Here is a 72,089-nt window from a genome sequence, read left to right as displayed (position 1 = left end):
ATTTAATGCTGACAGTGCAGCCCGGCGGTAACAACTTCTGACATTTCACAGCGGTTCCTGTCAGCGATAGAGTACTGTTCTGCAAGGTGAACCGTTCTGACATTTAGCCTGAATGGAAGTGGTGGCGCGTGTTGTATTGGTTTGAGACCTCGTTTAGCGACAGCGAAATCATATTTCCGTAAAAAATAGTACGTACGACGGTAATTTTACTTGTTCGCGGTAATGAAGGCAAGTCACTGAACATGCTAGCTCGATCAGACACCCCGCAGTTATCTTACGAAATTGTCATATAAATTTACCTGTGTGATTAGCTATTCACCGACTCCACAAACGAACGTAAATATTGCGGAACCTCTAATGCACCGCTATTTGTGTAACGGCAAAAAGTCGGTGCCCCTTCTATCACGTATGAAAATAATTAGAGGGAAGTTAACGTATGCATGGCCGTTTGACAACCCACAGATGTATTTTTACGGTATTCTACTAAGAACATATGTTATCATTACCGTTCTTAGATGGGAATGGTCATTTGAACACCTCTTGTCGCACATACATCACTATCGAGTCTTTAATTCCTCTTGGATGGTCTCTGAGTCGTTTCGCATTCTGTCGACTCCACTGTACACAGTGTCTCGTGGTATAAAAGATACCATGTTTTGTTACACAATTTCTTCAGTCTTGGTAGTAATTACATCCCCAAATGGTTATCCTGTAAATATTTTATAATAAAAGTAGGAAAGTTACACTCAGCCTTCTCATGTAATTTTTCCAGCTTTTTCATTTGGCTACAGGCCATTTATTTCCAGAGTCATAAAATTCTGTACATTCTAGTATACATCTTCGTTAGATAAACTCATGGCATGTAATCCAGAATGTCAGAGAGAAAATAAAAGCACGTAGTGTGAACATCGCTGGGCGAAGTAGGGGGGTTGGTAAGAGCTATGAACCGAACTTCATTATTAGAGAGACTTTGTGAAACACTGACGGTCATTATAATGAGAGCGACGTATAGTGAATGTGCACTCGAAAGCAATACCGAAACCTCCTTCAGGTAATTTATAACGACATTTCTAGCACTCGCACAAATGAGGTTGAATCTCATTCACAATTATAATATACCTCGAGTCCTCAGGACAGATGCTTGTAGGAAAACGGCTGCACCTAATTTATTTTCGTGAGTTTGCTGTGAAAGCTGTCTTTGCAGCTGCATTCAGTTCACGTTCAGCTCCCTTCGCCACGAAACGAAACGAAACACCTCCCATACAGGCCATGAAGCCCCACGCAAAGCTACCGACCGGCCGCCGTGTCATCCTCAGGCCTCAGGCGTCGCTGGACGCGCATATGGAGGGACACGTGGTCAGCACACTGCTCTCCCGGCTGTATGTCAGTTTCCGAGGCCGGAGTCGTTTCTTCTCAATCAAGTAGTTCCTTAGTTTGCCTCACAAGCGCTGAGTGCACCCCGCTTGTCAACAGCGCTCGGTAGACCGGACGGTCACCCATCCAAGTGCTATCCCAGCCAGACAGCGCTTAACTTCGGTGATCAGACGAGAACCGGTGTCACTACTGAGGCAACGCCGTTGTCTCCCTCTGCTACTCATTCAAGAAATACTATGAAGAGGAACATAACGTAAGGATATCGCTCTTAGCTCTTACGTTGCTAAGGCGACAAAGTCAGTATATTTGAAATGAAAGTTACTGTCAAATAACGCAAAATATAGACGACAAATGAGAGAGCATTATTACAGGGAAACTAATGTGAGACGAAATTCTTCACTGACAACTGCAGTTTCTAACATTTGACTAACTATATGTAAATTCACTTTGACAAGGAACACCTCTCACTGTGCGTGTGTTAACAGTTACAAGTAAATGTATTGGATGATCCTCAAAAAGAGAGTAGTTAGACAGGTTTTTGATACCATTTGACCCAGAGCTTGAGGTGAACTAGTATGACAACAGTTGACCTACGAAGCTCATTACTGCAGCTAAAATCGGAGTGAAGCAATTAGAATGGCATAAACACTTACAGCTTATCTGATCTGGCATCTAAAGAAAAAGGCCGCATCTATTCCAGGTACTGCATTGTCATTAGAGTCATTTTGGAAGTAATCTCTGTCTGTTATGATTCATCATATAGAGAACAAATATTCAGTCTTTCGCAACTGAGTATATTTGTGTGTGCCATACACGTCCCGCTTATTTATGCTACGCATCTTCAGCGGTCTATAATAGCAAGGAAATTAATTAATTCTACATATTTTGATACGAGATTCGTAGTGATTTTTTGGCACCTCATTTTGAATGTGGCTGTCTCTATTTATAAAGACATTAATACAAAAAGGGATGAATGAATAAGGAATTATCCGAATGGGACGAAACTCGATAGATGTGATGTACATGTACAGACAAAAAAGATTACAAGCTCAGAAAAAATTGAGTGATTTATTCAAGTGAAACATCTTTACAAACTGAGTAAGTCAATAATGCGTTGGTCTACATTTGGCTCTTATGTAACCAGTTATTCGACTTGGCGTTGATTGATAGAACTGTTGAAAGTCCTCCTGAGGGATATCGCGCCTAATTTTGTCCAACTGGCACGTTACATCATCACATTCGCGAGCTTGTTGGAGGCCTCGCCCATAATGCTCCCAATGTTCTCATTGTTGGGGGGGGGGGGGGGAAGTTGGGGGGGGGGGGGGTAGTATCCCATCACCGTGTAGTGCCTCTCCAGATACGTCTTCGGCCTGCAATCTCATTGACTGGAGTGGAATTGTATTCAGTGATGAGTCCCGATTCGAACTGAGCGCCGATGACCAGTGAAGATGTGTCAGGAGATCAGCCGAACAACTGGGAGATGCCAACGTACCTGTGGGCCATCGTAAGGCCTGACAGCATGGACCGATGGACTGGGGTATCATTTCATTTCATTGTAGCACCCCTTCGATGGTCATCCACAGATGCTTACAGCACAGCGGTGCACGGACGATGTTTCGTGCCCTGTTTTGTCGCGCTTCATGGCATGCCATCCTGTGCTTACGTTTCAGCAAGATAATGCCTGCCCGCACACAGCGAGAGTTTCTGCTGCTTCTCTTCATGCTTGCCAAGCCTTACCTTGGCCACCACTGCTGCCGGATCTTTCCCCAGTTGAAAACGTTGAGAGTATTATTGGCAAGGTCCTCCAACCAGCTGGGGATGGTGGCTGTATAACTTGCCAATTGGTCAGAATTTGGCACGGTATCCTTCGGGAGGACGGCGAAGAAAACTGCCAATCAGTGCCAAGCCTAATAATTTCTTGCGTAAGGGCCGCAGATGGACCAATGCGTTATTGACTTGCTCATATAGTGAAGCCCTTTCTCATGAATTAATCATCAAGTTTTCTTGAAACTGTAATCATTTGTTTGTACATGCACATCACATCTACCGATTTACTTCCCCTTCCCAAGAATTCTTTTGTGGTGTGTCGTTATTTTTTCTAGGTGCTATTTACCTACATTCATTTTATGTCCTAGTCATGCCTCATTTGTTGGTCAGTTGTGCTAAATGCACATAATACAGGCAGCTTACCATAAATATTTCTTTGCATATAACCTATATGGTAGCACACAGCACACTGCTCATGTACCTCTGAGGCAATGGAAGAATTATGGGAGGTGTAGAAGAGAAGAGTGGAGTGGAGTGTTGAGGTGCGGACAGAAGAAAAGGGTGGTGCGGCACTGTATCCGTGCAAATGCGTGCGCGAAGTTTTATCTGTATTTTTTTTTTTGCGACAAGCTTTGAATTACTTTGAGTGTTGTTCTTCTGTTGATCATTGAGAATATTTTCCTTTTTATTCATGGTCTTCTGTATGAAGTAATCTTCCTGTAGACTGAGCATTCCCTTTTTTTCATTGTTATGGCATAATACTGTTACCTATATTTATCCTTGTGTGAAAGTAATTTTGTTTTATTAGGTGTCCTGCATTCGTGGAATAGGTGCATACACCCTTGAGTCCCTTTATATGTTCTTTGTACCCCGAAGTTAAGAGCTCTTGTAATCATCCCAATATATTTACTGCTACTACTGTTACATGTTAATTCATACGACAGTTGGAACATTAATAGTGGCAACTATTTATTTACAGCTCGTACAAAATAAATACATGTTTCAAAGTTTTACTGACCTTCAGAGTAGTCACCAGCATTGTGTATAACCCGTTGGCAGCGATGTGGAAGTCGTAGGATAGTCTTAACAGTGCCAGTTGTGTTGACAGTTCGCTCGGCACGGTCTATTGCCCGACGAATTTGTAGCAGTTCTGAAGCGAATGCCGTGAAGCGTTTCCTTCAGTTTAGAAATAAAGTTGAACATATGATGGCTTAAGTGAGCCCTAAGAGTCAAACAAATTAGTAATAGCTTGCACTGTACACGCTTGAGCATTGTCCTGCAAAATAATGGTCAGGTCCTGCAGAAGGTGTTATCAATTCTGTCTCTATGCTGTTCATTTTTGGAACACAACCTATTACCAGTTTGGAGACAGGAGTGATGGCACTTTCTGCAGAACCTGACCATCATTTTGCAGGGTAATGCTCAAGCACGTACAGTGCAAGCTGTTACTAATTTGTTTGACTGATTGGGCTGCTAAGTGCTATAGCACCTACTGCACTCCCCTGACTTAAGCCATCGTTAAGTTCAACTCGATTTCTAAACTGAAGGAAACACTTCACGGCATTCGTTTCAGAACTTGTAAAAATTCGTCGGGCATTAGACCGTGCCGCTCGAGCTGTCAACACAACTGGCACTACTAAGAGTATTCTACGACTTCCACATCACTGGCAACGGGTTATACACAATGCTGTTGACTACTTTGAAGGTCCGTAAAACATTGAAACATGTATCTATTTTATACGAGCTGTAAATAAATAGTTGGCACTATTAATGTTCCAATCCTCGTATATTCTTGAATGTTGTTTTTATCTTTCTCTTCTTCACGGTTTGTAGTTTATTTTGTGTTGTGCTCTTTATATGGAAAGATACATTAATTTTATATGTTTTGGAAGATTTTATCAATCTTTTGCGTGAGCTGTTATGGTGTTTCATTTTGTGTTGTTGAATGTGTTTTCTGACGTGAGTGTGCATTGTGTGTCATAGTCATGAGCTGGTATATGTGGACTATTTTTGTTTTTTTTTGTCTCCTATCTGTATTTTCCTTTTAATGGGGCCACATAAATTGTTACTATTTTTCCACTGTATCCACTTTTTTGTTCTGTTTAGATCGTCATCTTTAGTTCTTCTTGGTAGCTCTTTTTGCTCTGTGGTGTTCTGCACAGTCTGTACACAATACGTCTGATAGCTGCCGTATTTCTTAAGACTGCAGGTAGTTTGTGTCCAGTCTCATACATTTTCTAGCAAATATGCGGGTACTAATGCATAACATTGAAAACAGTCTTTTTGAAGAAATAACAAAAACTGGTACAGGTACTTAGAGGACATCGTATGCCACATAGATGTACCACAAGAACACGTAAACAGTCTGCTGAGAGAGATAAATAACATGTACCACAACATTCAGTCCACCATGAAAACAAAAGAGCGGCTAGTCCCGGCGGAAGTTCGAGTCCTCCCTCGGGCATGGGTGTGTGTGTTTGTCCTCAGGATAATTTAGGTTAAGTAGTGTGTAAGCTTAGGGTCTGATGACCTTAGCAGTTAAGTCCCATAGGATAAAAAAAATAAACAAAAGAAAAAGATGCAATACACTACCTCTACCTCAAAATCATACAAGGAAACAACATACATAGTTTTAACATTTTCAGCAAGGAAACAGCAACAGTCATGATGACTCCTCATTGGCAGGCCTTGTTTTTGTAAATGGAATAAATTATGAAATTAAATGTAGTTTCGCTTGGTGAATATTTTTTGATGTCTATAAGATCTTCTGTAATGGTGTTTGGAATTTCTGGTTTTCCCGTTAGTTCTCCTACAATGTTAATTTTGTCGGCAAGTATTACCAATGACATAATGAGAACTCAAGTGTATTGTAAGTATCGATTTATCCATCAGTAACACATTGCCTGCTCACACTCGTCCTGTTGTTAGCTCAAGTGATATTAATGGTGGATGTAGCAAGTGTCGTGGAGAGTTTTCTTTATCCAAGTGTTATAACGCTCATTGTGATGTGAATTATCAGTTTTGATTTTAAAATTTCGAAATCATCCTGTTGTGTCCAAGTGAATGATGAAATGAAGGAACACTGTTTTTAAAAAATCAAGCAGCAGATTTTTAAGCTTCAAAACCATTCTTCCGCAGCATGAGAGCGATGGACTGGTGTGGTTTCTGTTTAGTGTCTGTTACCTGTGCTGCTCGTGGTCGCTACAGTTTGCTGTGCCAGTGAGAGGCGAGGGCAGACACGTTGGAGCTTCCATTTCATACTGTCTAAACAACACCCACAGGACTATACCGCCAGCAGTAACTTGAATAGTGCCGTGTCAAGTCGGGTGTTTCGCTTCATGAGCTTTCCACCTATTGGTACTCATGCCAGAAAATGAAACACCTACAGCCGTCTTTATATCATTAATTGTATGGCTACCAGTTTCAGTGCTTAAGTGAGCCGTCTTCAGACTTTAGCCAATGCTGAAAAGATTAACACCATCCGTACACACGACGCATCGGTGGCCAACGTCTACAACTGGTTTACACAGACTACCTGTGACCGCGCTGTTGTCTCTCTAACCATGATCTATAATAAATAATCTTTTGTGTTTTTACCTATTTGATCCTCTGCTACGTTCACTATTTTATCTCTCAGAGCTATCAGTTCGTCTTCTACTGTCTTCCTTCCTCCGGTTTCCGTCAGTTGTTGGATAATGCTTCCTTGGAATCTCTCAGCAGCCTCTGGTTCTTTCAACTTACCTAGGTCCCGTCTTCTTAATTTAATACCTTTTTGCAAATTCTTCAGTTTCTATCTACGCTTGTTGTTGTTGTTGTGGTCTTCAGTCCTGAGACTGCTTTGATGCAGCTCTCCATGCTACTCTATCCTGTGCAAGCTTCTTCATCTCCCAGTGCCTACTGCAACCTAAATTCTTCTGAATCTGCTTAGTGTATTCATCTCTTGGTGTCACTCTACGATTTTTATCCTCCACGCTGCCCTCCAATCTAAATAGGTGATCCCTTGATGACTTAGAACATGTCCTACCAACCGGTCCCATCTTCTAGTCAAGTTGTGCCACAAATTCCTCTTATCCCCAATTATATTCAATACCTTCTCATTAGTTATGTGATCTACCCATCTAATCTTCAGCATTCTTCTGTAACATCACATTTCGAAAGCTTCTATACTCTTATTGTCCAAGCTATTTATCGTCCAGGTTTCACTGCCATACATGGATACACTACTGTGGTATATTATGAAAAGTTATTAAAAAATCCAGAAGTAGGCTGTTAATGGAAGAGGCCATACCTATGCAATTTGATACAATTGAAATCTTACCCGCTTCTCCCTCCGAAATAAGGAAAATAATAAATTTGGTTAAAAGCAAAAACTCACATTGAATTGATAGCATTTCCAGCAAAATGCTAAAAGCTTGTTCTCAACAGATAAGGAAGATTGTCAGCCACCTGTGTAATAGCTCTCTGGAACAGGGCATTTTCAATGATACACTGAAATATGCTATTGTTATACGTTTGCATAAAAAAGGGGATAGATCTGATGTCAACAATTACCGTCCAATCTCCCTTCTAATAGCTTTATGCAAAATTTTTGAGAATGTAATGTATTCAAGAGTAGCTTCACATATCTGTAAAAATGAAGTACTAATAAAATGTCAGTTTGGTTTCCAGAAAGGTTTTTCAACAGAAAATGCCATATATGATTTCAACAATCAAATTTTGAATGATCTGAATAACCGAACTCCACCCATTGGGATTTTTTGAGATCTCTCAAAGGCTTTTGATTGTGTAAAACATGAAATTCTGGTAGACAAGCTCAAGTATTGTGGAATGAGTGGGACAGTGCACAAATGGTTTAATTCGTACCTAACTGGAAGAGTTCAGAAAGTTGAAATAAGCAATTCTCATAATATGCAAAGATCAGCACATTCCTCAAACTGGGGAACTACCAAGAATGGGGTTCCACAAGGGTCGGTCTTGGTCTTTTGTTGTTCTTAATATATATTAATGACTTGCCATTCTTTATTCATGAAGAGGGAAAATTAGTTCTCTTTGCTGATGATACAAGTATAGTAATCCCACCTGACAAACAAGAATTAACTGATGAAATTGTTAATAATGTCGTTCAGAAAATTACTAAGTGGTTCCTTGTAAACGGAGTCTCACTGAATTTTGATAAGACACAGTACATACAGTTCCGTACAGTAAATGGTATGACGCCATTAATAAATATAGACCTTAATCAGAAGCATATAGCTAAGGTAGAATATTCAAAATTTTTAGGTGTGTCCAGTGATGAGGGATTAAATTGGAAGAAACACATTGATGATCTGCTGAAACGTTTGAGTTCTGCTACTTATGCAATAATGGTCATTGTAAATTTTGGTGATAAACGTCTTAGCAAATTAGCTTACTACGCCTGTTTTCACCCATAGCTTGCATATGGCATCATATTTTGGGGTAATTCATCACTGAGGAATGAAGTATTTATTCCAAAAAAGCGTGTAATCAGAATAATAGCTGGAGTCCACCCAAGATCATCCTGCAGACATTTATTTAAGGATCTAGGGATATTCGCAGTAGCTTCTCAGTATATATACTCTCTTATGAAATTTGTTATTAACAACCAAACGGCCAACCGGAGTGGCCGAGCGGTTCTAGGCGCTACAGTCTGGGACCGCGCGACCGCTACGGTCGCAGGTTCGAATCCTGCCTCGGGCATGGACGTGTGTGATGTCCTTAGGTTAGCTAGGTTTAAGTAGTTCTAAGTTCTAGGGGACTGATGAGCACTGCAGTTAAGTCTTTGGTCACTTACCAAATAGTATCAAAAGGCTGACAGGTAAACAACAAGTATTTAAGAAGAAATTAAAAGAATTTCTGATTGACAACTCCCACTACTCCATAGAGGAATTTTTAGATATAAATTAAGAAAAAAAATCAAACAAAAAAGTTGTTATGTTAACTTAGTAATGTTGGTAAATTAATTAATTATGTCATGTATTGGAAAATTTGACTCGTTCCACATCATTACGAAATCGTATTCATGATCCATGGAACTAGTATTAATGTAATCTAATCTACCTGATCTAGTCCATACAAATACTTTCAGAAATGACTTCCTCACGCTTAAATCTATACTGGATGTTAACAAATTTGTCTTCTTCAGAAACGCTTTCCTGGCCATTACCAGTCTACATTTTATATCCCCTCTACTTCGACCATCATCAGTTATTTTGCTCCCCAAATAGCAAAACTCCTTTACTACTTTAAGTGTCTCATTTCCTAATCTAATTCCCTCATCATCACCCAACTTAACTCGACTACATTCCATTATCCTCGTTTTGCTTTTGTTGATGTTCATCTTATATCCTCCTTTCAAGACACTATCCATTCCGTTCAAGTGCTCTTCCAAGTCCTTTGCTGTCTCTGACAGAATTACAATGTCATCCGCAAACCTCACGGGGAGAGACTACAGCCCTGTCTCACTCCCTTCCCAACCACTGCTTCCCTTTCAAATCCCTCGACTCATACAATTGCTGTCTGATTTCTGTACAAATTGTACATAGTCTTTCGCTCCCTGTATTTTACCACTGCCACTTTAAGAATTTTTAAATGAAAAGACGTTTATATCATCGTAAGTCTTTATTCTTCACATCTGCATGTGTGTTTCTCAACATAGTAAATATGATGACGAACACGTTTCTCCCTACGAGACCCCAATTTGTTGATACCTGCAGAATGTTGGACTCCATTGATGGAGCCACAACGTCTCCTCTGCTTGCACCGCTTCGTCTCTGTCAAATGGAAGCCCTCGAACACGTTGTTGAGTCGGGACTGTATGGAGGATGATCGTTGACAGTGAACTTCAGCCAACATATTGCTGCAGATGTCGCAGCGCTCGTACGTAGTCTGGTATTGTAAGGGTGAAGGAGAGGGTGCTTCATATGTGGAAGAACTCTTCGAATTCGAAACTGGAGCCCTCTAGCGGCACAAGACTGCAAATACGTAGACGTGAAGAATACAGATGTGGAATTTAATTAAGGTTTCTTTTACTGAAACAGTTTTAATAGTTTTCACAAAAAATTCGGTGGCATTGCTTCTCACCACGCGGTCGAATGTGGGAACATCTGAACCTGGAAATACAGTTGAAACTCTGGTTCCCAAATCTCTTATCATTGTACAGAGTGAGTCATAAGCCGAAACGCCCCTTTTATTTCGGGAACGGTTACACATAACGGAACGCGGTTTTCTGCAAATGATAGAGAGTCGAGGGGCACATATATTTTTGTCTCATTAATGTTTTTAGCGCTGGTGTCGACTGTGGTATTGAATTAAGTACTTTTTTTTAATAGAAACATATACTTCTTGTAAGTGCATTCTGTAGCTCTTGAGAAGACAATTACAGTGATACAGGTGATCCATTGATCGTGACCGGGCCAAATATCTCACTAAATAAACATCAAAAGAAAAAACTACAAAGAACGAAACCTGTCTAGCTTGAAGCGGGAAACCAGATGGCGCTATGGTTGGCCCGCTAGATGGCGCTGCCATAGGTCAAACGGATATCAACTGCGATTTTTTAGATGGGAACTCCCATTTTTTATTACATATTCGTGTAGTACGTAGAGAAATATGTATGTTTTACTAGGACCACTTTTTTCGCTTTGGGATAGATGGCGCTGATATACTCACAAACATATGGCTCACAATTTTAGGCGAACAGTTAGTAACAGGTAGGTTTTTTAAATTAAAATACAGAACGTAGGTACGTTTGAACATTTTATTTCGGTTGTTCCTATGTGATACATGTACATTTGTGAACTCACCGTTTCTGAGAACGCATGCTGTTACAGCGTGATTACCTGTAAATACCACATTAAGGCAATAAATGCTCAAAATAAGGTCCGACAACCTCAATGCATTTGGCAATACGTGTAACGACATTCCTCTCAACAGCGAGTAGTTCGCCTTCCATAATGTTCGCACATGCATTGACAATGCGCTGACGCATGTTGTCAGCCGTTGTCGGTGGATCACGATAGCAAACATCCTTCAGCTTTTCCCACAGAAGGAAATTCGGGGACGTCAGATCCGGTGAATGTGCGGGCTATGGTATGGTGCTTCGACGTCCAATCCATCTGTCATGATATATTTTATTCAATACCGCTTCAACTGCACGCGAGCTATGTTCCGGACATCCATCATTTTGCAAGTACATCGCCATTCTGTCATGCAGTGAAACATCTTTTAGTAACATCGGTAGAGCATTACGTAGGAAATCAGCATATATTGCACCATTTAGACTGCCATCGATAAAATGGGGGCCAATTATCCTTCCTCCCATAATGCCGCACCATACATTAACCCGCCAACGTCGCTGATGTTTCACTTGTCGCACCCATATTGGATTTTTCGTTGCCAAATAGTGCATATTATGCCGGTTTACGTTACCACTGTTGGTGAATGACGCTTCGTTGCTAAATAGAACGCCTGCAAAAAATCTGTCATCGTCCCGTAATTTCTAATGTGCCCAGTGGCATAACTGTACACAACGTTCAAAGTCGTCGCCATGCAATTGCTGGTGCATAGAAATATGGTAAGGGTGCAGTCGATGTAAATGTAGCATTCTCAACAACAACGTTTTTGGGATTCCCGATTCTCGAGCAATTTGTCTGCTATTGATGTGCGGATTAGCCGCGACAGCAGCTAAAACACCTACTTGGGCATCCTCATTTGTTGCAGGTCGTGGTTGACGTTCCACATGTGGATGAACACTTCCTGTTTCCTTAAATAACGTAAGTATCCGGCGAACGGTCCGGACACTTGGATGGTGTCGTCCAGGATACCGAGCAGCATACATAGCACACGGCCGTTGGGCATTTTGATCACAATAGCCAAACATCAACACGGTTTCGACCTTTTCCGCAATTGGGAAACGGTCCATTTTAACACGGGTAATGTATCACGAAGCAAATACCGTCCGCACTGGAGGAATGTTACGTGATACCACGTACTTTTATGTTTGTGACTATTACAGCGCCATTTATCACAGAACGAAAAAAGTGGTCCAACTAAAACATTCATATTTCTATACATACTATACGAAAATGTATTAAAAATGGGAGTTCCTCTTTAAAAAAACGCAGTTGGTATCCGTTTGACCTATGGCAGCGCCATCTAGCGGTCCAGCTATAGCGCCATCTGGTTTCCCCCTTCAAGCTAGACGAGTTCCGTTCTTTGTAGTTTTCTCGTTTGATGTTTATTTCGTGAGATATTTGGCCCGGTCACTATCAATGGACCCCCCTGTTTGTTAACGTTGACGTTGAAACCAGTCTTAAAAAATTCGAGAATTCCTAGACTTTGAGAGCGCAGTGGCCGGAAACGCCATTTCCGGTGCAAAGACTGCCAAAAGGTCTCGGTCCAGGCAGTATAGTTGTACAACGTAAGTCAGGCCTGCACTACGAAAATAAAGATTTATTTCCCTTTGAAAAAACTTCCGACCTAGAAGCGGGTCACCTACCAATGTTGCAAATGGAAATACGAAATAGGCGTATCACAAAGGGCTTAGGAAAAATATTTCACATTTTTGTATCCACCCAGATTGACGTGAGCTAACACAGAGTAATCAATTGTTCATTCTTTGTTGTTGTTGTGGCCTTCAGTCCTCAGACTGGTTTGATGCAGCTCTCCATGCTACTCTACCCTGTGCTAGCTGATTCATCTCTCAGTATGTAATGCATCCTACATCCTTCTGAATCTGCTTAGTGTATTCATGTCTTGGTCTCCCTCTACGATTTTTACCCTCCACGCTGCCCTCCAATACTAATTGGGTGATCCCTTGATGCCTCATAACATGTCCCACCAACCGATACCTTCCTCTAGTCAAATTGTGCCACAAACTCCCCAATTCTATTCAATACCACTTCAGCATTCTTCTGTAGCAGCATATTTCGAAAGCTTCTATTCTCTTCTTGTCCAAACTATTTATTGTCCATGTTTCACTTCCATACATGGCTACACTCCATACAAATACTATCAGAAACGACTTTCTCACACTTAAATCTATACTCGATGTTAACAAATTTCTTTTCTTCAGAAATGCTTTCCTTTCTATTGCCAGTCTATATTTTATATCCTCTCTACTTCTACCATCATCAGTTATTTTGCTCCCCAAATAGCAAAACTCCATTACTACTTTAAGTGTCTCATTTCCTAATCTCATTCCCCCAACATCACCCGAGTTAACTCGACTACATTCCATTATTCTCTTTTCATTTTTGTTGATGTTCATCTTATATCCTCCTTTCAAGACACTGCCCATTCCGTTCAAGTGCTCTTCCAAGTCCTTTGCTGTCTCTGACAGAATTACAATGTCATCGGCGAACCTTAAAGTTTTTATTTCTTCTCCGTGGATTTTAATAGCTACTCCGAATTTTTCTTTTGTTTCCTTTACTGCTTGCTCAATATACAGATTGAATAACATCGGGGACAGGCCATAACCCTGCTTCACTCCCTTCGCAACCATTGCTTTTCTCTCATGTCCCTCGACTCTTATAACTGCCATCTGGTTTCTGTACAAATTGTTCAAATGGCTCTGAGCACTATGGGACTTAACTTCTGATGTCATCAGTCCCCTAGATCTCAGAACTAGTTAAACCTAACTCACCTAAGGACATCACACACATCCATGCACGAGGCAGGATTCGAACCCGCGACCGTAGCTGCCGCGCGGTTCCAGATTGCAGCGCCTAGAGCCGCTCGGCCACTCCGGCCGGCAGTACAAATTGTAAATAGTCTTTCGCTCCCTGTATTTTACCCCTGCCACCTTCAGGATTTGCAAGAAAGTATTCCAGTCAACATTGTTAAAAGCTTTCTCTATGTGTACAAATGCTAGAAACGTAGGTTTGCCTTTCCGTAATCTTTCTTCTAAGATGAGTCGTTAGGACAGTATTGCCTCAGGTGTTCCAACATTTCTACAGAATCCAAACTGATCTTCCCCGAGGTCGGCTTCTAGCAGTGTTTCCATTCGTCTGTAAAGAATTCGCGTTAGTGTTTTGCAACCGTGACTTATTAAACTGATAGTTCGATAACTTTCACATGTCAAGATATGCTTTCTTTGGGCCTGAAATTATTATATTCTTCTTGAAGTCTTTGGGTATTTCATCTGTCTCATACATTTTGGTCACCATGTAAGAGGTCCATGATTAAAGAGTTTGTTGCTACCGCACTCGAGCTGATGTAATTTCGATGTATTGCTCACGCGCTGTCTGCGGTATGTAAGCTAGAAGAGAATCTGAGACCAAAGAGCAGTTTTGACTGCAGTAGGAACTTGTGTAGTAGTAGCAGTAAGTTGTTGCTAGCGAGCAGTCGTGTCTGGTGTATCGTGTTGGCTGGGCCGGTCGTGTGCAGCGATGGCGGAGCCTGAGCGTTGTAGGATAAGGTAAAAGCAGCAACGTGCATATGTAGTATTGTTACATCAAATGTTTTTTAAAAAAAAATCTGTTAATAATAATCTTTCTCATAAAAAGAAACTTTTGACAATAATCTCAATTTAAAGAATTCACTAGTTTCTCCAATCCTTGGCCATCCCCATTATTGAAAAGAAAAATCAGTTCTTTCCTTTTTTATAAGACTAATCTATCGGCCAGCATTGCACTTAACTGCACCAGGAAAATTTCTTATAGGAACAGATATATACGCGTTAACTGGCGACGTAATTAAGGTAAGATCTTTCAGTTTATTCAGAGTGATGTATCAGAGCCATGACGCAGCATTGCTGACGTCCAAAATCGTCCAGGTTAAATTGACTGTCAATTATTGAAAGGTTATAAGTGACTCAAATTTTATTATTGATACGTTACGCAATTTTCCTGTTTGTAGGTTATACTGAATGTGAACGACATAATTATATTTTTTTTACTGTTGAGAGGTTTAAGATTTTTTCTGTTTTGAGGTTACACTAAATGAGAATATTTTTCATATTATTTTATTTTTGTGAGGAGGTTACACTTGTCGACAACCGGCCAGGATCGTATTTTTGTGAATTTCGGAGAAGTAGTTAGCTATATATCTGCTCTTATTTACTTAATATTAAAAGTAGTTTGCATCTGGCGCAACGCATTTACTAATTTGTCACTTTTTCTTTCACAGATCATCGGCAATTTATTGCTCATTGTTGTAAGAGTATTTGTTCCATTTTTGATTTGTATTTGTTTGATTTTGTGCTTAAAGTTGAGTTGTTAAAATGCCGCGAAAAACTACTAACAGTACATCGCGAGTCGTAATGGGTGAAAAAGCCGACTTTATTAATTTGACTGGTAATACTAGCGACACTCCATTTACAGACAATCAGTGCGTACCGACCACCAGTAACGATTCTAATGTAAATGATGAGCAAACAAATTCAATTGTGTCCAATGTAAATTTAACGACAATTGATGACGCGGCACTTTTCGTTACAATGAACGCTGTCCAGTGTGACACCCCTGATGTGCAAAATTTACGTAGCGAACAGATAATTGTTTGTAACGAAGGTGCACAACATACACAAAACACGTCAGATTTATTTCATTCCGCTCTAGTGGCCAACAGTGCACATCCGATTAGCGAACCTTCTCGTGAATCAGGCAATGACCAAATGGTTATTCAAAACGTGTCACATGCAGATACACAATCACACATCATAGAAAATAAGAGTCGCTGCTTTTGGCATGGATCAAGTTTTGGCAGTATTGCTACAACTTGATGAAAAACTCAGACAGTCGAATGAAAAACAAGACAACAATTACAAACAACTTAATGAAAATCTCAAACAGATTAATGAAAAACTTGACACCCCTATTGAACAGCTTACTGAACGGATTACAGCCGTTGCCGAGCAGTGTAATGAAACTAAAAAACAGCTACGTGAGGAAATTAAGGCTAGTGGTAGGAATAGTAGTGAAGAAATTAGATCTGTTGCACAAGAATTAAGTAATACACATGTAGCCACAACCAAATTACTTAGAGATGAAATTAGTGCGGTCGCTAAACAATGTTCGGAAAACGCAACACAGTTACGCGACGAGTTTAAATTAATGTCATCAGAACTTTCACGCACACTGGATGCGAAAGTAGACACGAAATTCGAACAACAGAACAGCCTAATTGAACGTTTTAATCACCACCTACAAAACAGTGAAACGCGTTACCGTAAATTCATACAGGAACAGAACAAAGTAAAGAAACAAGTGATGGAAACAAATACTGCACAGAGACAGGGAGATAAGCGTAAATTATTTGCGAAAGCAAAAACATACGTAGACAATAACATTGCTACAGTATCAGACGAAATCAATACTATTAAACAGTTGAACACCGAATTGCATGATGAAATCTCCGATCTTAAAACAAAAACAGACACACACACAGTAGACTTTCAGACAGTGACCAACAGACTTGAACAATTAGAATTAATACAGGATCCCGATGCCATTAAAGGAGACGTTAAGAAATTGAACAAAACTACCCGTAAAATACAAAAACAAATTAATGCTTGTGACACTAAAAATGATGATCAGGTTAAAGCATTGACTGAAAAATTTGATGAATTGGCCAGTCGTATTGACGTTATCGAAAATAACAATGACACCAAATCAGACGATATGTCAACAATTTCTTTCAATCAAACACCCGAATTCCAAAATTTACAGCACACAGTCAGTGAGATAGGTTCGTCCAATAATACATTGCGTAGAAAAGTGTCGTCTTTACAGCAAGAAGTGACAGAGATGAAAAATGTCTCAGCCTGTAACACGAGACAGCATACGTCACTTTCCGAACATTTCTAACACTCACACAGCAAGTACAATTTAGATAATTTACAGAGAGTACGTGACTTAGATTCCGAACTGTCACAGGCAAACAGATTATCATACAATCCTGAACCTGTTCAGACATTCAGAGACGAAAATTTTGATTACAAGCACTTTCTGTCCGTTAGGAAATTTAAGATATTTAAAAATGACAGAACACAGATTCATCCTTTGGATTGGATACAACAATTTAGCTTTGCTTTTCCACCAACTTGGCCCGTGACACACAAACTTGAATTTATTTGCAGTTTTTTGGATGGCCAACCGGCAAATCGTATGAGACCGATCGCGAGACAGTGCTATTCGGTAGAATAATTTCAGAATTCCTTTCTCTCAGCGTATTGGTCGAAGACGACACAGCGCGGAATCAAGGATCAATTAATTAGCTTACCAAATTATGAGAACTCAAATTTTCCCACTGTCACGCAATGTTTTGAGCACATGGTCCAACAAAACCAATACTTAAGTGAGCCATACAGTGAATCCGTCCTTATCCAATTATGTATTTCTAAATCACCACGATCGTTAAGAGTATCACTTTTAACAGGTCAGCAGAAAGAAAATATTTCGGCATTCAGAGATCTGTTACAGCTTTTGGAAGTTCAGCAATCAGACTATTCCTTCATTAACAAAAACATTTCACATCATAACTAAGGCAAACAAGCACACGGAAATTACGATCAGCCACGCTATTTCAATAGCAAAGGTGATAGACGGTCCAGGAATGACAACCACCAGAACTTTAATAACAGACAAAATTTTAATTATCAGTATCCTCATAGTTATCAGCAACAGCAAAGACAATTTGGCAACAATAGAGGATTTTCCCCACAACATCAACAAAACCAGTAGGTTAGCATACCTAACCAACAATATAGTCTGCAAGGTCAACCAAACGTTAATGTTTCGCCGCCTACACGTATAGCGTCGGCTCCACCAAATAGTAACGCACAGCAACAAGGAAATCACTACGTACAGAAAAAAACACCATTTCAACTCATATCGCAATGCGCCGTATAGCAACGATTATTATGACAGACGTAAAAGTAATGAGCACAGTTTTCAACGTAACAGTCGGTCTTACCAGCAGCATAATCAACCACAACAACAGATTATCATGAATGAACCAGACAGTAAATATTATCCCGAACGTAATACGTCAGGGAGAAATAACAGAACAGTACAAATAGTGGAAATGCCACAGCATCCTCCGGCAAATAACAGCACGTCAGATAGAATTTGACTAGATACAACACAGATTGTACCTTCCAGCAATGTAAGCATTACTTTTGATACACAGACTCTTGTTCACGAAAATGTTATTACTTTTGACGACATCCGAGACACTCTTTTGCATGATAAACCAGTTATTCTAAAAACCATTTCCCACCCAGTCATTGAAGTAAAGGTTGGATCATCCACATTTTCAGCAGTAATCTACTCTGGATCAACTATGTCAGTTATAAATGAGGAAACTTTCAACGAATGTAACGAAGAGAATACTTATCCTACGTTACCATTAGGTAAAACAAAAGTAAAAGGAGCAGTATCTAGTAAAGGAGTAGACGTAAAATTACAGACACACTTATCATTTTGTATTGCAGGTCATACGTTCCACTCAAATTTTTGGATTGTTCCCTTATTGACAACAGATGTTATTTTAGGTACGAATTTTTTGGTACAACACGACGCAATTATTGACTTTCAAAATTCCTATTTAATGTTAAAGGATGAAAATGTACAACTGGCATTAGAATTTCAGCACTCTTTATCTTCAGAAGAACAAACAATTAATCGGACAGAGGTCATTTCTGCAGCACGTAACATAAACTGTCATTCCACATCGTTCACAGATACGTATGTTCACAACTACAATACACCAGACGAAGCCGACTATGACGTTATACAAATGATTTCGGATAAGGTTAAACAGAGCAGTGCAAATACAGACGACGAACGTACGCAACTACGCAAAATGCTTTTACAGCAAGCTCCAGTTTTTGACAACATCCCTGGTACTATGTCCGGTTTCATGTATGAATTTCAAGTTAAACAGCACGACACATTTAAAGCCAAACATTATCCCATTCCGTATATTCACAGAGAAGAAGTTAAGAAAGGATTGCAAGCTATGCTTGACCAAGGTATTATTGAACCAGCAGTTAGTCCGTACATAAACCCGCTCCATACTGTTAACAAAAACGATGGATCACTTCGACTCGTACTTGATTCGCGTCACATCAACGACATTATTATTAATGAAACAGATCGCCCACAAACGCTAGAAGAACTTCTACAGAAATTTCATGGTATTGCTAATTATTCCACATTAGATTTGGGATCGGAATTTTGGCAAATTCAGCTCCATCCGAACTGCAGAAAGTACACAGCATTTCTCTGTTTTGGTGACTGTTATCAATTTTGTAAATTACCGTTCGGTTTAACAATTTCTTCAGCAGCGTTTATTCGCGGTTTGAATACTATACTTCCGACAGAACTTAAAGACAGAATCACAACGTATGTAGACGACATTCTTATTGCAGAAGCTAACTGGTCTGAACACAATTTGATTCTGGAACAATTGTTGCAAACTTTTCGTGCACGAGGACTCACAGTCAATCTTAGCAAATCACACTTTGGCAAAACTTCTATAAAATTTCTTGGACATGTAATTTCAGCAGAAGACATTGCGCCTGACCCGGAAAAACTTCAAGCTTTACGTGACATTACTGTTCCAACGACAAATAAACAATTACGCAGCTTTCTGGGATTAATTAACTTTTTCCGTAAATTTATTCATTTCTCTGCTTTAGACACCCCTAGATTATGCCAACTGACGGGTAAAAACACTATTTGGTCCTGGGATTGCCAAGCACAGTCTGAATTTGTCAATCTGAAACAAGCTTTGTTGAACGCACCACTTTTGTCACACCCAGATCTCACTAGAAATTTTTCCATTGCCACCGACAGTTCTAACACAGCTTTAGGCGTACACATTTTTCAGGAAATTGAAGAACACGGTAATACAGTAATTAAAAACATCGCCTTTGCAAGTCGCATTCTGTCACCTGCTGAACGCAATTATTCTGTTACAGAACTTGAAACATTATGTGTTGTATGGGAATTTACCCGAATTAGGCATTTTCTTTATGGAAGACATACTACCGTTTACACAGACCACAGAGCTATCCAGTTTTTACTTTCCGATAAATTTACACGTGGCAGATTAAGCAGATGGAAACTTTATTTACAGGAATTTAATTTTACAATTGTTCACATTCCCGGTACACAAAATATTGTAGTAGACGCACTATCCCGTTATCTCTGCAACAATCAGCAAGACATCGCAACCAACTTCTGCCAAGCAAGTTCTAGCGTCATGTATATTCAACAGGTCGCATTTGAAAATTTCATTTCGTCGTCATTACGAGACATAGCACAAGAGCAGAGTAAAGACAACGTATGGAAAGAAATTAAACACCTTAGGCAAGATAAGAATAACGTTACCATCAGAAACCATTACACGGTACGCAATAACATTCTGTTTCGCCGCTCTCACCCTGACAGCAACAACTGGTTATTATATATTCCTAACGAGCTTGTTAACAAATTAATTTGGTATACTCATTTGAGTTACGCACATTATAGAGCCAGAAAATGTTTTCTTATACTGAGACAGAACTGGTATTTTGCCAACATGGAGAAACGTATTCGACGAGTTTTAGCGTCATGTAAAATCTGCCAGAAAGCTAAATCAGACACGACTTCACAAATTCCTCCGTTACATCCCATTGTACCTGTTAAATTGAGACACATGGCCGCTGTAGACATTTTTGGTCCGATTCCCAGAACTAATAGAGGTTTTTGCTACATCTTTGTCGCTGTTGAACTCACTTCGAAATTTGTTACCTTCACTCCGTTGCGCAAAGCTACTGCTAAATCTATTTCGAATGCATTTGTAAAACATTTTTCATTTCATGTAGCGCATGTATTGAAAGTAATTTCTGACAATGGACCACAATTTCGATCTGCAATATGGACACGTATGTTATGAGCTAGAAACATTTCTCCGATCTATATATCCAAGTATCATGCTTCTTCGAACCCTTGTGCACGACTGATGAAAGAAATTGGTAAATTATGTAGAATATATTGATTGGGATACACGCATACTCTCATTCCAGGATGTAATTAACTCCATACCAAATGAATCTACTATGCTATCTCCGACTGTTATATTGAAAAATGTTGAACCACCTAACAAAATTAAAGAATTAGTATCCTTTCCCACATCTCGTCGACTACGCCACCATGAAATAATTGAGATTGCGCTCAACAACATCAAACGTGCCGCAGAGCGCCGGAGACGACAACAGAAACAGGTTTGTACACGCCGTGACTTCCACATTGGACAGAAAATATTAGTACGTACACACTATTTATCCAACAGAGGAAAGAGTAGATGCAGTAAATTTGAACTTCTATACGCAGGTCCATACAAAGTTCGCAGCATTCCTCATCCCAATGTGGTACATGTTGAAACTTTGAAAACCAGAAAAAGCAAAGGCAATCACCATGTCTCCAATATTAAACCCTTTATTGAATGAACATACTTCATGATTTATCACATTTTAATGCCTTTTCCGCTTATTGACATAAACACTTACTGATGATTATTATATTTTTTCCTGGCAAGTGCCGGGCAAGGTAAGGTTAGCAGGTCGCTTTTCTTGTCGTTATATATCAGACAGTGCACATTCTCCATTTTTTGTGTATGTATGATTGTTTTTCTATCGAAAGTAGAATTTTTGTCTGTATGCACTATGAAATGTTTAAGATGTAACATACACCAGTTGACATTGACATTTTGCATTATGATATCTCAACATCTTGACTGTTCTACATTTTTTGTTACTACATTATGATACTGTGTGTATATTTTATGCACTTAAAAACTGTCTATGTTTTTGACCTAATATGTTTTCTGTCATGCTATGCTGTATGCTTAATTATATTACTAGAAACAAGTTTTTATTTAATGGGTATATGAATTAAATGCAAGATATTAATCCATATTCATCATTTTTCAGAAAGCAATACCGTGTAAAAGAAATGAATTAAACAACCACAGTGGTTTACTATGAAATGGAAATTTTACCATCAGAATGAAGGAAAGAAAATGCAATATCTTGTCATGAAGAGTAAATGGATCAGAATTAACAAGCATTAACCAGAATATAATGTACACATCGTATGATAGCAGTCTTGACTAATTATTTTTCTTTCAGGATACAAGGCGATTGATGCAGACTGTCAGACAGAAATACAGATGTAAGTTTTAGTGATGAAATATGCTAGAAGTAAGAAACTCTATACTATATGAAGTAATGAATGATAATGAATAGTTGTATGAAGTAAATGGTAATATGAATATGCATTATGAAGTGTCTATTTTTTGCACATGATAATAAATGATGATGAATAGTTATATGAAAAATATGGTAATATGAATAATGGAGTTTCTCTTTGCAGATGACTATAATAATGAAGTATATATATTTACTGTTAGTTAAGAAATGCTATGTACTTATTTAAGTATTTGTTGCAGTTCCTTTTGACAGTATGTCTCATGTCGCATAGTATAATGACTGAATGATTTGGAAAAGACAGCTAGAGTACATACATATTAAGTACACGTTTCATTACCTGTTAATTCGAAGTTCACTATTTTTCAGCATAATATGCATTTCTTCTTTCAGCTCAAAATCCCTTTTTTATTTTTTCCAGGAGAAGCTTTTCGTGACATAATATGCTATAAGTAGTTAGTTATTAAACCTGTTCCAGTACTTAAATTTTTTTATCCAGTTGTGTCTATCATTTGTGAATGTGATCACATATACTGTTCTTGTTTCATAACTTTGCTACAGCTGACTCATGACGAATGACGTTAATAATCCTTATTTCCAGCAATAAGTGAAAATGAAATATTTTCATGCCCCGCAATTAATTATCGATCCCAGTGCAATGCATTGCTTAAAAAAATTATTACGAGTCCCAACTATTACCAGTATACAACTAAATAATGCTACCAGTTAAAGATATATTTTTAGTCCTAAAGATAATGCAAATTTTCTGTATATTGATTCCATTATGTCTATGTATTATTGGACTACCGACCTTGAGTAATAGTTCCAATGTCTTACATTTTAAATATGTCTTATGTCACTTACATGATATCATATATAAACACCAGTAACTTGATGCTACACTCAATAACTCCTGTTTTAAATAATGACTTGTGAATAACACTGAATAATGTTTTGTAACACTATATGAATACTTTGTAAGTGGCCATTGAGTGCCAATACACTATATGAATACTTTGTAACTAGCCAATGAATGTCAATAATTCAATAGCTCCTGTTTTAAATGATGACTTGTGAATAACACTGAATAATGTTTTGTAACACTATATGAATACCTTGCAACTGGCCAATGAATGCCACTGATTCAGTCAGATGAGTTATGAATAGTGTTTTGTAATACTCAATACTTACTACATCTTTAGTAACTAGCCAATGAGTGCCAATAATTATTCAAATCGGTTGATACACTAGGGTAATTCTATGATGACTAGCATAAGACTTAATATGTCCTTCACCTTCTGACCTAATTACCAGCAATTACTGCAATATCCGTTTGTCCTGTCCATCCTCATGATCATGGAGCACTATATTGGTTTTTGCACTAATTCTATGTTGCTGCAAGAGTATGGATTCTACAAAAATATGGTGTTGACATATGAAGCTGTCCACCACCTTGAACAATGGAGATGTTATTATGGTCCTACTTTTTGGTGTACCTAATGTACTACCAAAATTATAACATTGAATATTAATACAACATTTCAGTGCCTTGGCTATACTGATAAATACTTCAGGGAAGAGAACTTCAGATTGTCTCACTTGGTGTTGTGCTTCTGTAGAAAGATATGGACTTTTAGTGTAGCTACGTGCAACCTACTGTGCTACAACCATGATGCAATCCTTCCCATTCCTTTCCTAGTTCTTACAAAATGCTAATAATTTTAATAGTGCGTGTGCACTTTATTTCTTTTCTTAATGAATTCAGAAATTACAAAATGTTAAAAACTTTTATAGTGCGTGTTCACTTTACTTCATTTGTTAATGTGATCAGTTCATGTAAAAATGCTAAGGACCTCTACAGTGCGTGTGCACTTTATGTCATTTGTTAATATATTTTGTATTCCTTGCGTATATACTTTGTCATTTCTGAATATGTTTTGTACTCAGTGCATGTGCACTCTATTTAATTTCTTAATATGTTCTGCACTTATCAATGATGTATATACTCTGTGACTGTAGACAAAGTAGGTAAGTAGATTATAGAAAAGTTTGTTGCTCATGGCAAGTCCAATTGACTCAACATCGCTGCCAAATTTTTGCCCCCCAGTGGAGGGTTATGTAAGAGGTCCATGATTAAAGAGTTTGTTGCTAGCGCACTCGAGCTGATGTAATTTCGATGTATTGCTCACGCGCTGCCTGCAATATGTAAGCTGTAAGAGAATCTGAGACCAAAGAGCAGTGTTGACTGCAGTAGGAACTGTGTGGCAGTGGGAGTAAGTAGTTGCTAGCGTGCAGTCGTGTGTACGGAGTTGGCTGGGCCGGTGCTGGGGAGCGATGGCAGAGCCTGAGCGTTGTAGGATAAGGTAAAAGCAGCCTCGCCCATATGTAGTATTGTTACATCAAGTCCCATGTAAATGTTTTTAAAAAAAATCGCTTAGTAAGAATCTTTCTCATAAAAAGTAACTTTTGACAATCATTCACTTCAATTTAAAGAATTTACTAATTTCTCCGATCCTTGGTTATCCCGATTATTGAAAAGAAAAATCAGTTCTTTCCTTTTATATAAGACATATCTATCGGCCTTAGCTGCGCCAGGAAAATTTCTAGTAGGAGCAGATATATACGCGTTATCCGGCGACCTAATTACGGTAAGATTTTTCAGTTTATTCAGAATGATGTATCGGGGCCATGACGCAGCATAGCTGACGTCCAAAATTTACCAGGTTAAATTGACTGTCAATTATTGAAAGGTTATAAGTGACCCACATTTTTTTATTGAGAGATTAGTCACATTTTATTATTGATACGTTAAACGCAATTTTCCTGTTGGTAGGTTATACGAATGTGAACGACACAATTATATTGTTTTACTGTTGAGAGGTTTAGGAATTTTTCTGTTTTGAGGTTACACTAAATGAGAATATTATTCATATTATTTTATTTTGTTGGGAAGTTACGCTAAATTATTTTGTGGGGAGGTTACAACCAGATGGTAGAGTTTTGTCAGGACTGGCTCTCCCAAGGCTGGGAATGTTATGTAGTCCCGGGACGATTTATTCGCTGCAGAAAGCAACTACTGTATTAAATATCTAAATTTTCAAAGAAGATTTGGCTTACCTTTTCCTGCACATGACTGTGTGTTTCTTAGAGGTAAAATCCATACTGGTCCCTGCCTATACTTCTCCTAATTATATCATATGGGATATATTTGTTGAACTGAACATTTCAATGAAAATGCTTTGGTTACCACTTCTACACCCCAAAATAAATATTCTGTTCAGCGAAACGTCATTTCATGCTGAACGTAAGCGAGCAATGACAGTATTACAGCCATGTGTAATACACGCTGTGAAATTATTTGACACAGAAATGTAAATTCGTTCGTATATAAATGAAATAAACAATTTACTAACATTGCACAGGAGTCCGCGAGTCAGGTATTGGTCACTTCTCCTGAAAAGAGAAAAATTTTAACTTCAGTCTGGAAAAACAGACATAATGTCTGATGGGATAGCAGCAATCAGTGATTGTATAATGTTACTTATAATCCGTCTTGATTGCAAAAATTTTTATTCATGAACCGAAACCGGTCATACGAATAAAACATTTTGCAATCAAGACGGATTATGAATAACATTATAGCTTCAGTCTGGAACTGCGCGACCGCTACGGTCACAGGTTCGGATCCTGCCTCGGGCATGGATGTCTGTGATGTCCTTAGGCTAGTTAGGTTTAAGTAGTTCTAAGTTCTAGGGGACTGATGACCTCAGCAGTTAAGTCCCATAGTGCTCAGAGCCATTTGGTCGCGCAGCTCCAAACTGTAGCGCCTAGAAGCGCTCGGTCATTCCGGCCGGCAATTAGGGGGAGACATGTAGCTCGTAGCGTCTTGTGATTGGCTCGAAACCCTTGTGCAGCGGTTGCGGGAGTGCTTTAGTGGAGTTTGTTGAGGTTGGCTGCGAAGTGAGGTGAGGAGAAACTTGGTCTTCCTATTCAGACTCCTGTCCGGACTGCGTCTTCTGCCTCAGACTCCAGACTGGAGTGCATCTTTGATTCAAGCTCTGGTCTGGAGAAAATACTGGTCTTGACTTATGGGTGGGGCGCACTTGGCACACTTGCCCTGAATGTGACCAGCTACTGGCACTAGTCTCGACTGGCTAGCCCGTTGTGGGATCTCAGCTGTACTGTCAGTGTACACCTCAGCCACCTCAGGCACTTTTCTCTGTGCTGAGGGCAGTGGTATTCGTGACAGGTTTGCTGCTTCGTCCCTTCATCTCCTCGTGCACACCGCCATTCACATCGAGAAAAGGGGGTATAGTACTGCTGCACTGGCTTTTTAGGGCAAACAAGATCACAGTCTCGCCACTTGCTCTCAGCTGCACAAACGTAGTATAACATCTGGATAGAATAAATCCATCAAGGTCTATTCAGCGTTAGATAATTTCAGTTTGCGTTACCAGTATATAGAGCCAAAGAAAACAGTTCAATCAGAGATATTAGGCTTTCAAACAGCCACCACACATGGTTGTCAACTATTCATTCGATATTTGTACTACCATCAAATGGTGTTTATCTTCGTCATCACACTTAACAGATATTTTTGTCCACATTTGATCAATAAACGTGTGCCATAACTTTTGTGAAAGATGAGCCCCGTTTTGACATAATCACACATCAACAGTTGACAAAAATAATGGCAGGATAACCATTTAACAACACTACTTCTGCGTTCGGGTTCATTTAGATTCTGATAACTACACTCCTGGAAATTGAAATAAGAACACCGTGAATTCATTGTCCCAGGAAGGGGAAACTTTATTGACACATTCCTGGGGTCAGATACATCACATGATCACACTGACAGAACCACAGGCACATAGACACAGGCAACAGAGCATGCACAATGTCGGCACTAGTACAGTGTATATCCACCTTTCGCAGCAATGCAGGCTGCTATTCTCCCATGGAGACGATCGTAGAGATGCTGGATGTAGTCCTGTGGAACGGCTTGCCATGCCATTTCCACCTGGCGCCTCAGTTGGACCAGCGTTCGTGCTGGACGTGCAGACCGCGTGAGACGACGCTTCATCCAGTCCCAAACATGCTCAATGGGGGACAGATCCGAAGATCTTGCTGGGCAGGGTAGTTGACTTACACCTTCTAGAGCACGTTGGGTGGCACGGGATACATGCGGACGTGCATTGTCCTGTTGGAACAGCAAGTTACCCTGCCGGTCTAGGAATGGTAGAACGATGGGTTCGATGACGGTTTGGATGTACTGTGCACTATTCAGTGTCCCCTCGACGATCACCAGAGGTGTACGGCCAGTGTAGGAGATCGCTCCCCACACCATGATGCCGGGTGTTGGCCCTGTGTGCCTCAGTCGTATGCAGTCCTGGTTGTGGCGCTCACCTGCACGGCGCCAAACACGCATATGACCATCATTGGCACAAAGGCAGAAGCGACTCTCATCGCTGAAGACGACACGTCTCCATTCGTCCCTCCATTCACGCCTGTCGCGACACCACTGGAGGCGGGCTGCACGATGTTGGGGCGTGAGCGGAAGACGGTCTAACGGTGTGCGGGACCGTAGCCCAGCTTCATGGAGACGGTTGCGAATGGTCCTCGCCGATACCCCAGGAGCAACAGTGTCCCTAATTTGCTGGGAAGTGGCGGTGTGGTCCCCTACGGCACTGCGTAGGATCCCACGGTCTTGGCGTGCATCCGTGCGTCGCTGCGGTCCGGTCCCAGGTCGACGGGCACGTGCACCTTCCGCCGACCACTGGCGACAACATCGATGTACTGTGAAGACCTCAAGCCCCACGTGTTGAGCAATTCGGTGGTACGTCCACCCGGCCTCCCGCATGCCCACTATACGCCCTCGCTCAAAGTCCGTCAACTGCACATACGGTGCACGTCCACGCTGTCGCGGCATGCTACCAGTGTTAAAGACTGCGATGGAGCTCCGTATGCCACGGCAAACTGGCTGACACTGACGGCGGCGGTGCACAAATGCTGCGCAGCTAGCGGCATTCGACGGCCAGCACCGCGGTTCCTGGTGTGTCCGCTCAACGTTAAATCTAACTTTGGCTCAGAAGGGGGTAAATTATTCTGCCACAAAAGTCTTTGGTCACTTACCTAATAGCATCAAAAGTCTGACAGATAGCCATATAGCATTTAAAAGGAAATTAAAAGAGTTTCTTAATGGCAACTCCTAGTCATTAGATGAATTCTGGGATATAGCAAGTGCGAAATTTCCTCAACACCCACAAAAAAGTAAGCGTCATGTAATATTTTGTGTAATGTAATATCTTGTATAGACACCTTTTATTAACCTGACATGTTCCACACACCGTCGGGTGGCTTGCGGAGTATAAATGTAGATGTAGATGTAGACATTACAAAGTGTCGTATTCACGATCTATGGGACAAGCACTACTCTAATATAATGTAATCAAGCGCCCTCTCGATACTTCCGACGCCAGTAATTACTATGTTGAGAAGTCGACTGCTCTCAGGAGTGAAACAACATCGCTTTCCGGCCACGCTGTTTGTGTCTCAGTAGCGTTGGGCGCCACCGGCCAGAGCCTGTTAGGTTAGGATTGTTGATCCCGCAGCGACGAGGCACACTGATGCCGCTTGTCACGCCTTTCGCACACTCGTCACGTGGTTTACGGAAATGCTGCCTTAGCCACGGGGAGAGGAGCGCTACCTCTCCGACCTAGCAACTATTTCTAATTCAGTTATTCGTGCATTGAAAATTAATTCTTTATTCATCTATACTATGCTCATCAAACTGTCAAACGGCAGTTTGTTTCCCAGACACATTTTAAGTCGTTGGTCCAATGTTCTAAATTGTGTTATTACTCATATTTGTCTACGTTATAGTAATTATAACACAGGCCTTTCCTCATTAATGTATTCGTAAAAATATACGTATTTGTGTTGGTAACGTACTGAGCACAATTCGACGTTAATTGGAGATACGGATATCTTAATATCGCCTGGCTAAAAACGAAATAATTCACTAGAAATAGGAAAAGGCACAGAAGGCTCGTGCAAGTACTGTTGAGGTAAATATGCCGTTGATCTCTATTTCAGTTCAGAAAATAGCAACGACTTGTTATTTATCGTCTTCCTACAAACCACCGATACTTGAAGGGCTGTGAGTAACCGGGAAACAAAAGAAGCGATGCGTTTCAGATGTGGAGCCGTAAAGGGATGTTAAAAACTAGGCGAACCGGGAAAATAAGAAATGAACTGGTTCTCCGCAAAATCGACGAAAAGAGAAACATGTAGGAAACATCGACAAGACGAAGGAACAGGATGATAGATTATGTGTTAAGACACGAAGGAATAACTTCCATGGTACTAGAGAGAGCCGTAAGTGTAAAAACTATACGAAAAGGCAGAGGATGGAATATATCCAACAGATAATTTGGGTTGAATAAGGATCGCTGCTTATGTTAAATCTTTATTCAAAGACACGATTGGTTTCGCAAACTACATTTGCATCATCAGGTGTTTTTCTATGTACGAGTAGAAATGTAAAAAACGATTTATTAGAATTTAGGTAATGTCAGATAATGGAGTGTAAAAGCGATTAGTTTTCTGTCTGTTTAAAAGCCGGAAAGAGCACACCCCAACATTCTCATCGGGGTAACTAAAATTTCTAACCTGCAAATGTGCGGACATCTGTAAATAGAAAACGTAGGCTAAGGCCATCCCGAAACCTAAAAAATAACTCGTACCAGAAGGATATTAAATTAATAATTTTTAAGCATATTCTGCAAAACAATCGCGTTTGTAACGTAGACGGAGAAATAGCTGTTAGAATAGGTTCACATTTTACCTCCGTTATAGACAGGTTGGTAGGAAGCGTTGCTGTCACCGGTGTTAAACTAACGGTAAGCTGCAGCGTAGACTAGGAGGGGACCATGAATGCGCAGTGTCGCAAACGAGGTACGACTAGGTACCCCGACTGAAATGTTGGGGGCTGGATGTACGTTTTTAAAAACAAGCTACAATAATCAGAAACAATACATTCTGCTTTTGAATCGCTTATGCTTAAATTACTGTTATAATTAATTTCGAAACGTTTCGATTATTAATAAAAATTTACAAAGATAAAAAAAATTCAAATGTGCTAACAACGGATGAATATCAATCATTTGAGTAATCAAAATTGTCTCAGGGTTCTCTGTGGTGAAAATCAGTCTGTGCGTTCAAGGGTGTTTTCAGGCGTTCTTATCAAGGAGCGAAAAATCTCAAGTTCTTCTAGGATATTTAGGATATTACCCATTCCTTGCTGGCGAAGTATTTGGAGATTAGTGGCAATATCGAATACTGCGTGCCCTCTCTCTTTCAATTGGAAATACAATTACGAACAACTAAAATTGGAAGGAACACATAGAAAAAGTTGTGGGAAAGGCTAACCAAAGACTGCGTTTTATTGGCAGAACACTTAGAAAATGTAACAGATCCTCTTTTAGAATACCGCTGCTCGGTGTGGGATCCTTACGAGATAGGACTGACGGAGCACATCGAAAAAATTCAAAGAAGTGTAGCACGTTTTCTATTATCGCGAAAGATGGCAGAGTGTGTCACAGAAATGATACGAGATTTGAGGTGGAATTGATTAAAAGAAAGGCGTTTTTTGTTGCCGCGGAATCTTCAAAAAATGGCTCTAAGCACTATGGGACTCAAATATTGCTCATATTGGGAATCTACTTGAAGTTGATCGACTGCACGCTCAGTTCATTCCAAGAATTACAGTGTTGTCGGCTATTGAAACGATGTGCACATGAAACACACCTGCTGGTAATTACCGATTTAAGCGGATAGATGCAAGAGACAAGACAAATGCATTCAGCAGTAGGTGGGTCTACCACAAATTGCGATGTACGGATGCAGCTGCCAGAGGTGGGACCGTGCCACGAGGTCGTGGGTTCATTTCGTGAGCGGCGCAGACCTGAGGTATGGCTGCAATTACCGATGCGCCACCAGCGCAGATAGAATCAACCACTCGTCGCAGTCCTAGACTGGCAGTACACGCGAACAACGGCGGCCTTCCCGAAACAACGCGCCCGAATCTACTGCATGGTCTTCAATTGTAGGGATCAATATGCATCTCCTATAAAATACTGTCAGATGTACGCATAAATAATACTTTACATTAAAATAAAATTAGTCGTAACCTACATACAGTCATCGTAATAGACACAGATCAAACGCCCTCTTCCAGTTTCAGCTCAGTTATTAATGTCTATGGAAATGGAAGAGGATGTAGATGAAGATGAAATGGGAGATACGATACCGCGTGAAGAGTTTGACAAAGTACTGAAAGACCTAACTCGAAACAAGGCCCCGGGAGTAGACAAAATTCCATTAGAACTACTGACAGCCTTCGCAAAGCCAATCCTAACAAAACTCTACCATCTGGTGAGCAAGATGTATGAGACAGGCGAAATACCCTCAGATTTCAAGAAGAATATAATAATTCTAATCCCAAAGAAAGCAGGTTTTGACAGATGTGAAAATTACCAGACTATCAGTTTAATAATTCACGGCTGCAAAATACTAACGCGAATTCTTTAAAGACAAGTGGAAAAACGGGTAGAAGCCGACCTCGGGGAACATCAGTTTTGATTCCGTAGAAATATTGGAACACGTGAGGCTATGTTGAACCTACGACTTATCTTACAAGCTCTATTAAGAAAAGGCTAACCTACCTTTCTAGCTTTTGTAGACTAACAGAAAGCTTTTGACAATGTTGACTGGAATACTCTCTTTCAATCTCTGAAGGTGGCAGGGGTAAAATACTGGGAGCGAAAGGCTATTTACAATTTTTACAGAAACCAGATGGCAAATATAAGAGTCGAGGGACATGAAAGGGAAGCAGTGGTTGGGAAGGGAGTGAGACAGGGTAGTAGCCTCTCCCCGATGTTATTCAATCTGCGTATTGAGCAAGCAATAAAGGAAACAAAAGAAAAATTCGGAGTAGGTATTAAAATCCATGGAGAAGAAATATAAGCTTTAAGGTTCGCCGATGACATTGTAATTGTCTCAGACACACAAAATGACTGTGAAGAGCAGTTGAATGGAATGGACAATGTCTTGAAAGGAGGATATAAGATGATCATCAACAAAATCAAAACGAGGATAATGGAATGTAGTCGAATTACGTCGGGCGATGCTGAGGGAATTAGATTAGGAAATGAGACACTTAAAGTAGTAAAGGAGTTTTGCTATGTGGGGAGCAAAATAACTGATGATGGTCGAAGTAGAGAGGATATAAAATATAGACTGGCAAGGGCAAGGAAAGCGTTTCTCAAGAAGAAAAATTTGTAAACATCGAATATAGATTCAAGTGTCAGGAAGTCGTTTCTGAGAGTATTTGTATGGAGTGTAGCCATGTATGGAAGTGAAACATGGCGATAAATAGTTAGGACAAGAAGAGAAGAGAACCTTTCGAAATGTGGTGCTACAGAAGAATGCTGAAGATTAGATGGGTAGACCACATAACTAATGAGGAGGTATTGAATAGAATTTGGGAGAAGAGGAGTTTGTGGCACAACTTGACTAGAAAAAGGCATCAGTTGGTAGGACATGTTCTGAGGAATCAAGGGCTCACAAATTTAGCATTGGAGGGCACCGTGGAGGGTAAAAATCATAGAAGAAGACCAAGAGATGAATACACTAAGCAGATTCAGAAGGATGTAGGCTGCAGTACGTAATGGGAAATGAAGAAGCTTGCATGGAGAGCTGCAACAAACCAGTCTCAGGACTGAAGACCACAACAATAACAACAACAACATTAATGTCTAGTAGAATGTTAAGACATTGTACACAAATCCTCTACACTGGAGGGATTGGCACATAAACCGTACCAAAAACACATTACGCATGAGAGAATGAAAAAACAAACTGTGAGTGGCAGCTGTGGGCTTCCATGAGTACCACTAGAATATGGTGTATTTGCGGGGTAGCAGTACCACGAGCCGAAGTGACAGGCACCATAAACTGAACAAAATTTGCGGTGTTGTGGTCATTTGGGAGGGGGCATCGGATACTTAACAATAGTGGACATCAGTATACTCCGAGAAGTCGCGTGTCGCTTTCATGTGCTATAATTCGTTGCCGAGCCAGCTTTGTGCTTCTTAACTATCACCATGATTAATATTTGCAGGCTGTGTGCCATCAGGGACTCCATCACCGGAAAACGCAAAATCTGAAGAGACAGATGGACAGACTGAAATTGATAATACAGTCAGTTTCTAAGAGCAACACAATGAAATAAACATTCTTCATATAGTCGAGGGAAACAAACTTCGACACACTTGTACAGAAAGACTTCATTTCACCGGGCTGTATTTTAAAATACTTCATTCCACACAACTAGTCTGGGGCATGGCTGTTTTTTTTTTTAAGCAATGACTACTGTTACTCTTAAGTGTCCTTATGTTTTCAGTATATCTGATGCTGAAATTTCAACTTGTTTGTCCAATATGAATTGAGTGGCGGACCCGACACATGAGCTGGTAGACGTCGATGTGTTGTGTTTGTGTGTGTGTGTGATAGTCTCAGTTGCCCTCACTCCCTCCTGTATAGCGTTGTCTGTTCTGTAGTCAATTTTCAGTCCTTGTTTCTTGAATATATTACCTATTCTGCGAGCTGCTTTGTTGTCGTTGGTGAGTTGTAAGGTGTCAGGCAAATCCAACACCTTCCATGAAAACCCTGACGTGATAAGCAAATCCAGTAGTATGTCACATAGCTCCGAATAAATTTACGACAAGTTAGGTAAGTAATTAAAGATAATTGAGGGTCACTGTAGACCATTTTGATAGTTTTTCTCTTTTGCGAAACTTAAATTAAACCTAGATTAAAGATGTGATATGGCATAGGTCATCCTTCGATCCATTGTAGAACTTGGAAACCCATTCAGGGAATATTCGTTCACATTTTTGTTGAACGCAGTTGGTTTTTACCATCCTGTATTAAAACACTTCCTTTTATCAATAGTGCAATTTATAAACAATGTTTTGTGAGTAGAAAAAAATTTCCAATGGTAAGCTTAACTGTTTTTTCGACGTTATTTTACCAGCTAACTAAAATTAGGAAAGCCTTGAACCCTTTCCACTTAGTTAGTATTAAGATTCTTTTACAGGGAGTGCAGTGGAGCTGACGGTTAGATCATTTAGTATTTGGTTATATCATCGCTAGTCTCACTGAACTCTTCTGAATTCTACATGTCATGTGTGGTCTGGCGTCTTCTTACCAGCAACAGGTCCCAGGTTCAAACTAGTTAATTCCCTAAAAAACACACTCAGAGCGTCGTTGCGCTAAAGTGGTAGGGAGACACGATATAGAACAATCAGACACCACCATGAATGTTTAGAAAATGGCGACCCTGCCAGGATGGTAAAATACCATGACTGAAGGTTGACCACATGCCTAACTAGGTCAGAAAAATATCTCGTTGAAAAATTTTTGTAAAAAAAATTTTTTCCCCCAAAGTTACACATACTTGAAAACAGTAGCGATATATAGTAAAAGTATTCAAGAAAGACGTTGTAGCAGAGACAATAGCATAATTAAGTTATGAATTTTAATATTGTTAGAATTAAGTTTTCTCTCCAATGCAAGCGCACAGGTGGAGGATACATCGTTGACAAGTTGGTTCTGTCCCAACAAGTAAGTGAATGGATTGTCAGTCTTGGTAGTGTCAAGTCGTGTGAACAAAAAGTTTATGAAACGCGTGAGATCGTATGAGCGCATGTTGACGAGAAGTAGGGCGCGGGAATTGCTTTTAAAACAGAAAATAAGGGATTCGGAAAGATTAGCAATTGCAGATCGAGACCTTGACCGAATTGAGGTAGAGACCCAGCATGAAAATCGACAGAGGACAGTACAACAGACGATGCAGTATCGCGAGAGGTAGGACAGATAACGAACCATAACGAGGATAATGTACGCCAAGGCATAGAAAACCTAGGTCAGCATACAACAGAGGAGCAGGAAAGTAGTGAGACAGTCGATGAGGATTCTAACTTGCGTCTTGAATACGTAGAACCAATAGTACAAGTAATCAGAGCTCCCTCACCACAGAGTACAAGGAATGCGAGCAGAAACGTGTCACAGCACAGTTCAATGCAATCGGTTGCGAACCAACACTTGGGCGAAAACACAGAGCGTAGGACGTCCGAAGAAAAGGCAATAGGACCCACCAATCTGGCAGAATTATTACAACAAATTACGGAAACCATGACAAGGCAAAATAAAGAAATTGCGAACCAAATTAAAATCAGAATGCGGAAACCACGAGACAAATGCGTGAGATTAAGGAACAAAACAAAAAATTCAGTTACACCAAGTCATACTGATGACGAGGCAAAAGAATCTCGAGAAGTGATAGGAAACTTAATAACAGGTCACAATCAATTGAGAATAGACATTGACAAGGTACAAGCGGACGTACAAACATTGCGTAATGACACTGAGGACGAGATCAAAACATTACGTAACAACACCCAGGGAGAAGTCAAGAAACTAAAGAAACAGATAAACGTAATTACTAGACAAGCAGCATGTACAACGCGTGAAATTGTTGAAAACAGTGTGTTACACAAACGTATCACAAAAGCAGCGCTGAAAAGATATGATAACCGCATAGTCAAAATAGAAGCGCAAACGAAGCGACAATTTCAGAAATTGCGAACAGAGTTGTTGCAAACCATTGAAGAGTGCAGTGAACAGGATCGAACAAGCACAGAGTCTGCAACCACATCCGTATCTGTAACAGCTCCGGAAAAACAAGCAATTAACGAAGATATTACGCATTTCCGATTCCAATCACAGGCGGAAAGTAACATACGTGACAATTTAAAGCCAGGTCGCGAAGAGTACAGTGCAATGCATTCAGCTACACGTTCACAACCGATGGAAGAAAATTATTGCGTACCACTCCAACGATACTAGGCAAGGACAGGCGAAAGTTACAGTGGACAATATCCAATGGATCTATCACAACCGGAAAGAACGACGGGAGAAATGATCAGAAACAAAAGTGGCGAAGAATAGCGAATTTCATCTGGAACTATGACGAAGTACGACAACGATCATTTCCTCACAGTCAGAAAATTTCAACACTTTCGAGAAGGAAACTCATTACATCCACGAACTTTTATTGATCAATTCCGATTAGGATTACAAGAACACTGGACGCTAGACCCAAATTAGACTTTATATGTGCACACATGTCAGGAACAGTCGCAGAAACCATGCAGGATGTTGCAGCGACATGCCGATCGTACGAAGATTTCAGAGAGAAGTTTCTCTCACGATATTGGTCCAGCGAAGCACAGAACAGAGTGAAGTACGAATTATTACAGAACCCATTTTTTGAAAATTCAGGAGAGAAGAGTCCCTTGAAATTTTTCGAAGTAATGGCAAACAAAAATCAATGCTTAGATGTACCATACAGTGATGAAGAGTTGATTAAATTATGCGCGATGAAGCTACCATTGAAATATCAGCAATCATTAGTAGGTCATGGAGGCAATAACGTCGAAGCGAACTAGAGTTCATATTTTCGGAAGATGACGCAAGAAAAAGACGAAGCGCACGTGAAAACGAAGGCAAAAAGCAGTGGAATCCACAAGACACAGTACGAAGTAACAATAATTACGAACCATGTGATAACTTCGCACCAAGAAACGACAATAGATTTCAACAAAGAACCGGTTATGGATTTAGAAGAGAATATGGTAATAACTATAATTCGCCCAGGAATGGCAACAACTATTACAGAGGGAATAAAGACAACCGGAACGGGTACTGGAGAACCAATAGAACGACAAATTATCAACAAAGAAACCACTATCAACAAGCTGAACAAGAAAAGCGAATACAGATAGAAGACGTGGAGGTAAAACCACCAAACCCCGATAAACGTTCGAATTGACAGCTAAGTGCCCATGCCAAAGAGAATGACGCACCGACCCAAGACAATTGCAGCACCTTGAACAGAGAAGTAAAAATCTTATCACGAGAAGAGAAGAAGGAAGAAACAAATCCGCAGGGACCAGATGAAAATGAAGACAAGAAATCACAATATCGTGTTGGGACGAAATTAATTGGGAGAATACTGACGAGGAAGATGAATTACCAGAGGCATGCACAACGAATGTAGGAAGAAAGGATGAAGTAATGAGTATTGCAGAGCTATTTGAGATGGAAACCAGGGAAAGCGAATTGAATGAGGATAATGCACAGTCGACAGAAGTTCAAAATAAGTTACGAGTGGGCACACAACCCAACGTATATAATGAAGGAAATTATGAAGCGATAATTAGAGCATTTAGATGCGATTATGTGGAAGGAGCGACGAAGAAGGAGAAGATAGACAAGGATGAGGAAAAAGTAGAGGATGTAGAAGAAAGCGTAAATAAAGGAAGAAATAGAGAAGAGGAAATAAAAGAGAGAGAAGTAGCAGTCCGAGCTTATCCTACAGAAAGTTCGAATTCACAAGGGAAATTCCTAAAAAGAGTCATGTATGATTCAGTGGAGGATTCGTTGATGCAAGAGGAAGAAGAACAGAACCAACCCTTTCAAATTCAACCAATTTGAAGGCCATAGTAAAGCATATGCCAGTCAATATTGTAACTGATAGCGGAAGTGAACTGACTGCGGTCTCAGAAAATATATTCATGCAGTGTAATGCCAATGAGGAATTGCCAGTTCTGAAAACAAGTAAGATTAAAGTAAGAGGAGGTTACGAGAAAAAACAAGGTTAACTCTTTCGTGCCAAGGTCAAAAGATCGAAGCCAACTTCGTGATTATATCTAAACTAAATGTAGATTTGATTATAGGTGCAGATTTTTTTAAATGAGAGATCAATAATAATAGATATGGGGAAAGGTAGCGTAACATTCGGGAATGTCACACTTCTCTTTGAGCAAAAGCTAAAATTAGAAGAAATACCAGTTATAAACAAACAATTAAGAATGATGCGAGATAAAGAGGATGTAGAATTAGAATGGTATGCACAAAAGGGGGAATCACCTTAACTCATGTTAGAAGTCCAAAAGAAATCGACGAAAACTTGCAAGAAGTTCAAGGTATTTCGGAACACAGTAAAAGAGAATTAGAGGCTATTTTACGAGATAAAGCAGTGGTATTTTTACCTGAGACTGGCAGTATTAAACACTTTCCGTAAAAGTTTGAAGATTAATTTTATTACTCGTAAATAATCAGCACAGTATTTCAAGATTATGTTGCAGATAAGATCGTCAGGAGAGAGAAGAAAGAAGAGAGAGGAAAGTGGGAAACAGAAAGTAGTTTCAATAATAACACCAATAGTACCATAGCTTAAGGTGAAGGGATAAAGCGTAGATAGTCTACCAGCATGAAATACTAAAATGCTATACACCACGACACTACACAAAAATAAAAAACGAATTTGAAGATTCTTGAGTAGATGTTAAGACTCCAAATATCTTAGAATTGTAACATGGAAAGGGCGCCGAAATTTGTAAAGCTTTTTAAGAAGGCGTATAACAAGTAGGTACTAGACATATGTTAGATGATTATAAGTAAAACTTTTTGTAAAAAGCATTGTAAAAACTCCAGCAAGGAAGAGATGCAATGACCCACAAGTTGCAACGCGAGATGTATCAAGAAAGAAAAGGACGTAATTAGCAAGACACGATTCCTACATAGCAGGAGCGTCGAGAGAAGGGAAAGGACAACGAAACTAACAGAAGGCCCTTGTAGCGAAAGTGGGCAATAAATTTGCCCGCTAGGTGGAACCTTGCTGGGATGGAACACCGAGCCGCACAGTGACAGACCCCCGCTGAGACGCGGCGGGACGGCGTTGGGATGGCGAACGCCGGAAGGGTCTCTGAGCCCCGACACAGCGGAGTGAGCAAAAAACGGCTGGACGAGAACACCGCTTGGGCAAGCCACTGCTGGCAAAAAAATATGCGTAAAAGTCACACTACTGCTATTAAACAGCACGCTGATGCACTAAACTGAAGAAGAACTTCCACAAAGTAAAAATGACACGCCCAAACAGTTTATCAAACTGTTACTAGGAGGAGAACTTCAAAGTGACTAGTTATCAATAAATATTTCCATATCCTGCCCAGAGAAGAACCAAGAAGCAAGTAAGAAGCAGAGAAAAAGCAGGAAGAACAGAAGTTGAAGATTCGCAAGATTGAGACCAAGAAAGAAGATGGGTGAAGAATAGACGACATACCTTCCCCAATCCCTATCCTGTTGTAAACTAGTCGTCTGCGAAGTATTACAACGAAAAACGACCGCTTTCAGCGACATATAACGATGACTTTCACGCATACAAAGCCAGTAAACCACGAGATTCTGCACTCACAGCTCCATTCCATTATGGGACCTCCACAACAGCGACACACAAACCCATTCAGGGAATATTCGTTCACATTTTTGTTGAACGCAGTTGGATTTTACCATCCTGTATTAAAACATTTCCTTTTATCAATAGCGCAATTTATAAACGATGTTTTGTGAGTAGAATAAAATTTCCAATGGTAAACTTAACTGCTTTTTCGACGTTATTTTACCAGCTAACTAAAATTAGGAAAGCCTTGAACCCTTTCCACTAAATTTAGTTAGTATTAAGATTCTTTTACAGGGAGTGCAGTGGAGCTGACGCTGAGATCATTAAGTATTTGGTTATATCATCGCTAGTCTCACTGAACTCTTCTGAATTCTACATGTCATGTGTGGTCTGGCGTCTCCTTACCACTAACAGGTCCCAGGTTCAAACTAGTTAATTCCCTAAAAAACACACTCAGAGCGTCGTTGCGCTAAAGTGGTAGGGAGACACGATATAGAACAATCAGACACCACCATGTATGTTTAGAGAGTGTGTCCAATTTGTTTGTTGTTGTGGGTGCTTCTTTCTCAGATGTGTTGTATTTGTCTGTGTTTTATGTGTTTATGTTCCGTGCCATGCTGGTTGTGTGCTGGTGTCGACCTGTCTGCTATTGTCCATTGGGTGCATTATTCATTTTTGTTCCATTTTTTCTATTTAGTTTGTCCATTACGTTCATTTTGTGTCCATTCGTTTCATTATCTGTAGCTCGTTTTGTAGTTGTCTTCAATGAGGAAAGTTTTATTCAATCTCTTTAGCACGTGTCTAGACCAAGCTTCCTTGTGGGTAATGGGATGGTTTGATTGTTGGTGTATGGTCGTTTGCGTTTCTGTATTGTAAGCCAAAGAAATTTAGATTTTTGTCCTTTTCTAATTTTAAAGATGGTTATTCGCAATTTCAAAGGACTAAAAATTGTGTTAGTGTGCAGAACTCAGACGAACAGTCTTTGTTAAAGGCACTGGTAAATATGTGATGCTGCGTATGATAGATAGTGGCTTTCCCACAACGTGGAAAAATAAGCGGACGTTATCGTGGAAGATACTACAAAGCGATCTGAGTTTCATATAGCAGTGCTCAGTGTGAAATCAGACATGAAGCGTAGACGTTATAGTCTTTTAAAATCCTGCCTCGGGCATGGATGTGTGTTCTGTCCTTAGGCTAGTTAGGTTTAAGTAGTTTTAAGTTCTAGGGGACTGATGACCTCAGATGTTAGGTCCCATAGTGTTCAGAGCCATTTGAATCATTTGTATAGGATGCTATAAGGAATGATCTACAGTGTCGGATCAATTACAGACAAATTTTTAAGAAAGAAAGACCGGTAAAGCAATCTTGAAGGCGCATTTCACTGCTACAGAAAACGTAATCAGCTCCATTCAGAAAAGATATCTGTCATAACGCAGTAACTATAAGCGCTAAAAATAACATGGTTAAGTCAGAAAATTCACACGATTGTCGCTTTAAGTCAGCGGAGGTTGTACCTCAAAATATTTACTCATTCTGTGTATTTTTGAGCTGTTCCTGTTAGCTGTAAAGCTACTACAAGTTGTTCTTTAAAAGAAACTTGAACAAGAACCGTTTGTAAAATTATTGTTTTTAAGTCGCAGTATAACAGTTCATTTGTGAGACATATTTGACAACCAAATACAATGTCGATATCTGCAGAGTTAAATATCATGGCTGTAACGAAGATGTAATTTGTTTTAGTTTTATTACTGTGTCAGTATTGGGGTCTGCATGATAAATGTTGGACGGATTTATTTTATGTTTGTGATTTGTTTGCTACTAGCATGAGAAGAGCAGCATATTAGACCCATTTGAAAAGTGGTGGGAAGATATATTATGTCTGTATTTTCATTAACAGGTATGAAATTATTCTAGTATGCTTTGATGGAAGACTCCGTTAACGTAAGTTGTATAAAGAATGTAGTATTCCTGTAAAACCCTACGTCGTTCATGTGAAAGAGTGAGTCGATCAAATGCATAATTTAAACCAGTGAAAAAGCAACAAGTGCGGATAAATGAGTAGTCAGAGACTACACACGTAAAGAAGTTAGTTCGAATGATTAGGTAAGAATGGTTTATTATGCCCATTAAATTTTACTATCAAATTTTTATGTAAATCGGTGGCGCTGAAATGAGCTGGACATTAAATGTGAATAAAATAAGGTGGCCTGTAGGAAGTTGGATGAAAAGCGAAATGAAAATGCTGCAACCCGGTCAGGCAGTAAGTGACTTCCACTTTCTCTCTTCCAGTACGTAACACATGTTGTAACTCAGCGCGGGTTGCGCGAAGCACCATCGCGAAATGCTGTTGGCATTTGATTGACACCCGCTCCACATATGCGACGATTGGACGAGTGAAGTCATTCTTCTCTCCGTTTTGTTTCTTCTACTGTCGTCTTTTTCTTTCCTTTTAATTCCTGGAACGCACCTGCGGGAAGCGTGTGCGCGTGACAGGGTACACTTAATGAGATAGTTCCATCGCGGCGCGCGGCAAGAAGTGCCCGTCAGCCAGGTCTAAATCAAAAGTGACTCCTGGCGGGCGGGCCGTAAAGCAAGCTCTGGGCCGGCGGGCAGCGGCCACCAGTTTCCTGACTGACGCGGCGCGATTTAAAAGCGACGCCGCACATAAAGCTGCCGGCGAACGAGCCTGCAGAACCTCCGCCGCCGCCTCCTGCGGTCCACACTCGTCCAGCAAGTGCCCCGACGTCGTTAGCTGCGCCGCGCTAGCATTTTTAGTGCTGACCTTTCGGCTGGGCGAAACACCAGTACAACCGTACCACATGCTATCGTTTCAAATGTTAACTATGCAGTACACCCAGACCTAAAGAAAAAAAACAACGAAATAACAGCATTCAGTTGTGAGTTATAAAAATAAATTTCCAGCTTTTTCAATGTTGCTGACGTTATGGGTTGAGTAGTGACAAAGTTTTATCACCACCAGAAAAATAAACTTTCGTGATTACTTTCTTCCTGGTGCATATCAAAATCCTCCGCTACAGTACCTAAATTGTATATCTATCCTCTCTTTTTTAGTTCATTTTTGTTCCTTACAAATTCTCCCACTACTTTACTTTGGTGGCAAAAACATATTCGGTCTAAGGCACTGCAGTCACGGACTGTGCAGCCGGTCACGGTGGAGGTTCGAGTCCTCCCTCGGGCATGGGTGTGTGTGTTTGTCCTTAGGATAATTTAGGTTCAGTAGTGTGTAAGCTTAGGGACTGCTGACCATAGCAGTTAAGTCCCATACGATTTCACACACATTTGAACATTTTTGAACAAAAACACATTCAAATATGCACCAGCAGGAAAATGGTCATATCGGAATACAAAAATCTACATTTACATCTACGTGATTACTCTGATACTCACAATAAAGTGCCTGACAGAGGGTTGAATGAACCACCTTCATGCTGTCTCTCTACCGTTCCACTCTCGAACGGCACGCTGGAAAAACGAGCACTTAAATTTTTCTGTGCGAGCCCTGATTTCTCTTATTTTGTCGTGTTGATCATTCCTCCCTATGTAGGTGGGTGCCAACAGAATTGTTTCGCAATCGGAGGAGAAAACTGGTGATTGAAATTTCATGAGAAGATCCTGTCGCAAAGAAAATTGCCTTTGTTTTAATGATTGGCACTCCAATTCGCGTATCATGTCTGCGACACTATCTCCCTCATTTCGCGATAATACAAAACGAGCTGCCCTTCAGTCTTCTTCAGTCCTCTTCCGCACCCTGCCCATTCTCCTCCTTCCTTGGCGCTGTCTCCTTCATCCTTCATCCTTACCTAGCACTTTTCTGTCACTATCGGCTATGTTCCACTGCCACTGAGTCCATCTCTCTCACTATACTATTGTCTGCTTCGTTCTTTCTATAGCACTATGTCAACTATCTTCCAATATTAATATTTTTTCATCTCTTTGCCACTGCCACTGATATGTTCGCATGCCATGACTTTTCGGGCAATTTGTAAAGGTCCTGAGAAAGGTAGAGTGAGACAGCTGGTACCCCACTTTTCAGTGACATTGTTTTAAATAAAGAGGAACATATTCGCATTTTTTGTGTTCCGATAGAACATCTTTTCGCTGATTCCCAACTTTTGCCTGCAGCAGCAGGGAATGTAATTCATATGAAAAGAAACGTGTTGCTCAGTACAATTTAGATGGTTTACTTATGTGAAAGCCAAATAACGCGAAACTAATTTTGCACAATGGACTGGATATTGTATGTGCTTGATTAGTACAACATGGGATTTTTAGATAATAAATGAGGCACTTTACAATCTATTTGTCCGTGCTACGTCACCTCTTAAACTACGTTTTCGCCTCACGCGGGATTTTACATGCGTCTCATACGTGTACAAGTAGGGTAATTTTAAAGCTCTGTATCCAGGAAATGGATTGAGGTATGAAGAAAGTTTCTGGGTTGTTCGATATCGAGATCTTAGGAATGCAACGCAAAAATTTAAGCCACTTGCTGTCCATAGCCGACTTGGAGCTCTCAGCTAGGTTTCGGTGCGCTGGTGATGGCGAAAATGTGGTAAGAAAACCTTTTTGTATGAGTTTCTGAGAAACCATCCATAAATTAATGGCACCTCCATACGTCCCATCAAGCAGAGCGTAGACTACGTCAAATGAAAATAGAAGCAACGAGTTTGCTCTATTTGCCTAATCAGGAGGCACTGTGTGATACTCAAGCTTTAACCCTGTACAGTTGCACATCCCGTTTACAAACACGAAACATTAAGTAATTATAAAAACTGATCAAGTACTTTCGCCTGCGAGAATGTTTCTAAAATGATTTGCTTCATTAGATGTGAGATGGAAAACTTCAGTCTGTATATTAGTTTAAAATATAAATTCTCGTTAGCCTCTGAATGCGCAAGGGACCCATTTCAGTTTTGATTCGCTTCTACTGTTTGGTTTCTGCGATCAAGATGTCTACAAATAAGTTGCGCCTACCTCGTGAGGTATAAGAGCGGCGAGTACTAATGCAAATGCACTATTGGCCATTAAAACTGCTACACCACGAAGCTGACGTGCTGCAGACGCGGAATTTAACCGACAGGAAGAAGATGCTGTGATGTGCAGATAATTAACTTTTCAGAGCATTCACACAAGGTTGGCACCGGTGGTGACACCTACAACGTGCTGACATGAGGAAACTTTCCAACCGATTTCTCATACACAAACAGTAGTTGACCGGCGTTGCCTGGTTGAACGTTGTTGTGATGCCTCGTGTAAGGAGGAGAAATGCGTACCATCACGTTTCCGACTTTGATAAAGGTCGAATTGTAGCCCATCGCGATTACGGTTTATCGTATCGCGACAATGCTGCTCGCGTTGGGCGAGATCCAATGACTGCAGAATATGGAATCGGTGGGTTCAGGAGGGTAATACGGAACGCCGTGCTGAATCGCAACGGCCTCGTATCACTAGCAGTCGAGATGACAGGTATCTTATCCGCATGGCTGTAACGTCTCGATCCCTGAGTCAACAGATGGGGACGTTTGCAAGACAACAACCATCTGCACGAACAGTTCGACGACGTTTGCAGCAGCATGAACTGTCAGCTCGGAGACCATGGCTGCGGTTACGCTTGACGCTGCATCACACACAGGAGCGTCTGCGATGGTGTACACAAAGACGAACCTTGGTGCATTAATGGCAAATCGTTATTTTTTCGGATGAATCCAGGTTCTGTTTAATTAATCACCATGGTCGCAGCCGTGTTTGGCGACATCGTGGTGAACGCACATTGGAAGCGTGTATTCGTCATCGCCATACTGGCGTATCACCCGGCGTGATGGTATGGGGGCCATTGGTTACACGTCTCGGTCACCTCTTGTTCGCACTGACGGCACTTTGAACAGTGGACGTTACATTTCAGATGTGTTACGACCCGTTGCTGTACCCTTCATTCGATCCCTGAGAAACCCTACATTTCAGCAGGATAATGCGCGACCTACAGATGTCGTTATCTGGACGGGATCGAAATTCGCTCAGTCTAAGACACCCTCGTGGTGCACGCCACACATAATCAGCTAAATGGTTAGCAACCTCTGAAGTAATTAATTATTGGTGTTAAAAGTAGAGCAAAGTGGGCGCAGACTGTCGTACGTTCAGTTATAATAACTAAGAGTAGTGCTACATAGGCTGTTTACAATATGTTAAAATTATTCAGAGTAAGACTGTTACGGTTTGAAAAGTATTGTATATAAATGGTGCTGTGAAAGAAAGAATATATAAATAGTGACACTATAGAGCGTAGTGCGTCTAAGCCGTTGTGTTTCATAATAAATAAATAAGGGTCCTTTTGCTTAAAAACAAATCAGCGTATGATGTTATAAGAATGAAGCTAGTGTCTTTGAGCATTTGATGCTCCTCAAAGATCCTGAGAAATCAGTAGCCAGAACAACAACCTCTCACAGTAACAACGGCCTTGATACTCTTGGGCACTGAGTGAAACAGAACTTGGATGGCGTGTACAGATACAGCTGCCCATGCAGCTTCAACTTGATACCACAGTTCCTCAAAAGTAGCGACTGGCGTATTGTGACGAGCCAGTTGTTCGGCCACCATTGAGCAGACGTTTTCAGTTGGTGAGAGATCTGCAGAATGTGCTGGCCAGGGCAGCAGTCAAAAAATTTCTATATCCAGAAAGACCCGTACAGGACCTGCAACATGCGGTCGTGCATTATCCTGCTGAAATGTAGGGTTTCGCAGGGATCGAATGAAGGGTAGAGCCACGGGTCGTAACACATCTGAAATGTAACGTCCACTGTTCAAAGTGCCGTCAATGCGATGCGTGATGCCACACATCGGACGGACCACGTGGTCCATCCAGCCGCGTGGCTGGCAATGCCATGGTGACGCTGTGTCAGTGAAAGAGGTACTTGGATGCCTAGCGCTCCAAAGATGGCGGACTTTGTGAAACCATCATGCGAGACATTTCACAGTTCGTATAGAAACTAATAGTAGCCAGATGAATCATGATACCTGAAAAAGAAACATGTACATTACCATTAATTGCGCGACGATTCTGATGCTCTAATCAGATTTCCAACATATTTATTAGTTTAAAGTTTATTATCTGACTGTAAATTATACAAGTAACACCAAGCAACGAATTTCCAAAATATAAACGCTTCGTCCGATTTTGTCGATCGCCGTATCTTTAGAAAACTATTGGTGTAAACCCAAATTGGTATCAATTACAGGCATGTAACTTAAATAGTACATGAGTTATTGGAGGTCAAAGTGGCCGATTACTATCGATCACGTCAAGCCATAAGTTCTCCACAGTTGCACGAAAAAACGGTAGCATCATGCTTATAAATATATTTATTCATCTATGTCTTTGTTTATATCCGATAAACACTATTCATGAAGAAATTCGTGAAATCTTTACTGTGCACAGGCAGGGTGACGACTTCAGGGAGCCACCAAATGGTGTAAATTACCCTGAAGATGACCACATCGTGGGTTGAAACCGGTTGGCAACAAAATAAATAATGCGACTGTCACTGTCATTTTGATTAATTGGTCCTCAATTTGAGCTTGCGCTAAGCTTCCTGACATTCTTTCTTTGCGCAGTGAACAGATTATTTTGCTACACTCTTAAGTTCGGAGAGCTTAGAAGAAAAAGGTAGATGTGCAACGTCATCTAATCGCCTGGAGGAAATATACTACTGTGTCTAGTCGCAAATCATAAATCTTGTACTTACCGAGAAAAAAGGTTACAGAGGTAAAGTGGAGAAAGATTATGACATCACAGAGAGATTTTCGACTGTACTATCGACGCGTTACATCTTCTGGAACTAATCACAAGACATCTTTGCACTTTTATTCTGTTTTTCCGCATGGAATGAATCCCTTTACGGGAGTTTCCACTAGTCAAATATGATCGAAGAAGTGGACGTCTGAAAAACTCACTCAGATTAATGCTGGGAGCTGCCTTCTAATGAGGTCACAATCACTGTCCAAAAAAGATACCATACCATCGAACCTGGATAAGGCGGTCAGAGAATGGTAAAAGATTCACACTGTGCTTTCTTACCTTTCTTAGTGAATTATGCCGCATCTGCTGAGGAGTGAATTTAGTACTACGAAATTAAACAAAAGTACACAAAATGTTCGTAAGATAATCATCCCTGTATTTAATATTGGGTTGAGCACAGCATTTATTAAGAACGAGATGTGAAAAATATTTTCGACTTTCAAATCAGTCACAGGTGTTCTGGAAATAATCGCAAGAATTAACCGTAAACAGCTGCTAGAATGCCACAAGGCTGCAGAAACGCACTGTTCTGTATTCATACAGCAAGTTGCGGTGCCGAAACCGCTTTTTTTCTGTACGACCTAGCGGTTCAGGTATCACAGAGAAATTGTTGTAAGAAAAAATGAGAACGGTTTAATATGAAACGAATCTGTTGCAGAAATACCCTAAGTAAGAAACGACGGCGGCGTGGAGGCTATTCCGCGTAGAGCTGTAATCAGAGAACATTACGTCTGGAACCACGCATTCATTGCGGGCTAAATAGGCGCACGACGCGGATGTGGGAGATTGCCCCTGGTTGTTGCAGGAGCGGAGCCTAATCTGTATCTTGCATTTCCTGCTCTGGCTATTCCCGTGGGGATGGACACAACAAAGGAGAGCTAACGGAACCCGAATTTCTGCTACCTGCCAGTCCAATTGTTCCCGGGAGACGCGTTAGGGTCTTTACCGGCACGTGAGTGCCAGAGGCTACTTTGATTCTAGTGGCCGATTAACTGCAACGGCGGTGAAGCGGTATTCCGCACCGTATCATTTTCGTATCACAACAAGTAGTTTGCAACTGAACGTTCAGAAACTGCTCTGCGCAAGGGCAAAATTTAGTTCACGAGAATTTTTCATGTAGATGCAACAGGAACCGGGGCCACAGAGGAAAATTCTGACAACTAAAGAATTTTGTAAAAGGGAAGAGGGTCACCAGAAATCATTACACAAAAAGGACAGTGAGATAGGAAAATGTGGCTTCTCGACAGAGAAACTTCTGCGAAGCTAAGCGATAGTGAAAAAACCGAATGATTTAAAAGTTCCAACAGAGTATATTGTCAAACTTCCTCACAAATTAAAAAAAAACTGTGTGCCGGACCGAGACTCGAACTCAGGACCTTTGCCTTCCGCGGGCAAGTGCTCTACCATCTTTTTTTTTATCTCACTTTGTTCGTTTCATCTGCTCGGTGCGGACGTCGCAAGACACCCGTTTCAGTTCGTCGTTGATTCATTAACTCAGTTTTTTTTTTTTTTTTTATTACAGAGGGCATCTGACCCTCTGACCGAACACGCTGAGTTACCGTGCCGGGAATCAACTGAGCTACCCAAGCACGACTCAGACCCCGTCCTCACAGCTTTACTTTTGCTAGTACCTCGTCTTCTACCTTCCAGACTTTACAGAAGCTCTCCTGCGAACCTTGCAGAACTAGCACTCCTGAAAGAAAGGATATTGCAGAGGCATGGCTTAGCCAAAGCGTAAGGGGTGTTTTCCAGATTGAGATTTTCACTCTGAAGCGGAGTGTTCGCTGATATGAAACTTCCTGAGTGATTAAAACTGTGTGCAGGACCGAGACTCGAATTCGGGACTTTTGCCTACTGCAAGGTTCGCAGGAGAGCTTCTGTAAAGTTTAGAAGGTAGGAGACGAGGTACTGGCAGAAAGAAAGCTGTGAGGACGCGTTGTGAGTCGTGTTGGGTAGCTCAGTTGGTAGAGCACTCGCCCGCGTAGGGCAAAGGTCCCGAGTTCGAGTCTAGGTCCGGCACACAGTCTTAATCTGTCAGGAACTTTCATGTCAGTGCACACTCCCCTGTAGCGTGAAAACCCCATCCTAGAGTACATTTTCGTTTCAAAAAGGCACATTACAATGGGGATGGGATTACCTTTTATGCTTGCACACTGTATAAATGCCTATTGTAAGGCATTTTTAGTGATCTGAAAAGATAAAAGGTCAGTAATAATTATTCCCATCGCCATGAAAGTGACGATGTTTCTGGCCCAAGCATCTAGCCTTTTCTGCTATGGTAAATCTAACACTTAATAGCAGAACAGGGATTTGAACCTCTACATCACATCTTCGCATTCATTGACGAGTGATGTTCTTCATAAATTATCAATTTAACTCTTCACGTAAATCATAGCTTGTCCTCTAAGTGTAAAACAATACGTAGGGTGTATCTCCTAAGGGTCGCAGGACGCATTGTTCTCGTGTTCATCCCAAACAAATACTACTCGTCAGGTCTTTCATGCAACATCCACTGTGGACAGAAGGCGTCGGTTTGTTTCCCGTTACAAACAAAATGACTATCAAAGCAGAATTTTACATGACCATTCGACACAGCGGTCCAGAATTAGTGCAGTGCGATGTGCGGTTTAGCGGTGTGTATTATGCCGGACAGTGAAACGCCAGCAGTGACTGAGCAGCGATGCTGCTGCATGGCGGTAGCAGTCATGGTGGACCAGGGCAGTGACGTCTTTGCTCGCGTACTGCTTTTATTTTTCGTGTTTTATTGCCCCTGTTAATGCGTATCGTAATTCAGATATCGCACTAGACTAATCTGCCACTACTCTGTAGACTACGCACGTAAAATTCTGCTTCAGAAACAATTTTGTTTGTAACGGCGAACAAACCAACACTTTCCGCCGGCACTGGGAGTCGGGTGAGAGACGTGGTGAGCAGTAAATGTATGGGGTGACTCCAGCTACACATGGCGAAAACGAGACTGAAAATGTCTATGGAAACACCAGGGAAAATGAGCCTGGCGACTGTTAGGAGATGGACTCTGTATGCGACTCTCAGTTTCCAGTTACTGTTACATGTGTACTTTTTCTCACATTACTCTCGACACCTAACGTCTTTGACCCGTCAGCACAGCACTCCTTATCATCGTAGAGTTGAAGTGTACGAAGGGGAACTTTATTACTTAGACTTCTCGCTGTTCTTCGACGAGCTATCAAATCAAGTCCTCACCCGTCACTTTGTAGCAATACACGAATATGTCCTACATAGTCGTATCTACTTTGCGTCACGTGAGTGTAGGGGAGTCGAATCCATGACGTCATATCAACTTGAGTTTTTTTTATACACTACTGGTCATTAAAATTGCTACACCACGAAGATGACGTGATACAGACGCGAAATTTAACCGACAGGAAGAAGATGCTGTGATATGCAAATGATTAGCTTTTCAGAGTATTCACACAAGGTTGGCGCCGGTGGCGACACCTACAACGTGCTGACATGAGGAAAGTTTCCAACTGTTTTCTCATACACAAACAGCAGTTGACTGGAGTTGCTTGGTAAAACGTTGTTGTGATGCCTCGTGCAAGGAGAAGAAATGTGTTCCATCACGTTTCCAACTTTGATAAAGGTCGGATTGTAGCGTATCGCGATCGCTGTTTATCTTAACCCGACATTGCTGCTCGCGTTGGTCGCGATCCAATGACTGTTAGCAAAATATGGAATTGGTCGGTTCAGGAGGGTAATACGGAACGCCGTGCTGGATCCCAACGGCCTCGTATCAATAGCAGTCGAGACGACAGGCATCTTATCCGCATGGCTGTAACAGATAGTGCAGCCACGTCTCGATCCCTGACTCGACAGATGGGGACGTTTGCAAGACAACAACCATCTGCACTAACAGTTCGACGACGTTTGCAGCAGCATGGACTATCAGCTGGGAGACCATAGCTGCAGTTACCCTTGACGCTGCATCACAGACAGGAGCGCCTGCCATGGTGTACTCAACGATGGAACCTGGGTGCACGAATAGAAAAACGTCATTTTGTCGGATGAATCCAGGTTCTGTTTACAGCATCACGGTGGTCGGATCCGTGTTTGGCGACTTCACGGTGAACGCACATTGGAAGCGTGTATTCGTCATCGCCACTCTGGCGTATCATCCCGCGTGATGGTATGGGGTGCCATTGGTTACACGTCTAGGTCACCTCTTGTTTGCATTGACGGCACTTTGAACAGTGGACGTGAAACGTCCCCTTGGAAGAATTATACAAGACTGTGCTTAAACTGAAACACAATATTTTTGTCGCAACGCAATCTGACTTTCAAAAATCCCTACGAAAGAATGGCCCTGACTAACAATAACCTATACGTTTCACAAATGACTTACCTTACAAAAATCTTCGTTACTCAAGCTACTGCAATACAGCGAGCGCCACTACTGCCAGCTAAATAAAATCTTCAAACTACTGAAGGCACTAACTACTGATACGCATAGTTAGCAAATGAAAGATTTTAATACAGAACAAACAGTGTATTTACATTAATAGTCATAATATATATAGCAGTTCATGACATCCAGCCTTACAAATTTCAAAACTCCGCCATCTCTCTCTCCACGTCCACCACTGCTGGCAGCTCACCTCCAACTGCGCAACGTTACGCGCTGTTAGCATCCAGCTGCCGCTGCCCAACACTACAATGGCAGACAACAATGCAAACCAGCCACAGATTGCACACGGCACAGCCAGTGATTTTCATACAGAGCGCTACGTGGCGGCGGCGTTACCAATAAAAAAACCTAAACAGCCTACTTACATAGCCCCCATGCTCCCCAAAAAAAATTTACAAATTGTTTTGGGCAGTGGCCAATACAGATTTTAAAAATTTTTATAATTAGAATAACAAAGAAATGAAATGCACACACTTATCGATACAATGTTGGTCAAAAGCTAAAATTTTCTCACAGTCCATAAAGACAGTCCTGATCATTCATCAAAGTAAAATTGCTGTGTTTTTCTCAAAGTCTGAGTAGTAAAAGAAAATGCACACGGAAATAGTGGATTTCCATGCAGTCTTGAAGCAGTAGTGTTGTCCTTCCAACGGAAAGACAGTGCTGACTCTTGACACGCAGACAGGTAATGGGCCACAGCAGAGTCAGTCGACGTTGAAGACTATCGATAGGTAGGTCATCACAGAGCAGACCCACTGTAGTCCTGGTAGAGATTACTGTTGGTGGGCCACCAGAGGTGCAGACCCACTGCAGTCCTTGTAGAAATAATGGTACTGGTGGATCTTCAAAGATGCAGACCCAATGTAGTCCTTGTAGAGATGGCCAGCAGCCATCTGTTGCGACTGTGCAGGTGCACAATCACCAGCGAAGAGTCTTGCGGAGAATATAGCAAGTATATGAACCACCACTGTGCACTCAAAAAAATTCTTTTTTGAAATGCCTTAGAACCAGCAATGCTGTTATCCAGTCCCTTGCTGAATTATTAACACACGTGCAAACACTATCAGTCCCTACTTCTCACATATTGTCCATATACTATGATCAACAGAAATGTGTGCAGTGAAATGTACTTTGCAAGTTACTTAATTTGATGAACTGGTGTCAATTACAATTTTATAACATGAGAATACCAATAAAAAAACCTAAACAGCCTACTTACAGACGTTACATTTCAGATGTGTTACGACCCGTGGCTCCACCCTTCGTTCGATCCCTGTGAAACCCTGCATTTCAGCAGGATAATGCACGACCTCATGTTGCAGGTCCTGTACTGACCTTTCTCGATACTGAAAATGGTCGACTGCTGCTCTGGCCAGCATATTCTCCAGATCTCTCACCAATTCAGAACGTCTGGCCAATGGTGGCCGAGCAACTGGCTCGTCACAATACGCCAGTCACTACTGTTGATGAACTGTGGCATCGTGTTGAAGCTGCATGGGCAGCTGTACCTGTACACGCCATCCAAGCTGTGTTTGACTCAATGCTCAGGTGTATCAAGGCCGTTATTACGGCCAGAGGTTGTTGTTGTGGGTACTGATTTCTCAGGATCTAAGCACCCAAATTGCTTGAAAATGTAATTACGTGGTAGTTCTAGTATAATATATTTGTCCAATGAAGACCCGTTTATCATCTGCATTTCTTCTTGGTGTAGCAATTTTAATGGCCAGTATTGTACATGACATTCATTTCTAAATTTTATTGATTATTTACAGAGTAAAGAATTTAATTATGTACAACATTTAATAGGTAATGAGTTTTAATTAGATAGATATAAACATGTTTTGACATAGCAAATAATCTTGTTGAATTATGCATGATAGGTTTTCTCTTTGAAAGTAAAAAAAAAAAAAAAACTTCCGTGTTGCTCGAATGCGAGATCAAGTAGACGTTGAGTGCGGATCTTCTGTAACTTTCATGAATAGGCGTAAAAATTGTTAATTTACAACCCGCAGTTGATTTAAAAATTATTCTACGGAACCACGGCCGGACTTTGGTGCAAACAAATCGTGCGCGAATTCTCAAATCTCTGTGCGGAGAGTAAGATACGTGGATCAATATCGGGCGTTATCGTCGTGTGTGTGATAACTATCAAAGACTTACATGAGCGGCATAGTAATCGTCTTGATGCTTAAAGCAAGAGAGAAACGATTTACTGTCGGGATACGACAAATATTAAGCATTGCATAGTCAGGTTGTTGATACTTTGCTTAGCAACTCATAAACGGCAGTGATAGAATTATTGAAACGATCTTTTAAGTATTAATGACCACTACACAGAAACTAATTACTCTAACTGTGAGTGATTTCTGGATAGGATGAGTTTTTTCAGCTAATTGGGATTAATAAACTTCTTTCTAGGTTGAAACTTCTTCAATGGTGTCGCACTCATTCAGTTTAGTAGAACGATAGATAGTACTAGCTACGCTACTATTTATAGTTTTAAAAGAAAAGAGAGCACATAGCTGTTTTTCTCTTGAGAAATGTTCGTACTTCGGTCGTCAGTCTTCTCAAACCAGAGGCATCTACATCTACATGACTACTACTCTGCAATTCACATTTAAGTGCTTGGCAGAGGGTTCATCGAACCACAATCATACTATCTCTCTACTATTCCACTCCCGAACAGCGAGCGGGAAAAACGAACACCTAAACCTTTCTGTTCGAGCTCTGATTTCTCTTATTTTATTTTGATGATCATTCCTACCTATGTAGGTTGGGCTCAACAAAATATTTTCGCATTCGGAAGAGAAAGTTGGTGACTGAAATTTCGTAAAAAGCTCTCGCCGCGACGAAAAACGTCTATGCTGTAATGACTTCCATCCCAACTCGTGTATCATATCTGCCACACTCTCTCCCCTATAACGCGATAATACAAAACGAGCTGCCCTTCTTTGCACCCTCTCGATGTCCTCCGTCAATCCCACCTGGTAAGGATCCCACACCGCGCAGCAATATTCTAACAGAGGACGAACGAGTGTAGTGTAAGCTGTCTCTTTAGTGGACTTGTTGCATCTTCTAAGTGTCCTGCCGATGAAACGCAACCTTTGGCTCGCCTTCCCGACAATATTATCTATGTGGTCCTTCCAACTGAAGTTGTTCGTAATTTTAACACCCAGGTACTTAGTTGAATTGACAGCCTTGAGAATTGTACTATTTATCGAGTAATCGAATTCCAACGGATTTCTTTTGGAACTCATGTGGATCATCTCACACTTTTCGTTATTTAGCGTCAACTGCCACCTGACACACCATACAGCAATCTTTTCTAAATCGCTTTGCAGCTGATACTGGTCTTCGGATGACCTTACTAGACGGTAAATTACAGCATCATCTGCGAACAACCTAAGAGAACTGCTCAGATTGTCACCCAGGTCATTTATATAGATCAGGAACAGTAGAGGTCCCAGGACGCTTCCCTGGGGAACACCTGATATCACTTCAGTTTTACTCGATGATTTGCCGTCTATTACTACGAACTGCGACCTTCCTGACAGGAAATCACGAATCCAGTCGCGCAACTGAGACGATACCCCATAGCTCCGCAGCTTGATTAGAAGTCGCTTGTGAGGAACGGTGTCAAAAGCTTTCCGGAAATCTAGAAATACGGAATCAACTTGAGATCCCCTGTCGATAGCGGCCATTACTTCGTGCGAATAAAGAGCTAGCTGCGTTGCACAAGAGCGATGTTTTCTGAAGCCATGCTGATTACGTGTCAATAAATCGTTCCCTTCGAGGTGATTCATAATGTTTGAATACAGTATATGCTCCAAAACCCTACTGCAAACCGACGTCAATGAAATAGGTCTGTAGTTAAATGGATTACTCCTACTACCCTTCTTGAACACTGGTGCGACCTGCGCAATTTTCCAATCTGTAAGTACAGAGCACGAGTGACGCTCCCTCACAGCACTACGACATCGTGAACCACTACACACATGTGTCCCGTTCTCACTTCATTTCTACATTGAAAACCCTGAGATACAGCCGCGGAACGAAGAGGGAAGAAAGAATAGGAAATATCAGCGAAAGAAACGGAGCATAGAGAGAAGGGGAGGTCACAACTTATAAGTAACTGTTATGGCCCTTCTTATCGGCAGAAAATTTGAAGTAACAAAGTACATTAGAAGCATATCGTCGTTGAAGGCTCATAGTTTTTACTACTAACCTACTAAAAAGTTAGCAGGGGTAGAGAGCTGTCTTACTTTTAGTAAGGAGTAAGGAAGTGAGGGAGTAACCGGTGGTAGTTCAGAACTCAGTTCGTTATATTGAACGAAATATATTCAGCAGGTGCGAAAGCAAACTGGACTCCACCCAAGGATGCGTGACAGGGTCGCAGAGGTTCTCAAGACACACAGTTTATTTATGAGACAGGGTGTACAGCATTCTCAGTTGTCGACCGTGATGCTGTCAAGAAGAAGTAGCAGTCCCTGAATGATTTTAAGGGAGGGCAGAACTACTTAGTGCTTATTGTGGTGAATGTTAGCGATCCTCAACAAGATAGCGCGAACAAACAGGAGGAAATAAGCGGTAGTTGCCATATCGCAGAATTAATGGCAATTTTCTGCGAGCTGCGATCGTCACGGAGTAGGCTGCACATCTTGTTGCGGAAACCATCTTGTCCCCAGACGTCAGACACTTCTCTGCCCATTTTCTAGGCAGACAATCTTTCTGCATTCTTTTGAAGTGGTTACATCAGCTGATTTTTTTATTTTACTTTCCAAATGGAAAATCTGTTGCTCTTGCCTTATTGCTGCGTTTCGTATTTTGTGCATCAATGTGCAGGATTAGACAACCTTGAGGAATTTCATCTCAGCTGATGTAATTTTCCTTCTGTGTTCCATCGACAGCACCCATACCTGACTTGTAATAGGATTCCACCAGCTCCTCCACTGTTTTATAAAGCTACAGTTTAGTTTCATTTCTGATGCCATGTTTGAGAGCTCTATAAATTATTAACTGCTCCACAAACTGAAATCCATAATTGTCCCCTTTAGTTTACTTAACTATAAAAATGGCGCCTACTTTAAAGCGACCCCGTCCTAACGCCATCTGTTCTTCGCTGATCATAGTGTTTACTATGCATTTAAGACTACTACTGATTACTCGGGAATATATTTTAATGCCACTGTCGAGGAAACAGACTCCCTTATAATACTATGATTCACTTCTGCAACACTGCTTGTAAATAGGAATGTTATTCCCTTTTACCCAGTTCTCAGTTGCCTGAGGCACAGATCCAACAGATGCACCAGTCTAATAGGTAAGAAGTTCCCACCATATTTCCGGTGATTGGTATCAACCTCGTTCGATCATGCTACTTTTTTTGTTTCTTAGGGCTTTGGCGGCGTCTGTAACCTTGCCAACAGAGATGATGTCTAATCCGTAAGGTTCATCTGTTTATGTCTCCTCCTAGGAATTATCATCTTCACCCCAAAGATTTCCATTCTATGAGCACTTGGATTCCCTGTGTTTCATAGCGTCTTTCTGAACTGTGCATAACGTTTTCAATACTTTATAACAGGAAGACTGTTGACGATGCATTTCTTTCCGTGTTTCATATGACTGTCCCACGAACCTTGATGTCACTTCTTTACTAGAATCTTTGCTACATTACTCTTTATCCGACGGACTTTCCGATTCTACATATACATCTACATTTATACTCAGCAAGCCACCCAACGGTGTGTGGCGGAGGGCACTTTACGTGCCACTGTCATTACCTCCCTTTCCTGTTCCAGTCGCGTATGGTTCGCTGGAACAACGACTGTCTGAAAGCTTCCGTGCGCGCTCTAATCTCTCTAATTTTACATTCGTGATCTCCTCGGGAGGTATAAGTAGGGGGAAGCAATATATTCGATACCTCATCCAGAAACGCACCCTCTCGAAACCTGGCGAGCAAGCTACACCGCGATGCAGAGCGCCTCTCTTGTAGAGTTTGCTACTTGAGATTGTTAAACATCTCCGTAACGCTATCACGGTTACCAAATAACCCTGTGACGAAACGCGCCGCTCTTCTTTGGATCTTCTCTATCTCCTCCGTCAACCCGATCTGGTACGGATCCCACACTGATGAGCAATATTCAAGTACAGGTCGATAGGTCGAACGAGTGTTTTGTAAGCCACCTCCTTTGTTGATGGACTACATTTTCTAAGGACTCTCCCAATGAATCTCAACCTGGTACCCGCCTTACCAACAATTCATTTTATATGATCATTACACTTCAAATCGTTCGGCATGCATACGCCCAAATATTTTACAGAAGTAACTGCTACCAGTGTTTGTTCCGCTATCATATAATCATACAATAAAGGATCCTTCTTTCTATGTATTCGCAATACATTACATTTGTCTATGTTAAGGGTCAGTTGCCAATCCCTGCACCAAGTGCCTATCTGCTGCAGATCTTCCTGGATTTCGCTACAATTTTCTAATGCTGCAACTTCTCTGTATACTACAGCATCATCCTCGAAAAGCCACATGGAACTTCCGACACTATCTACTAGGTCATTTATATATATTGTGAAAAGCAATGGTCCCATAACACTCCCCTGTGGCACGCCAGAGGTTACTTTATCGTCTGTAGACGTCTCTCCATTGATAACAACATGCTGTGTTCTGTTTGCTAAAAACTCTTCAATCCAACCACACAGCTGGTCTGATATTCCGTAGGCTCTCACTTTGTTTATCAGGCGACAGTGCGGAACTCTATCGGACGCATTCCGGAAGTAAAGAAAAATGGCATCTACCTGGGAGCATGTATCTAATATTTTCTGGATCTCATGAACAAATAAAGCAAGTTGGGTCTCACACGATCGCTGTTTCCGGAATCAATGTTGATTCCTACAGAGTATATTCTGGGTTTCTAAAAACGACATGATACTCGAGCAAAAAACATGTTCTAAAATTCTACAACAGATCGACGTCAGAGATATAGGCCTATAGTTTTGCGCATCTGCTCGACGACCCTTTTTGAAGACTGGGACTACCTGTGCTCTTTGCCAATCATTTGGAACCTTCCGTTCCTCTAGAGACTTGCGGTACACGGCTGTTAGAAGGGGGGCAAGTTCATTCGCGTACTCTGTGTAGAATCGAATTGGTATCCCGTCAGGTCCAGTGGACTTTTCTCAGTTGAGTGATTCCAGTTGCTTTTCTATTCCTTGGACACTTATTTCGATGTCAGCCATTTTTTCGTTTGTGCGAGGATTTAGAGAAGGAACTGCAGTGCGGTCTTCCTCTGTGAAACAGCTTTGGAAAAATGAGTTTAATATTTCAGCTTTACGCGTGTCAGTCTCTGTTTCAATGCCATCATCATCCGGAGTGTCTGGATATGCTGTTTCGAGCTACTTACTGATTTAACGTAAGACCAGAACTTCCTAGGATTTTCTGTCAAGTTGGTAAATAGAATTTTACTTTAGAATTCACTGAACGCTTCACGCATAGCCATCCTTACGCTAACTTTGACATCGCTTAGCTTCTGTTTGTCTGAGAGGTTTTGGCTGCGTTTAAACTTGGAGTGAAGCTCTCTTTGCTTTCGCAGTAGTTTCCTAACTTTGTTGTTGTACCACGGTGTGTTTTTCCCGTCCCTCACAGTTTTACTCTGCACGTACCTTTCTAAAACGCATTTTACGATTGCCTTGAACTGTTTCCATTGTCAGTGTCGGAACGGAAATTTTCGTTTTCATCTGTTAGGTACTTTGAAATCTGCCTTCTATTACTCTTGCTAAACAGATAAACCTTCCCCCTTTTTTTATATTCCTATTAACTGCCATATTCAGGGATGCAGCAACGGCCTTATGATCACTGATTCCCTGTTCTGCACATAAAGAGTCGAAACGTTCGGGTCTGTTTGTTATCAGTAGGTCGAAGATGTTATCTCCACGAGTCGGTTCTCTGTTTAATTGCTCGAGGTAATTTTCGGATAGTGCTCTCAGTATAATGTCACTCGATGCTCTGTCCCTACCACCCGTCCTAAGCATCTGAGTGTCCCAGTCTATATCTGGTAAATTGAAATCTCCACCTAAGACTATAACATGCTGAGAAAATTTATGTGAAATGTATTCGAAATTTTCTCTCAATTGTTCTGCCACTAATGCTGCTGAGTCGGGAGGTCGGTAAAAGGAGGCAATTATTAACCTAGCTCGGTTGTTGAGAGTAACCTCCACCCATAATAATTCACAGAAACTATCCACTTCTACTTCACTACAGGATGAACTACTACAAACAGCGACAAACACGCCACCACTGGTTGCATGCAATCTATCCTTTCTAAACACCGTCTGTACCTTTGTAAAAATTTCGGCAGAATTTATCTCTGGCTTCAGCCTGCTTTCTGTACCTATAACGATTTCAGCTTCGGTGCTTTCTATAAGCCCTTGAAGTTCCGGTACTTTACCAATGCAGCTTCGACAGTTTACAATTACAATACCGATTGCTGCTTGGTCCCCGCATGTCCTGACTTTGCCCCGCACCCGTTGAGGCTGTTGCCCTTTCTGTACTTGTCCGAGGCCATCTAACCTAAAAAACCGCCCAGCCCACACGGCACAACCCCTGCTACCCGTGTAGCCGCTTGTTGCGTGTAGTGGACTCCTGACTTATCCAGCGGAACCCGAAACCCCACCACCCTATGGCGCAAGTCGAGGAATCTGCCGCCCACACCGTCGCAGAACGGTCTCAGCCTCTGATTCAGACCCTCCACTCGTCTCTGTACCAAAGGTCCGCAGTCAGTGTTGTCGACGATGCTGCAGATGGGGAGCTAGCGTGACTGGCAGTCTTCACCAAATCAGATAGCCGCCGGAAGCCAGAGAGGATTTCCTCTGATCCATAGCGACACACATCATTGGTGCCGACATGAGCGACCACCTGCAGATGGGTGCACTCTGTACCCTTCATGGCATCTGGAAGGACCCTTTCCACATCTGGAACGACTCCCCCCGGTATGCACATGGAGTGCACATTGGTTTTCTTCCCCTCTCCTGCTGCCATATCCCTAAGGGGCCCCATTACGCGCCTGACGTTGGAGGTCCCAACTACCAGTAAGCCCACCCTCTGCGACCGCCCGGATCTTGCAGACTGAGGGGCAACCTCTGGAACAGGACAAGCAGCCATGTCAGGCCGAAGATCAGTATCAGCCTGAGACAGAGCCTGAAACCGGTTCGTCAGACAAACTGGAGAGGCCTTCCGTTCAGCCCTCTGGAATGTCTTTCGCCCCCTGCCACACCTTGAGACGACCTCCCACTCTACCACAGGTGAGGGATCAGCCTCAATGCGGGCAGTATCCCGGGCAACCACAGCCGTTGTCCGATCGGGGGATGCGTGGGGCGAGCTGGCCGCCCCCGACAAACCCCCATCCTGACCCCCACAGCCTCAAGCTGTGTGACCGAAGCCAACACCGCCTGAAGCTGGGAACGAAGGGATGCCAACTCAGCCCGCATCCGAACACAGCAGTTGCAGACCCTATCCATGCTAAAATCTGTTGTGCAAAGAACGTCTGAGCTAATCTACGGACAGCGCAAACAAATCGACACAAAATTTAAACGGTTATTAAAATACAAGATTGCCTAGTAAATGCTGTAATGCTGCTACTTGGGCACTGCTGACACACTGCTCGGCGGCGGAAGGAGACTACGCGATTTTACACTACTCAGGTACTAAAACGCGATGCTACAACTCTCAAATACTATAATACGCCCGAAACTTATGAATTAAACAATGCAACTACCAAAAACACGCAAAGAAATTACGAATTAAACTATGTAACAAATGAGTGAGCTAGGAGTATACGACTTGCTGCTGCAGCTGCTTATCCAACGGCGGCAGGCAGCACACTGTCACCAACCGACACTGGCCGTTCTCTGCTGTAACATTCCTTAAAAGTGTTCTGCGAGCTGAATACTATAAACTCCCTCTTGATTTTCGTCTTTCCACATCTCCACGCCTCTCTTTCCCTTAAATTCATTCTTCCCATGACTACATTGTTTAGAACAACTTCAATGATATTCCATTCCTCTTTTGCGTCATTTGTCGTTTCTCTTTACTGAAGTTCCATGTTTGTCTTCCATCTAGCAAACATTTCAATGTTAAATAATTGAAAATTATTACCTGAGCTTATGTAGTAACCCTGGCATACTGGATCTGTGGGAACCTGTAACACTATTTCGTTATTTGTTATGACGTAATCGATGACTTATCTACGAATTCCTGCAGCCCATGTGTAAATGTGTAAATTCTTTTTTCTAAAGAAAACAGATACTCTGTAGCTTCAGTTTTTTAAAACATACAAAATCTATTGGAATGTCTCGAATATTGTTAATTACGCTTTCCGTAAAAGAACCTGTGTAATTAGGGGTGCAACTGTTAGCTATATTCAGTGCTTGATTTATGATGATACGCAGCGGCAAGTCGCACCAGTACTCTGACGAGAAAAAAAATTAAAACCACAGATTCAGAGATGTGGTATGACAGATCTTCGGGTTAATCAATGTAAGACATATGTTGCATTCACACTTCCAAAATGCTCAGATAAACGCTGAAAAACCTTTACAGCAGTCCAAGTTTCAGAAAGACCCCCTGGAATGCTAGAGTCCGGAACCTCTTTCTTTTATTGTTTATAAATAAGAACTGGTTTATACTCGTATTAAAGTTTCCAGCCATACCATTCTGATCAGTATGTGCGAATCTGTTAACCAATTTTTCTAACTTTTATAAAACTGATACTCTTCTTCTGCCTTAAACTCGTCTGAGGCAAGGTCACAAGTTAGGACAGCCATTCCTCCCAGACATTTCAGACGTACGAACAACATCTGAGTGAGATTAATTGTTCCGTCTAGAGTCCTTTTTATGTCTCTGGGAAAAGGGCAGACATTTAGAAAAGAGTATACAAGTACAAGAGCGATCTACTGTAGAGGGCTGCTTTGTTGTTTAGGATGTTTAGCATGTAGCCCGACGGAGATTGTCCATGAAGTTTAAAGATGCGTCGACAGGAACATAACATGTCGGTATAGCCGGTAAGACAACGTAACAGAGTTCTGCGTATAAGATAAGTGGGAATAACCGAAGGATTCTCTCGAGACCCTATCGAGTCAGTTTCGTTAAGCACTAATTGAAAAAATTTTATTACTTTCATCGCATATCTTCCGTACGTTTTCTGGGATTAAAGAAACATTACAATTATTTCAGTTGTACACGGTGCTTCAAAAAGATTCATCCGGCTTCACAAGACTGTATTTAGGCGTGAGTAAAGATAAAAACTTGTGGCAAATTTTAACTAATGTGCGAAACTAAAAGTTTACCGTGGCGCTAGTTGTTATTTGGCGATTCATGTAGTTGGCGGTAAAGGTCTATTAGCTGGGGTAGCTAGCTCGATCGTTCGCTCATTACCGAGTGTACATATCGAGGCGTGGTAAAACATCAATGAAAGGTGTTCTGTACTCTCCATTTCAACACGTGCAATTCTCTTAGAACTTCGGGGGGTGATTTGCGAAGAAAGTACGGCACTACGTCCATCATACCGGGCCACCTAGGTTTTTTGATGCCATGACACGTGACATTGTTTTCTGGAGGTCTGTGAAGACTCTTTCCATGTGTTTCCCTTTCCAACACGTTTGAATGAAGTGTGACAACTCGCACCAGCACAGCTTTGTGAAATCGGATGATTCTTATACACCCAGTTTAATTAACAATTTGACCTAAAACTGTATTCTGTCTGTCGTTGTTATGTTGAATTAACTCTTCGTTGGAATTTCTTTACTTTCTGGCAATCCTGTTCATGAAAGAGGCAGTATTGTTGCTGTTGGATTTATATCCCTTGTGTAACTGAATATCACTTCTTATTGCCTGAAGAGACAAAAAAACTTACGTAATCAAAGGCTTTGGTGCTGTGTTTGCTGAGAAGTAATTCATTGTCAAGTTAAAGCTTTAAAAAAATACCGATGTCAAAAGTTTCCATTGATTTTGGAAATCTTTGCCGTATTTCTGGCCCTTTAGAATGAAATTTAATAAATACATCAATCGAGTGAGGGGCTAAAATTTCATCTTCTCCTTATCTACATTCCGCAAGCCATATACACCCTTCCCCCTCTCCCCCCCCCCCTCGCCCCCCCCATATTTTCCCGTACTTATGGCGAATGGCATGCAGGACTAGTTTTAGGTGAATGATTATCATATGAATCTACGACGTTGAAATACGAATATGTCCATATCTCAGGAGTGTACGTAGTAGTAGATTACGACATCAATGAAAAGTTTCCACAAGATCCGGCGTCAGGTAAGTCGTTGAGGATAACGTTAGATATAAAACGACCACGCAAAATCATTTGTAGCGGTGGCCAAGAACAAACTAAAATTTATTGGCATGGTAGGGTTAGCCCTAGCAATACAACGTGTGTTAGCGAGGGGGGCAACTTTATGCCCACAATAAAAAATCTTTTTAAAAAACAAAATTCGTTAATTGTTGTTAACTTATGTTAACGATAGATCTATCAAACACGTACTGATGTGTAAATAGCGGCCAGAACCTGAAAATGTTTCAGCGCACTCTTAGAAAATCAACGCACTGTCAATAACGCAAACTAACATGGGAGAGGGTGTGGAGTATTTCATGACCACCACAAAAAACTTTTAAAAATAAATTTTTTTTATTGTTGTCGAGTTTTACTTACAATATGTTTTCTAAAGAGACACTGATGTGTAACTAGGGTACAAACCGTGAAAATACTGAATATGACAGGTACCGTGAAACGTCACATCTACTGCTATAACTTAAATTTTTGGCTTTAGTTTATATGAAAAATTTAAAACATTTATGTGATATGGTAGAAGACTTCATTAAAAAACAATAAAATTCTTTTTCTAAATTTAAAAAAAATAAAGTACCTGACTGAATTACTTTATTTTCGAACGGTCAGCGTAAATTTAGCGCGGGCTTCAATGCGAGATGTCTATAACAGTTTCCACAACGAAACTTTGTCTCGAAACCTGGAAGAAAATCCAATGAGATTCTGGTCGTATGTGAAGTATGTTAGCGGCAAGAAACAATCAATGCCTTCGCTGCGCGATAGCAATGGAGATACTACCGAAGACAGTGCTGCCAAAGCAGTTACTAAACACAGCCTTCCGAAATGCCCTCACATAAGAAGATGTAGTAAATATTCCAGAATTCGAATTGAGAACAGCTGCCAACATGAGTAACGTAGAAGTAAATACCCTCGGAGCAGTGAAGCAACTTAAATCACTCAAGCAAGTAATCTGGTCCACGCTGTATACCAATTAGTTTCCTTTTACTAAACAATCATATACAACCGTTCGCTCAACGGAAGATCCTTACCCAAAGACTGGAAAGTTGCACAGGTCACACCAATATTCAAGTAAAGTAATAGGAGTGATCCACTAAATTACTGGCCCATATCGTTAACGTCGATATGCAGCAGGATTTTAGAACATACATTGTGTTGGAACAGTATGAATTACATCGAAGAAATAGGTCTATTGACACACAGTCAGTATGAGTTTAGAAAACATCGTTCCTGTGAAAGACAACTAGTTTTTTATCCACATGAAGTGCTGAGTGCTATTGAGAAGAGATTTCAGATCGATTCCGTATTTCTGGATTTCCGGAAGGCTTTTGACACTGTACCACACAAGCGGCTCGTATTGATATTGCATGGTTATGGAATATCGTCTCAGTTATGAGACTGGATTTGTGATTTCCTGTCAGAGAGGTCACAGTTCGTATTACCTGTCGGAAAGTCATCGAGTAAAACAGAAGTGATTTCTGGCATTCCCCAAGATAGTGTTATAGGCCCTTTGCTGTTCCTTATCTATATAAACGATTTTGGAGACAATATGAGCAGCCGTCTTCGGTTGTTTGCACATGACGCTGTCGTTTATCCACTAATAAAGTAATCAGAAGATTAAAACAAACTGCAAAACGATTTAGAAAGCATATCTGAATGGTGCGAAAAGTGGCAGTTCACCCTAAATAACAAAAAGTGTGAGGTCATTCACATTACTGCTAAAAGGAACTCGTTAAACTTCGTTTACACGATAAATCAGGCTAATCTAAAAGCCCTAAACTCAACTAAATACCTAGGTATTACAATTACGAACAACTTAAATTGGAAGGAACACATAGAAAATGTGGGTAAGTCTAACCAAAGACTGCATTGAATTGGAAGGACAGTTAGAAAATGTAACAGACCTACTAAGGAGCCTACACTACGCTTGTCCGTCCTCTTCTAGAATACTGCTGTGCGGCGTGGGATCCTTAGCAGGTAGGACTGACGGAGTACATCGAAAAAGTTCAAAGAAGGGCAGCACGTTTTCTATCATCGCCAAGTATGGGAGACAGTGTCACAGAAATGACACAAGATTTGAGCTGGAAATCATTAAAAGAAAGGCGTTTTTCGTTGCGACGGAATCTTATTGCGAAATTCCAATCATCAACTTTCTCCTCCGAATGCGAAAATATTTTGTTGACTCCGACCTACATAGGGAGGAATGATCACCACGATGAAATAAGGGTAATCAGAGCTTGTACTGAAAGATATAGGTGTTCGTTCTCTCCGCATGCTATACGAGACTGGAATAATAGAGAATAGTGAAGGTGGTTCGACGAATCCTCTGCCAGGCACTTGAATGTGATTTGCAGAGCATTAACGTAGATGTAGAAGATTTAGATGTTGGTATCAGATGGTGGATATATTCCGAAACGTGTCATATGAGCAATGAAGTCGTTCCTTGCCTGATGTTTGGCTTTTGCCATTGCGACCCAGCCAGCCGGAATGGAGAACTGCTGGTTATTTGTAATAATGGTCACCTGTCTCCAGCAAGACTTTATGATACCTTTTTATTTTTGAAATAAAAACGTTCTCGAAGTTCTTGGGATCCCTTCGTCAGGTATTCTGCCGTTATCAGTGTTGACAACAGGCAAAACTGTACGGAACTGTCAGTGCCCGGGTCCTACTTGCATCTGACCAATCTTTTTATTTTTATTGTTACGTGGATATTTGTATTTGAAACTTCTGCCTACTGATGAGTAGAAATGCTCGGAATTGGAATTGCAATAAATAAAAAAATTGGCCAGTTGCGAGTGGCACTCGAGCACTGAGGATTCGGTACCAACTTAATTATGTATGTAGACAGTTCATCCATTCTGTGAATCGAGGGTATTGGCGATTTTTGCCTGTTAACGACGTTGATAATGGCAAGATATCGGTAAAAAAAACTAAAATTTTCGAGAATGTTTTAATTTGAATTTGGATAATAAATTTCAGAAGAGACATACTTTCGTGTGATGTGATTACAAATTGACAATTTCGAATTTTTCTCATTATGATGCTTGATCAACGGGAAGTACCCTATGGATTCTGATGAATGAGTTTACGGGTACTAAAATATGTTACATAAATGGATGCGCTTTCAATTAAACTGACTTAGAAGCTCAAAATTTTTACACTTAATAAACCTTAATATGTGACATAAATTTGAAGTTGGTAAGACAAACTGCCCCAGAAAAAAGGGTCTTAACAGAAGGACAGACAAACATTAATGGATAAAAAATTACAAAAAGTATTTTTCGTCCTATATAATTAACAATTTACCAATTATCGATTTTTTTTACTTGTACATTAAAACCTCGCTTCTTGCCAAATTTCATGATTCTAGGTCTACGGGAAGCACCCCACAAGTTTTTATCAGTGAACTGTCGAGTAGTAAAAGATCCTATCTTTTTACTTAATTCACTTAGAAGCTTAAAATTTTTACACGGGAGAGGAACTATAGATCGCAATACGTGACGCAAATGTGAACCTGATACGACTACTCGTTTTTGACAACAATAGTTGTTAACTGCTGGACAGACGGATGAAGAACTGAGTCATCCTCCAGGGGTACGGTTTTTACAGTCTGAGGCACGAAACGACCACGTTTAATAATTACAGAAAAGCTTTGGAAACATACAGCATCACATTATTGGTATAAATTGGTCAACATGTTCTCCGGTCCTCATCATGTAGACTATGTGGAATTCTCATTAAGTAGGTCCAAAGTAAGCACAGTTGCAAACCAACAGGTGCACTCCAAACAAAAGTAATGCAGACATTTTTACAGTAATTACATGATATTCGTGAAAATACAAGGAACCTCCTTCTCGTGAAACACTTGGGAAAATTACGTGCAACAGTATTCGAAAAGGGCCTTCGTCTGACATTCTGTGTTATATCGATAGGAAAGCATAATAGAGTAATGCAGGTTATCATATCTGCTTTGCTGCATTTAAGGAAACTACGCTGATATATATAGTGACTAGTAATGTTTCAGCGTAACGTCCCTAATTGCTGTTACCCACTTGCGGAATGGAAGTGTACATGTTCGCTGTGCTACAACAGTGGCAGGAGAGTGACAGTTGCACAGTGAGTGCTACGCCTCGTACACAGCAGCGCTGCATCTGCTGTGAGTTATTAGTGGAGACCGCTGACAAGCGCTCTACCGTAGGAGCTCAGGAACAGCTAACAGCGCTATCGGAACTCAGGTATCAGAGAAACGTTACTGCAGATTAGCCTGCAGCGGGAAAACGTCGAAGACAGAACAATGTTACTGCAGTGCCATACTTCTGCGTAAGGAGAATAACTTCATAGCAGAGGTAACTAAAAAAGCCGTAGACAGTAATATCTGTCGTTCCCAAAGGAAGTCTTATGGGCTCTCTGCTGCTCCTCAACTACGTAAACGACTTAGGAGACGGTCTGGGCAACCCTTTTAGATTGATGCAGATGATTCTGTCATTTACTGTCCTAAAAAGTCATCATACGTTTAAAAACAATTGCAAAAGGATTTAATCAAGATATCTGTATGGCCAGCCGCGGTGGCCGAACGGTTCTAGGCGCTTCAGTCCGGAACCGCGCGACTGCCACGGTCGCAGGTTCGAATCCTGCTTCGGACATGTATGTGTGTGATTTTTTAAGATATCTGTATGGTGCGAAAATAGCAATTGAGTCTATGATAATTAACTGAAACACTCAGCAGCCGACAGGTGTTGTTGGCATAAGTTGGAGGGGACAGCTGTAAATGTGTGCCCCGATCGGGACTCGCAGGATCTCCTGCTTACATGGTAGACGCTCTATCCATCTGAGCCACCGGGGACGCAATTGAATAGCGCGGTTGCAGGGACTTAAGCGTTGCACGCTTCCCGTGAGACCCACATTCCCAACTGTCCACAATCTACATACGTAATGTTGCTAATAGATACTTTACCCATCCACAAGTTACACGCCCCCACGTAAGTTGACGATTCCCGTAAGAGTTCGGGCAAGCTCTGCGCACTGGCACAGACGAATCGTCAACTTAAGTGGGCGCGAGTAACTAGTGGATGGGTAAAGTATCTATTAGCAACATTACGGATGTCGATTGTGGACAGTTAGGAACGTGGATGCGTTCACGGGATAAGTCCCTGCAGTCGCGCTATTCATCTGTGTCCACGGTGGCTCAGATGGATGGAGCGTCTACCATGGAAGCAGGAGATCCAGCGTTCGAGTGCCGGTCGGGGCACACATTTTCAGCTGTCCCCTTCAAGGGATGTCAACAATACCTGTCGGCAGTTGAGGCATTCAGTTAATTATCATTTATTATAGGGAAGCTGCACGGGCATCAATGGTATCTGTTCTTTCGAGAACAGTTACTATGTTCATATGCAATTGAGTCTAGCTGGAAGCATCACGTAGATAATGTTGTGAATATGAAACATGTCTACTAAAGTGCTGTGCAGTGTGGGATCCGCAACAGGTAGCACTGATTGAGGACATGGAAAAAGTTAAAAGTAGTGCAGCTCGTTTTATAGTATCCCGAAACAGGGAAGAGAGCGCCGGGGATATGATACGCGAAATGGGGTGGCAATCACTAGAACAAAAGCATTTTTAATCACCAACTGTCGTCTCAGAGTACGAAAATATTTTGTTGCAGCCCACCTACACAGGGAGAAATGATCACCATAATAAAATAAGAGAACTCGGATATCGCACGGAAGGATTTAAGTGTTTTCCCGTGCGCTGTTAGAAGGTAGAACGGTAAAGCAATAGCGTGAAGTTAATTCGGCGAGCCCTTTGCAGGCACTTAACTGTGAAATGCGGAGTAATCATAAAGATGTAAATGAGTGCCTGGAAGGTGAGAGGGCAGGTGGAGTGGTTAGCGCATGCTAAATTGTGTCCGTCATAAATGTAGTTACAAGGATAAACTGCAAAAAGAAACAGTTACGCTACTCCAGGATTGATTGTGTTGAATATTGCTGCTGCTCTAGGCATCCGAGTATGCTCCCGAACATTACGACGACTAGAGCGACGGACTTTCTGTTCAGGAACGGTGCGTTTGTTCCTGTTAATCTCAGCGACCTACTTGCCAGGCTTGCGTTCTCAGACAGATACACTGAAGAGCCAAAGAAACTGGTACACCTGCCTAATATCTTGTAAGGCTCTGCGAGAACGCAGAAGTGCCTCAACACGACACGGCATGGACTCAACTAATGTCTAAAGTGGTGCTGGAGGGAACTAACACCATGAATCCTGCAGGACTGTTCATAAATTAGTAAGAGTAGGAGGGGGTGGAGATCTCTCCTGAACTGCATGTTGCAAGACATCCCGGATATGCCCAATAAAGTTCATGTCTGGTGCGTTTGGTGGCCAGCGGAAGTATTTAAAGTCAGAAAAGTGTTCCCGGAACAGCACTACAGCAATTCTGGACCTGTGGGGAGTCGCATTGTCCTGCTGGAATTGCTCAAGTCCGTCGGAATGCACTATGGAAATGAATGGATTCAGATGATCAGACAGGATATTTACATGCGCGCCATGTGCCAGAGTCGTATTTAGACGCATCAGGGGTCGCATATCACTCCAACTGCACACGCCCTATACAATTACAGAGCCTCCACCATCTTAAAGAAGTCCCCACCTGACACATAGGGTCCATAGATTCATTAGGTTTTCTCCATCCGCTCGATACTATATGAAACGAGATTCGTCCGACCAGGCAACACGTTTCCAGTCATCAAAAGTCCAATGCCGGTGTTGACGGACCCAGACGAGGTATGAAGCTTTGTGTCGCGCAGTCGTCAACGGCACAGGAGGTGGGCCTTCGGCACCGAAAGCCCATATCGATGGTGTTTCTTTGAATGGTTCGCACGCTGTCACTTGTTGGTTGCCTAGAATTGAAATCTGTAGCACTTTCCGGAAGGCTTGCACTTCTGTCACGCTGGAGGATTCTCTTTAGGCGTCGTTGGTCCCGTTCGTGCATGATCTTTTGCCGGCGGCAGCGATGGGGGAGATCTGATGTTTTACCGGATTCCTGATATTCACGGTACAAGCGTGAAAAGGCTGTACGGGAGTGTCCCCACTTCGTCACTACCTCGGAGGTGCTGTGTCCCACCGCTCGTGCTCCGACTGTAACACCACGTTCACACTCACTTAAATCTTGATAACCTGCAATTGTAGCAGCAGTCACCGATCTAACAATTGCGCCAGACACTTGTTGTCTTACATAGGCGTTGCCAAGCGCAGCGCGGTATTCTGCCTGTTTACATATCTCCATGCTTGAATACTCATGCCTCTACCAGTTTCTTTGGTGCGTCAGTGTACATGGATGAGTGTAGCGAGTTGCTGCTTGGAGAGAGCAAGAAACACGTCAAAATGTCCAAACCAAGTTAGTCAAAGCAACATATGTGTACGAATATCATGGTCATTGTAATAACGCTTCTACACGGAGCACGTCCGTATCTCACCACTGACTTCTAGTATCAGCCGCACCAAGTTGACATCGACAAGTGTGTGGGCCTGAAGATGACGTTGTTACATCGTTGAAACTAGTTGCCGAAATGAAATCGACGCTTTAAATACAGCTAGAGAAGTTTCTTCAGTTTTAATATGAATTTATACCAGCTCACGTCTCACGGTCCTTCATTTTAACTATGGATGTAAGAAGAAAAAATCCTTGGAGTGAAGTTAGTTAGGGTGAACCAGAACATGGGCTTAACCAAACAAATTCATTTTAGAGCTCACAAGTACT

The sequence above is a fragment of the Schistocerca gregaria genome, chromosome 2, assembly GCF_023897955.1.
Source record: "Schistocerca gregaria isolate iqSchGreg1 chromosome 2, iqSchGreg1.2, whole genome shotgun sequence".
NCBI classification, from domain to species: Eukaryota; Metazoa; Arthropoda; class Insecta; order Orthoptera; family Acrididae; genus Schistocerca; species Schistocerca gregaria.
This window is presented reverse-complemented; position numbering follows the sequence as displayed.